This window comes from Tinamus guttatus, unplaced genomic scaffold, assembly GCF_059628265.1.
Source record: "Tinamus guttatus ecotype Peru unplaced genomic scaffold, ASM5962826v1 Tinamus_guttatus_pri_ptg000386l, whole genome shotgun sequence".
In the NCBI taxonomy this organism is placed as follows: domain Eukaryota; kingdom Metazoa; phylum Chordata; class Aves; order Tinamiformes; family Tinamidae; genus Tinamus; species Tinamus guttatus.
The window spans coordinates 822353-881043 of record NW_028288920.1 but is presented as its reverse complement, the minus strand read 5'-3'; the positions used below and the strand labels follow the sequence as shown (position 1 = coordinate 881043).

Genomic DNA, 58691 nt, shown 5'->3' with positions numbered 1-58691 from the left:
GCCCCGCGTTGCTCGGCAACGCCGCCACTGCGCATGCGCGCGACCGCCGCCCCGCCCGCGCCGCGGCGTGTTGCTAGGCAACACTGTCAGTGCGCATGAGCACTACAGCCTCACGGTTACGCAGCGGTTAATGCGCGCCGGCGTTGCTAGGCAACACTGTCAGTGCGCATGCGCGCTGCCCGCTCCCTGTCTACGCGGCGGTCAACGCGGCCTCGCGTTGCGTGGCAACGCTGTCAGTGCGCATGCGCGCTGCCGGCTCCGGTGGAGCGGGCGTGCGGCTGTTGTGAGGGGAGGGGGGAATGGCGGGGGGTAACGGGGGCTGCTCCTGAGGGAATGGGACATTTCGGTGGTGCCTCGTGTACCCCGCGGTCCTGGACAGTTCGCCAGCACATGGGACACGGTGTCACTGACTGCTGACAGTTGGGGGCACAGTGGGGAGGAGCCCGAGTCTGCCCTGGGCATGGGGAGCCCTCACGGGGGGCTGTGGCCTGGCACTGTGAGGCCAAGGCATAAGAGGCAGGGGGAGGGCGATGAGTGGGAATAAAAAAAAAGGTTTGAGAGGGTAACAGGAGAAGAAGAGTGAGGAAAATCTTCCCTGTGTCATGGGCTGCACTGGGACCCCCAGACTGGATGGCAGAGCCTAGAGGGTGGTGATAAATGGGATCGAGTCTAGCTGGAGGCCTGTGGTCCGTGGTGTCCTGCGGGGGTCAGCACTGGGCCTGGTGCTGTTCAACTTGTTCACCAGTGGCTTGGGTGAGGGCACAGAGGGCACCCTCAGCAAGTTTGCAGATGACACCAACCTGGGAGGAGTGGCCAACACTCCAGGGGACTGTGCTGTCATTCAGAGAGACCTGGACAGGATGGAGAGTTGGGCAGAGAGGAACCTCATGAGGTTCAACAAGGACAAATGCAGAGTCCTGCCCCTGGGGAGGAATAACCCCAGGCACCAGCACAGACGAGGGGTTGACCTGCTGGAAAGCAGCTCCATGGAGAGGGATTTGGGAGTCCTGGGTGACACCAAGTTGCCCATGAGGCAGCAACGTGCCCTGGTGGCCAAGAAGGCCAATGGGCTCCTGGCTGCAGTGAGAGGAGCGTTGGCAGCAGGGCCAGGGAGGGGATCCTGCCCCTCTGCTCAGCCCTGGGGAGGCACCTGGAGCCCTGGGGGCAGCTCTGGGCTCCCCAGGACAAGAGGGACGTGGAGCTGCTAGAGAGGGGCCAGCGCAGGGTCACGAAGGTGATGAATTGCTCCATTCAATATGTACGATCCATTCAATATGTACGATTACTCCAGTCAATATGTAAGACACATTGCAGGATTTACACACCAATCAGTTGGGTTCCCTCACCAGAGCTTGTCCCAAGGGCACCACGTGGGCACTACTGAAAGTTCTAATGCTTGTAATCCCCTACCCAGCATCCAAGCCTTTCCCCTCATTCATGGAGGGCCCCTTGCGCTTTTGGAGAGGTGACAGTGCTGAGAGCCCGAGAGAGCTGGGTGGTTGTGAAGGACCTGGGGAGCAGCTGGCCCCAAGGGCTCCTGCTTTGGGGTTTGGAGGGGATGATTCCAAGGTGTCCGGGTGGAGAGGGCGGAGAGTGTGCGGGGTGAAATCTTGGCGCTGTTTAGCTCGGAAAGACGAGTCTCCTCGCGCAGGAGCTCCCACGGACACGTTTATTGGCACTGCTCCTGCGCATCAAAGAACATGGCATGGAAGAGCACATGGAGGTGGCACCACCAGCCCCGCGCGCCCCGGCCCTGCCCCGTGCCCTTGAAGTCCACCAAAGGCAGGGGCTGCCGGGCCACGCTGCGTAGCCGGGCCACGGAGACCGGGGAGGGCGGCCGTGCCCAGGGTGGCAGCGTCATAGAATCACAGAGTGCTCAAGGTTGGAAGGGACCTCTAGAGATCATCTAGTCCAACCCCCTGCACACGCAGGGTCACCTAGAGCACGTGGCACAGGACTGCGTCCAAGCGGGTTTGGAAGATTTCCAAAGAAGGAGACTCCACAACCTCTCTGGGCAGCCTGTTCCAGTGCTCTGGCACCCTCACGGTCAAGAAATTTTTCCTTAAGTTCCTGTGGAATTTTTGGTGCTTCAGTTTGTGGCCATTTCCTCTAGTTCTATCAGTGGCCACCACTGAAAAGAGACCAGCACCAACCTCCTCACTGCCTCCCTTGAGGTACTTCTAGACACTGCTCAGGTCCCCTCTCAGCCTTCTCTTCTCCAGGCTGAACAGGCCCAGCTCCCTCAGCCTCTCCTCACAGGGCAGATGTTCCAGGCCCCTGATCATCCTTGTGGCCCTGCGCTGGACTCTCTCCAGCAGCTCCACATCCCTCTTGTACTGTGGAGCCCAGAACTGGACACAATACTCCAGATGTGGCCTCACCAGGGCTGAGTAGAGGGGCAGGATCACCTCCCTCGACCTGCTGGAGACGCTCTTCTTAATGCACCCCAGGATCCCATTGGCCTTCTTGGCCACAAGGACACACTGCTGCCTCATGGTCAACTTGTCGTCCACCATGACACCCAGGTCTTTCTCCACAGAGCTGCTCTCCAGAAGCTCGGTCCCCAGCCTGTACTGGTGTCTGGGGTTATTCCTCTCCAGGTGCAGGACCTTGCACTTGGCCTTGTTGAATTGCATGAGGTTTTTCACCGCCCAGTTGTCCAGTCTGTCCAGGTCCCTCTGGATGGCAGCGCAACCCTCTGGGGTATCGGCTAGTCCTCCCTGTCACCGTGGCGGCTGGCGATGGAGACGTCCTCGGTGCTTCTGCCTGCCCCTCTGCACTGCTGCTGCTGGGGACAGAACTGACGGCGGGCGACTCGTCGCGACTCGCCACTCCATGGCGCGGGGTTGTGATGTGATGGTGACACCACATTGATACCTCTGCATCTGATGACCCCTATGGCCTGGGGCTGCGATGCGATGGTGACACCAAGGCCCCACATAACGTCACGTGCAGTGGACTCCCGCAGGGCCCTCCCATGAAGGGGAAGGGGTCTCATCCCCGAGGGGATCATGCTGTCCCCAGAGCCACGCGTGCCCCAACCCTGGTGAGCCCGGCCTTGCCGCGCAAGTGCCGCCGGCTGTGGCTGCATCCCGGCTCCACTCACAGGCCCCGGCACAGCCACGGAGTGGGGCCTGCTGTGTCCACCCGTGGGCCCGGAGGCTGCTGGTGGCCTCGCGATGGGCTCCAGAGCCATGGGGAGCTCCGCAGGCACCACAGCGGCTCTGGGCTGGGTGACACCTGCAGCGCTGGCCCCGTCAGCCATTTTGTGGCAGTGACGTCCCCACCAGCGGCCTCTTCTCCCCTGTGAGGACACGGGGCACTGGGCTCTGCAGACCCTCGTGCTGCTCATGGCCTTGGCAGCCGCTTCCCAGCTCCCTTCTCCATGACAACTCCCAGGGCGAAAACCATGGCAACCCCTTGGTAACGGTGTAGGCACTTCCGCCCGTGTCCCAGGAGCTCGCGGAGCGGCTCGGAGTGGCCTGGGGAGGACCCTGCGGCCGGGAACGCACTTCCCGCTTCTGGCTAGCTTGGAAGAGCAGCTTTAGGGAAGAGCCCATGGTGGCAACATCACCGGCCCCTCAGCAGGGTGGTGTCTGCCCCCCGCTTCTATCCGTGCCTTTTATGGACCTTCCAGAAGCTTCCACCCATTAAAGATCAATCCCTAAACCTCTCCATTCCTGGTGGGCTGCTGCTCTGCTCCGCTCGCGCCACCGGGGTGCTCGGATCCTGCCTTTGCCAGTGCCCCCGCTCATGGCTTGTCCTGCGAGAAGGTCCTGAAGCAATAGGGAAACCAGGGATGGTCGTTGCCGGCTCCTTGGGCGGCCGTGCCCAAAACACAGCGGTCTGGGGACGCCGGGTGCTCCCCTGGCAGGAGCTGGGACCCGGTGCCCTCAGGCCAAGGCCGAGGTCTTTGCCCAGCCCGTGCCCTGGGCCACCCAGCAGGGACATCCCCATGGGCATTTTTCATGGTGTCTCTGCCCCAAGGAGCGCGTGCTGTGCCCGGAGCAGCAGGTGTCACCCCGCAAGGGTCCCCTCCTCCAGACGTGGTTCCTGCTGTGCTGGCCCCGGTCCCTTTGTGGGTGTCCGTAGGAAAGGCCACCTTGGCAGCTCTCCTGGTGGCCCTGGTGCTTCCATCCCCACAAGGCCCCTGCGGCAGCCCCTCGGTGCTGGGGTGAGATGCTGGTGGCCTTGGCAGCAGCCTCCCCACTTCCAGCCTCCTCGTTTTTCCATGGCAACCCCAGACACGAAAACCATGGCAACCCCTTGGCAACAGCACAGGCAACTGCGCTGGTTTCTTCAAGCCGGGGCCCAATGCGGGGCGAATACCCGGGTGTACCAACGCCAGGAGTTCCCTTCCTCGGCCCTTACCCCGCTGACCCGTTGCTGGTGATGGAGGAGAAGGGGTTGTCTTTCAGGCCCAAGTCAACCAGATGTGGTCATGTCAGCCTCATCCTGATCTCATCCTGATCTCCTCAGCTCACTTCATCCCAGAGCCGAGGACCAGATTCCCCGTTCCCGGCACAACCGTTCCTCTCCTGAGGGTCTGATCCGTCAACATGTGACCTTCTGAAGTGGTCTCAAAAACCTTTGCTAGGAGTTCTGCTGGTCTTGAAGCTGGTATGAGCAGGCCCCCTGGTTGTGTCTGCTCAACTCCGGAGGTGTCTGGGTGGGATGGAAGCCAGGTGTACCTGGATGTGCCCTCCAAGGTACCCATCCAGGTGTACCTGGATGTGCCCTCCAAGACGCACTGAGAGATGAGCTGGGGTTGTTCAAAGCCCCTGCAGGATTTCAGCTCTGCTGGGCTCAGCGGAATGGTCTGCTCTAACCATCAACAGTGGGGATGGGAGATGGAGGAGAGTCTAGGGACCATAGGCACAGACCGGAGTGAGGTCGAACAGTAGAAAAATCTAGGTGGATAATTCACAGAATCACCAAATTCCAGAATGGTTGAGGTTGGAGGGGAGCTCTAGGGATCATCTAGTCCAACCTCCTGCTGCAGCAGGCACCTGTGCTAGCAATTGGCCTGACCCGTAGCGACAGCCCCACGAAATTCCGGTGTGCCAAGAACCTCCCTCCGGTGCGACGTGATTCCGAGCATGATCCTGCGGAGCTGACCTGGCTTCAGGGGCTGCACGAGGTGTCCGCGCTCAGATCCGCTCTGCCATGGAAACCTGCCCTCACCCCTGCTCTGGGAATCCCTTGGGAAGGGGATATTTCATTCCCAATGCATGAAAATAACCCGGGATCTGGAAGCATCAGGCTGCTGCCCCCACCCCACTGCAGGCAAACGCTGCACAGTGGAAATCACCATGACCCCCTCCAGACCCATCCGAGTGTCTCCTCCAAACAGCCTCCCCGTGGTTCAGAGCTCCGGTGCCTGCAGCGTTCCCAGGCCTCTGGTTGGCATTTGCGAACAGAAGGGACCCAAGATTCCCGTCTGCTCAAGCCGTTCTGTCGCCTCGTCCTCAAACCCAGGCTCGGAGCGACGCTGGGGAAACACTGCCGGCGTTTGCCATGAATAAAACCAATCCTATGGAAAGGGCTTTTGAATGAAACCCCTGTGTCACTGTCGGCGGAGGCACCGGGGCCACCCGGGCGCGCTGGGGGGTTTCTCCACCTCGGGGGTGGCCTCAAGATGGCAGCAATGCCATGCGGCATCCGCGTGCCATTCCCGGGGCGCGGGTACCGCTCCGAGCCACCCTCCCGTGCAGGGGACACCCCCGGCCACCCCTCCCGGTGCCATCCCCCTGCTCCGGCACGTGCGGCTCCTGCTGCTCCTCTGCAGCGACAGGAACATCTGCCCGAGGCCCTGGAGCTGCCACTGGCATCCCGGGACCCCCCGGCCCCGCTCCCCGGCACGAGTAAGTTGGTGCCTTTGCCCCTCGAGCAGCCGGGGCGCTTGAAGCCGTTTCCTACGAGCGCTGCGAGAGGTGCTATTAATAAATCCCGTCAGATTTTATCGCTTCTCTCCGTGCCAATGAAGAGGGTGGTTTGGAAAAGCGGCGGGGGGAGGAGGGAATGCGGGGCGGGGGGGGGAAACCTGTTTCTCGGGAGCGTTTCGTAGCCGGCAGCTCGCGCTCGGTGCAGGAGCATGGGATGGCTCAGCAGGCTGCTCAGCCAGCTCTCCTGTGAGTCCCGGGGCGCAGGGGGCTCCCGGGCGGCGTCGGCGCGCGGACGCGGGAGCATCCCGGGCGTCTCCGCGGGAGGATGCCGGCGGGACGGGAGCCGGGGCGCGGGCAGGGCGATGGGTGCGAGGGGAAGGGTTGGGGCAGGACGCGGCGGCGCAGGGGAGGCCACGAGGAGCCTGGGGCCCTTCAAGGGTTTGCGGCGCCGGAGCAGCTCGGCTGGAGAGTGGGTGTGAGCGGAGATGGAGACGGAGCTGCCAGCGGAGCGGGACACGGGGAGCCGGAGCCCGGCAGCGGCTCCTTCCTGCCCTTCTCTCTTGGCGGGGAGAGGTCCTGGCGGGTCCCTCACCGGGATGCTCCTCATGGCAGGTCCCTATCAGGGATGCTCCGGCTGACATGTCCCTCTCAGGGATGCTCCGACTGGAAGGTCCCTATCAGGGATGCTCCGGCTGGAGCGTCCCTCACAGGGATGCTCCAGCTGGCAGGTCCCTATTGGGAATGCTCAGGCTGGCAGGTCCCTATCCGGGATGCTCTGGCTGGCAGGTCCCTATCAAGGATGCTCCGTCTGGCAGTTCCCTCTCAGGGATGCTCGGGCTGGCAGGTCCCTATCAGGGATGCTCCGGCTGGAGTGTCCCTCACAGGGATGCTCCGGTTGGCCTGTCCCTCGCAGGGACGCTCCGTCTGGCGTGTCCCTTGTCAGGATGCTCTGGCTCTCTTGCCGCAGTGGGAACTGGAGGCCTCCGTGCCCGGCTCCCCGCTGGAATGGGCTCCCCGGGCTCTTTGCAGCTCTCCCTCCCAGGTGTCACCCCACGGAGGGGGTTAACTTGGCGCAGGAGGACAGCGGGCATCACGCTCGGTGCCCCACGCAGGAGCCGTCACGGGGGGCACCTGCCGGGGCCAGACGGGCAGGGGGACTTCCCGGGCGGTGCCGGGAGGCCCCTGCGGCTCCCGGTCGGTGCCACCTGCCGAGCGGGCGGCCCAGGGCAGCGCTCGGCTTTGCGGAACTGCCCGGGCGCCGCTGCCCTCCCACTTCCCCTCCGCGCCGCGGTTCCGGCTCCTCCGCGCTCCCCGGGCCCCCCGGCACCCGCGGGGGTCCAGCGCATCCCAGCACGTCCCTCCTCCTCCTCCAGCTCTCCCTGAGCCCCTCCGCATCCCTCCCGCTCTCCAGACCCCTTGGAGGTATTAAGTATTTTACCCACAGTGTTCAGTTTGGGCAGGACCAGCTCCAGCCCTGGGGCCAGGGCTTTTGTCACCGTCCAGCTGGGGACAAGGAGAGCTCTGCTACGTGGGGCTGAGCCAGGGACACGGAGCCGCCCCGGCTGGTGCCCTCCAGCCTCGGGGACGGCTGCAGCGGCGTCGCCGCGAGGGCCCCGCGCGCGCGGGGCGCTGGGGCCGGAGGCTCTTGCACCATCTCCCTTCCTGTCCCCGGAGCTCCCGTCCCGCAGTCGCCGGCAGCCTCGGAGCGGGACGGGCCCTGGGCTCCATGCGGGCGGCCTGGGAGCTCCTCCGAGGTACGAGAGCAGCGCCCCAAAACCGTCCCCGTCCCCCAGCGCCGCCCGGGGTTCCTGATTCCCGGTGGGTGCCGTTCCCGGCCACTGCCTCCGCCTGCCCGTCTCCCTCCTTGTCGTCTCGCTCCCCTCCCGGGCATCAGCAGAAGCCGGTGGCCCTGGTGGCCCCATGGGGCCTGTCGGCGCCCGTGGCCCCGCTCGCAGGAAGTGGGCAAGCGGGGAGGAGCGCGCGCGCCCGCCCGCCAGTAACAACCCGCGAGATAAAATACCTGCCGCGCGGCCGGCCCTCCCCCGGGGCGCGGGCTCCCACGCGGCGCCGCCACGCACGGGGCGGCCGGAGCCGGCGGCAGGAAGCGGCACCCGCCGGGGCGAGCGGCGCGCGCGGCGCGACGGCCGCGCCAGCAGCCCTGGGCCGCCCGGTACCGAGGTAGGCAGCCCCTCGACCCCCATTGCGCCCCGCGGTGTTGGCACGGCGGCGCTCCGAGCCTTGTCCCCCGTGGGACGTTACGGCTGTCACCGCGGGCCTCGCCAGCACCCGCGCGCCCAACCTCCGCCTTGGGGCGCGGGCGTTTTTGCTTGCGCTTTCCCTTTCCCTGCGCGCCCGGGGGTTTCAGGGCGCCCTCCGTGACACGCGGTGCCCGCGCGGTGCCGGGGAGGCCCCCGGTAGCCCCCGACCTCCCGCGCTGGCTGCCTTGGCGCCGGCGCGGGGCTCGTGCTGCCCCCGGGGGCTGGGGAGAGCGGCGCGTGAATCACCCTGCGCCTTCCCTCGGCGCAGCGATTACTCACGCGCCGCTCCTGCCTGCCGAGGGGGACGCTTCCGCGTGCGGCCTCGCCTCCGCCCGGCCTCGCCGGCCTCCGCGCGGCCTCCCGCGCCCGGCACGCGGCCCCCGGTGGGAAACCTGCCCCTCGGCACCCCCCGGGGCGACATATCCGAGGGGGGGACCGCGGGGACGGGGGGTGTCTCCGCTGGGGGCTGCCGCGGCCTCCCGCTTTGGGGAAGTGGCCTCAAAGAAGGAAGCAGGAGCGCGACGCGCTGGGAAGGCCGCGGGAGACCCTGCGGAGTCGCTTCGGGCTTTGGGTTTTGCTCTGCTTTGCAGCTGTCCGGCTTGCAAGGTTTCCTCGTGAAAAAGAAATGCCAAAAAGAAGAGTTTTGTGGCAAATCTGCTCGCTGCGAGCAGCCCCGTGGAGGGGACAGTGCCTCCCAAAGGCCCCAAACCTGGAATTTCCACCCGGCAGCAACGGGGCGGCTTCACCGCTGGTTTTTATCTCCAGAGGCCGAAGCGGTGGCACCTTTGGGGCTGGAAATCCCCCTCCCCATCCCTTCCTGCTGCCGAGATAGAGGAGCTCAGCGCCGTTCCCGAGGCTGCGCCGCCGCCGGCCCCGCTCGCGTGGATCTGGGGAGGGCGACAGCCAGAACGGGAGATTCCTGCTTAAAAGCGCATTTTAGCGCCTTTGGTTTCCCAACAGAAAGGTTAGAAAGTTTTGGAAGGGAAAAAAATGCCCCCTTGGCTTCCCGTTCTGGGGAGACGCTGTCGCTGTGGAGCGGCCGGCGAGCGGCAAAATGAGCCGCTTCCTTGAACTGCAGGGGTTATTTTCCCCCAAAACGCGACCCAAAGAAACTGCCCCCGAGTTTATGCGGATTCGGAGCCGGTGCTGGGCTCCCGAGGCCCTGGGATGCGGCTGCGTGCGGAGGCCTCCGCGCGCTGCAGCAACGCGGGTCGGCTTTGCGGTTCGCGCAGCTCAGGGGGACTTTGCTTGGCCTGCGGGAGCCGGGAGCGATTCCCGACGCCAGCCCCCTCATCCCGGCCTTCTTCCCGGGCCGGCCGCCCGCCTTTCCCGGCCGCGGAGCCCTGCGTTCCCGCCGGAGCGGAGCACGGGGGGGATTTGCCGCGGGTTGCTTGGTGACGGCGACGCTCAGGACCCGCCGCTCGCTTTCCCAGCCCTTTCCCAAAGGCGGCCGGGAAAACCGCCCACCCTCTTCCCGGGAAGCCGCTTCCCTCTCCGACGGGAGCCTCCGCAGCGCCGCTCGCTCCGTGTTTTTAGCAGCCTCGTGCGAGCTTCGGTTCGGGAAGGGGCTGCCCGGCTGCGGGGGTGACATTCGTCCCGTCTCCTGTCCCTGTGTCATCCCCCCGGTGCCGACAGGACCTGCCCCGGTCATCCCTGTTTGTGGGGGTCCAAACATCCCCCCAACACCAAATAATTGTGAGGATTGACGGGGCCATGATGCGTCATGGGAGGGTTAGGAGGACGGAGGGGAAGGCAGGTGCCGTGGCCTGGGTGTTTTGAGGAGGGAAACGTTATTTTCGCCCGCGTTCAGCTGGCGTTGGGGTGGAAAACCACAGAAAACCGCACGTTTCCAAGCAAAAAGGGCGTCTCGAGCCCAAGCGCTCCGTGCGCGTTTCCCTGCTTTGATCCGCGGAGGATGAAGCGGCCCTGGAGCCGGATCCTGGCGCCGCGGGTGTCCCCTGTCCCCGGGGCTGCGCTGGCACCTGCGGCGCGTCGGAACCGCCTCCGCAGATGGTCCTCTCGCCGGCTCCGGATAAACAGCGCGTCCCCGCGCCGGGAACACGGAGATCTCTTCCCTCCCGGGCCTGAGTCACCCGCCGGCGCGGAGCTGCCGAGCGTGGGCTTGACGGCAGCTCTTGGGGATTGATCCTAATTCCTTGTGTTCCTCGGTGAGGCCGGATTGGGCCCATGCACTAGCTGCTCCGTGCAGCCCTTCCGCGGCTCCGAACCCCAGCTAACGCTGGGGTTCGGAGCCGCGGAAGGGCTGCACGGAGAGGCCGAGCTTAGCAGGGACCTCCAGGGATCATTCCCCCTTGGAGACCCCTCTGCTCCAGCCCAGGATGCCGATTCCATGCTCCTTCCCCATCCCGGGGGTCCCTCCGTGCTCAAAGCCGCTCCGCGCCGGCGGCGCCTTCCCTGCTTAATCATTAACCCGGCACCGAGGCAGGTCCCTCCCGGAGCAGCTCTCGGCTTCTTCCCGTTCTTCCCACCTCCCCTTCCCGGTATCGCGGCGCGTGGAGCGCCCCAGCCCCGCGGCGCTCGCCCTGCGGCCGCCCGGGCTCGGTGCCGACGTGCGCGGGGGCGGCGGGGGGGCCCGAGCCTCCCCAGCGCCTCGCGGCCTCCGTTGATATTTAGGGAAACGGAGGCAGCGCCGCCGAGCGCGGCCACTTCCCAGCGGCCGCCTCTCGCCCCACGTCCTGCCTTTCTCACGCTGCCCCTAAATCCGTCCTCAGACGGAGCGTGGCTGCAGGGTTTGGCTTTTCGGCCTCTGAAGAGGCTCTTGCCTTTGCAGGCCTCCTTCCCTGCCCAAACCTGCTGGAAAAGGTCTGATTTTTTATAACTGCCTTAGTAAAATGAGCCTTTTTTCTACCTTTTCCCTTCCCTTCCCTTTCCTTCTTCCCTTCTTTCTCTTCTTCTCAATCCTTCCCTCCTCCTTCCTCGTCCCTTACTGGGATCTCCATACCCCATCCCACCTGGGTGTCCCAGTTTCCCCGTCCCTCCAAGGCTCCCCATGTCTTCAGATGTTTCCCCGTGGAGCCCAGCGCAGGGCTCCCATCTGTTAGCGTTGGCAGCAGGGCCAGGGAGGGGATCCTGCCCCTCTGCCCAGCCCTGGGGAGGCACCTGGAGCCCTGGGGACAGCTCTGGGCTCCCCAGGACAAGAGGGACGTGGAGCTGCTAGAGAGGGGCCAGCGCAGGGCCACGAAGGTGATGGAGGGACTGGAGCAGCCGTCGTGTGAGGAAAGAGTGAGCGAGCGGGGCCTGTTGAGCCTGGAGAAGAGAAGGCTGAGAGGGATCTGAGCAACATGGACAAGGACCTGGGGGGAGAACGTAGGGAGGATGGGGCCAGGCTCTGCTCGGTGGTGGCCAGTGACAGGACAAGGGGTAACGGGTCCAAGCTGAACCCCAGGCAGCTCCATGTCCATGTGAGGAAGAACTTCCTTGGTGTGAGGGTGCCCGAGCCCTGGCACAGGCTGCCCAGAGAGGCTGTGGAGGCTCCTTCTCTGGAGATGTCCAACCCGCCTGGATGCCCCCTGTGCCCCGTGCTCTGGGTGTCCCTGCTGGAGCAGGGGTTGCACTGGGTGATCCCTAGAGGTCCCTGCCACCTTAGCAATTCTGGGATTCTGGGATTCCGGGATTGTGTGACCTGTGTGTGTCTCCTGCAGGGAAGGGATGCTCTGCTCCTAGCGGCCCGGGTGTCGTGAGGATGTCGGCCCTCCCGGAGACGCTGGGTCGCCAGCGGAGCAGCTCCTTCCGCAGCCTGGCCGGGACGCTGGAGAGCCCCATGGTGATGCTGCCGCTGGAGGCCGACCGCGAGGAGATGCGCATCCTCAAGGTGTGCTTCTACAGCAACAGCTTCAACATGGGCAAGAACTTCAAGCTCGTCAAGTGCCCCGTGACCACGGAGATCCGGGTAGGTGGCCGTGGGGACACGCTGGGGCCGGGTTGCGAGGCCCTTTGTGCCCCAGTGAGCACGTGGATGTGTGTGCCCGTGGTGGCTGTGCTGGGTTATCCGCGTGGTTGCTCCAGCTGCATTGCTGCAGCCTCCCCGGATAACCCGGAGTGAACTGGGGTTGTATCCATGAAGATCCCAGTGCCAAGCTCATTTCTCATGGCCATAATGTGCAATGCTGGCATCCTGTGGCCACTATGGACCATGCTAGTGTCCCATGGCCATAATGTACCAGACTGGTGTCCCATGGCTGTAATGTACCACATGGGTATCCCATGGTTATAATGTACCATGCTGGCATCCTCTGGCCACCATGGACCCTGCAGGTGTCCCATGGCCACTGTGTACCGTGCTGGTGTCCCATGGCCATAATGTACCAGACTGGTGTCCCATGGTTATAAGGTACTAGGCTGGTGACTCATGGCCACCATGGACCATGCTGGTGTCCCATGGCCATAATGTACCAGACTGGTGTCCCATGGTTATAATGTACCAGGCTGGTGTCCCATGGCCACCATGGACCATGCTGGTATCTTCTGGCCACCATGGACCATGCAGGCGTCTCGTGGCCACCATGGAAAATGCTGGTGTCCCATGGCCATCATGTACCAGGTTGATGACCCATGGCCATAATCAGCTATGCTGGTGTCCCATAGCTAGGATGTGCCAAACTGGTATCTCATTGTCACCGTGGGCTATGCTGGTGTCCCATGGCCATGAGGGGCTGTGCTGGTGGTCCCATAGCCATAACATATCAACCATGCTGGTGTCCCATGGCCACAGTGTACCAGGCTGGTGTCCCATGGCTTTGTGAGAGTGACAGAGCACTGGAGCAGGTTACCCAGAGAGGCTGTGGAGTCTCCTTCTCTGGAGGTGTTCAACACCCACTTGGACACCATGGCTCCAATGGGCTCTAGGTGACCTTGCTTGTGCAGGGTGTTGAACTGGATGATCTCCAAAGGTCCCCTCCAGCTTTAGTCATTCTACAGCTTTAACTCTCTGCTCACTGCAACACTTGGCCTGCGCAGGTCACTGCCAGCCCCTTTGCAGGCAGTGGGGAGCAGCAGAGAAGCCACCAAGCCTGGCAGTGCAGGGCCACCATGGGGACACCCATTCCCATTCCAGGGTGTCCGTGCAGCTCCCCAGAGCCTCCCTCATCCCACCAGCTGTGCCAGGACCTGCTCAGACCCATCCTGCTGGGTGCTAGGTCACAGATACCTGGGAGATGGGAGATGCCTGGGAGACTGGGAGATGCAAAGATATTTCTTCTCTGTTCTCTTCCCCACTCCTCTCTTCCCTGGTGAGGATGTGGGGCGGGTGTGAGCCGGGCTGTGCTCTGCCACCAGCGTCTGCTCTGGGGCTTCCTCATGGGGTGCTGCTGTGAATCAGCACTGTGAATCTCCACTGGAGAGCAAAGAAGGCAGGAAATGACCCCGTCAGATTTCATCCTGGTCTGAGACACCAAGTCAAAGAGCTTGGGCAAGACACCTCAAGGCTGCGGGTTGCTGCAGAGCAGGTTGACCAAGGTCGAGGCATCTTTGGAGGCCCCAGGTGGAGCCCCTTGGGGCTAATGTCTGTGCGTGGAGCTGTGTTCTCGCTGCAGGGACATTTCTGGTGTGGTCACGTCGGGTTTTGTCTTCAGTTTTGAGCTCTCTGCGTTCACGCTGTAGACACAGGCAGGGCCCTGCAAAGGGCAGCTGCGAATCGCGCTGCTCGGGTGATGGTGTCAGCCCTCACGGCTGCTTTTCCCTGCCCTCTGCCAGGAGGTGATCAAGTCCATCCTGGTGAGCGGCCGCATCGGGCCCGACATCAAGCTGGCCGAGTGCTACGGGCTGCGCCTGAAGCACGTCAAGTCGGACGAGATCCACTGGCTGCACCCGGACCTGACGGTGGGCGAAGTGCAGGAGAAGTACGAGTGCCTGCACCTGGAGGCCGAGTGGAGGTCGGTGGGCAGGGACCCCGGCGGCCGGGGCAGCTCTGCACCCCCGTTAGGGGTGAGGGACCCCCGCGCAGAGCCGAGCGAGGGGCTCTCCTGTGCTGCAGGTATGATCTCCAAATCCGCTATCTCCCGGAGGATTACATGGAGCGTTTCAAGGAGGACAGGACCACGCTGCTCTACTTCTACCAGCAGGTCAGAGGGGTTCATGGTGTCTCCTGGCCTCAAGCCCAGTGCAACGTCGCTCTGATGGGGTGCACAAGGCTGCTCCGGCCACCCCAACTCGCCTCCAGAGCCCCTGCCCCAGGAGGGCTTCTCCTCCTCCCCAGCCCTCTAGTTATCATCCACCAACCCCAGGACCTTGTGGCCCATTTGCACCATCTCCTTGAGGCTGCTCCGGCAGCAGCCGCTGCTCCCAGCTGTGCTGAATACAGCCATAAAGCTCCTCATCCCGCTCCTGGGGGTGCAGAATAGCTGCAGGATGTGTGGGTGGGTGCTCCTGATGCCAGGTTCTCCCCTGCAGCTCCGCAGCGACTACATGCAGAACTACGCCAGCAAGGTGAGCGAGGGCATGGCCTTGCAGCTGGGCTGCCTCGAGCTCAGGTAGGTGCCTCCAGAGCGGCCCCGTGGGCACCTTGGGGAGCCAGAGAGTTTGGGGGGAACAAGGGGGAGCTTGGATGGTGTTTGTGGTGCCTGGTGCTTTGGGCTCTGCTCTCTGGGGACAGCAAACTCAGGGGGACAAACTCTTCTTGGTGGTGGCCAGTGACAGGACAAGGGGTAACGGGGACAAGCTGAACCCCAGGCAGCTCCATGTCCATGTGAGGAAGAACTTCCTTGGTGTGAGGGTGCCCGAGCCCTGGCACAGGCTGCCCAGAGAGGCTGTGGAGGCTCCTTCTCTGGAGATGTCCAACCCGCCTGGATGCCCCCTGTGCCCCGTGCTCTGGGTGTCCCTGCTGGAGCAGGGGTTGGGCTGGATGATCCCTAGAGGTCCCTTCCAGCCTCAACCGTTCCGGCATTCTGGGATTCTGCGATAGGGTCCGAGCACAGGGACAGAGGGACATGTAGGGGGTGGCTCCGCGTCTCGCTGATGTCCCTCCCTTCTCGCAGGAGGTTTTACAAGGACATGCCTCAGAACGCCCTGGATAAGAAGTCCAACTTCGAGTTCCTGGAGTGAGTAGACACAGCCAGCACAACCCCACAGCCTTGGGGTCCCCAAAACTGCCCCACTACCCACACAGAACCCCTTTGCCCCTAAATCCCCCCTTCTGGCCGGGATCCTGCAGACAGACCTTCAGCACCGACCCTCCTCATTTCCCTGCGACGAGGAGTTAACCCTGCTGACGTGACCAAAGGGTACAGAGAGAGCAGGATGGGTGCCCTGCTTCCCTGTCCGGGCAGGTTTTGAGCTTGTTCCCTGCACTGGCAAGACCCCTGTGTTGGCACCCCAATCACCTGGCCCATGTCCCCCCAACATGTCACCGCTCTGTGTCCCCATGGATGCTCCACTTGGCTGTTAACATGCACTGGGACTCTCTGCCTTCCAGGAAGGAGGTGGGCCTGGACCTGTTCTTCCCCAGCCAGATGCAGGAGAACCTGAAGGTGAGCGGTTGTGTCCAGGTGTGCCCGAGCAGGGAGGTGTGTGTTCATGTGTGGGCACAGGTCTGCACGTGCAAGGCACGCGCACACGTATGCAATGGGACGTTCACGTGCATCTTTGCACACGTGTGGCCTTGCAGGCGCACGTCCCTGCGTGTCTGCCACGCTCGTGTTCACACGGAGGTCTGCACGCACATGTGCAGGTGCTTGCACACACGTGTGCATGTACATGTGTGCTCATATGGCCGTGTGTGTGCATTGGTGTGTGCTTGTGGATTTGCAGACACATGTGCATGCCCATCTGCCCACACATGTGACATTGTATCTGCATGCACACTTGTGTGCATATGCATGTGGATGGATATATGAATGCACAAACATCTGCTCATATATGTGAAACTCTATTTGCATGCACACACATGCATAAGTAGATATGCACGCGCACATGCACCATGCATGTGCACGTGTGGATCCACACACGTATGTGCATGCTTATCTGCCCCATGTAGAATGTGTGCATAGATGTATGCACACACGTGTGTGTGTGCATGTGTGCACACGCGTGTGCGTGTGTGCAAGGCTGCGCTCGCTCCTGCTGCGAGCGCAGGGGCTGCCCGCGGGGTGACCGAGCGTGCCCGCAGCCCAAGCAGTTCCGGAAGATGATCCAGCAGACGTTCCAGCAGTACGCGCTGCTGCGGGAGGAGGAGTGCATCCTCAAGTTCCTGCACACCCTCGCCACCTTCGCCAACATCGACCAGGAGAGCTACCGCTGCGAGCTCGTGGTGAGTCCTGGCAAGAAGGCCAAGAAGGCCAATGGGCTCCTGGCTGCAGCAGGAGGAGCGTTGGCAGCAGGGCCAGGGAGGGGATCCTGCCCCTCTGCTCAGCCCTGGGGAGGCACCTGGAGCCCTGGGGGCAGCTCTGGGCTCCCCAGGACAAGAGGGACGTGGAGCTGCTAGAGAGGGGCCAGCGCAGGGCCACGAAGGTGATGGAGGGACTGGAGCAGCCACCATGTGAGGAAAGAGTGAGCGAGCGGGGCCTGTTGAGCCTGGAGAAGAGAAGGCTGAGAGGGATGTGAGCAACATGGACAAGTAGCTGAGGGGAGAACGTAGGGAGGATGGGGCCAGGCTCTGCTCGGTGGTGGCCGGTGACAGGACAAGGGGTAACGGGTACAAGCTGAACCCCAGGCAGCTCCATGTCCATGTGAGGAAGAACTTCCTTGGTGTGAGGGTGCCAGAGCCCTGGCACAGGCTGCCCAGAGAGGCTGTGGAGGCTCCTTCTCTGGAGATGTCCAACCCGCCTGGATGCCCCCTGTGCCCCGTGCTCTGGGTGTCCCTGCTGGAGCAGGGGTTGCACTGGGTGATCCCTAGAGGTCCCTTCCAACCTCAGCCATTCTGGGATTTTGTGAAAACGGACCTGGCCTGACACCGCTTGGGGTGGCACAGACCCAAGTCCACCCTGCTCCGGGCCCGAGGTGTTGCAGGCTGCAGCGTGTTGGGCCTGTGTGGTCCCTCCAGGTCGGAGAAGGGCCCTGCTTTTGGTTACTTAGTGCACGGGCACAGCCACGGGAACCCTGGGAAGTCTCTGCAGGGCATGGCTGATGCCTGGAAATTCCTTTAGTCCCCACCAGGGGAGGCAAAAAAAAATCCAGATCCCCTGAAGAGGGGATTCCTGATCCTGCATGAAGTCCCAGAGGGGAAGTGGCAGCTCAGAGGGGATATTTAGTGTTTTTCCCCATTCCCTGCAGTGCGGAGGGGACCCTGGTGGCCCTTTTTGGAGGATGGTGACAACCACAAGGGGCTGGGGTTGCAGGAGGGGTTTGGGGTGGTGGAAACCCCCGGTGCTGCTTCCACGAGGACAAGTGTGTGCAGGGCTGGTGTGGCCGGTGCCTGGGAAGCTGAGGTCTGGGCCAAGGAGGAGGCAGAAGACCCACGTGTCTTCCCTTATGTTGCACCCTCTGCCAGCCCCAGCACCTCTCCAAATCTCTCCTTGAAGGCGATTTTCCCCCGGTGTCCCACACTCATCAGGGCAGGCACGGAAGGAGCTGGCTCCAGAGGGACCCCCTCGAAAATTTACCCCGTCCTTCTGCTTTCCTCGCAGCAAGGGTGGAACATCACCGTGGACCTGGTCATCGGGCCCAAGGGCATCCGGCAGATGACGAGCAAGGAGGCCAAGGTAGGTGAACCGGGAGCCAGGGGCAGCACAAGGAGCCCTGGAAGAGCATGGCAGGATCCCGAGAACGCTCTGATCCCTGGAGTTTGGACGGAGCTGGGGTGCCCACGGCACGTGAGTCGCGTCACGGGGTGCCAAGGAACACGGAGGAGACCCCAGGGAGAGCAAGCGGTGGCCGGAGTGATCCGGGCCACGTCTCTGGCCACGCGTGTGCGTGCGCGGGGCTGGGAGCATCAGCCCCGGGCGGCTGCGTCCCGGGGGAGCTGACGGCCTCCCGTCCTCCCCCAGCCCACCTGCCTGGCCGAGTTCAAGCACATCAAGTCCATCAAGTGCTCGAGCGTGGAGGAGGGCCGGGCCGTGCTGCAGCTGGCGCTGGCGGGCACCCCCCAGGTGAGCTGCAGGGGGAAACACAGCTGTAACGAGCGTGCCGGGCTCTGCGGGTGCGGCGCTGCTGCCAGGGATGATGTGTTTTCTCCCTGTTGAACGGGATGTTGTTGAGTGGAAGCAGGAAGGACTGGATGGCCTCCGGGTCCCTGGGGTGGGTTGGTGGTGGGCACAGGGGCTGGGGAACCCTGGGCACTGGGACGGGGGAGTCCTGGGGAGATTGGGGCCCAATCTGAGTGGGGAAGAAGGTCTCGGAGATGCTCTGACCTACCTCAAGAGGAGGGGAAAAGGGGAGGGAGCCCCAGTGTCCCCCAGGCCTCGTCTCTGGATGCACAGGGCTAGGGGGTCCCTTCTGCATGCCGGGCCCTGGCTCAGCTGGACCCTTGTCCTCACTGTCTCTCCTAGTCCCTGGCCATCAAGACGTCCTCTCTGGCCGAGGCAGAGAACATGGCTGATCTCATAGACGGCTACTGCCGGCTGCAAGGGGACCTGGACACCTCCCTCATCGTTTTCTCCCGGAAAGGTGAGCATGGAGCCGAAGGGTGGTGGCATTTCCAAAGCAGTCTGCTTTCCTGCAGACCAGTTCTGCATCGTCTTCACGGGGAGCTGTCAGGGTGCATGGGCTGACCTGCCCCACGTCTGCCCTGGAGGCAGCACCGTGGCCGAGGACGGGCAAGGGAGGACAAGAGGTCCCCAGGGTCCGTCAGGGACATCTGGTAAAGGTTTTCTGCTCTCCTCTCTGCAGAGAAGGAGAAGAGGATCAGCCTGCCACAGATCCCGTCCCAGTAAGTCGCACATGGACCTCAGAGTGAGGCTGCTCACCCATCCCAGTGTTCTCCCTATTCCATAACCGGAGCCTCCTTCTGCCCCACAGGCACCTAGATGAGAGGAAATCCGTGCTATCAGACAGCATAAGCGTGGGTGAGTTCCAGGCTCATTTCCTTCCTTCATGCCAGCCCGGGGTGTCAACAGGGCTGTCCCACAGCCTTTCTGAGAGGGGCCATGGGGGGATTTGGTTTTGGTGCAGGCGGACACCCCTGGCTCTTTGCGTGTGAGCAGAGATGCTGCCCAGCATCCTCCTGTGGGCACAAAAGCCAGGGCTGCTTCCCGTGCTCCCATGGGACGTGATACCCTTGGGAACACCAGGGGACCCTCACCATGAAGGGCCAGACCCGTCCGGGACACTGCGGGAAGCGTGTGTGCCTGAGGAGCTCTGTGGATCACTACCTGAACCCTCTTTCTTGCCCTAGAGTCTGATATTTATGCTGAAATCCCGGATGATCCCTCAAGACCAAGGTCTGGAGGTAGGTGTCACCCTGCCAGCTGCCCCGATGGGGCAGTGTGGGGCCAGAGCAGGACTCCCAGGACAGGACCCCCTGACCTCACATAGACATGTGCCAGCTCCCCTGCTCTCCTGTCACACACCTCCTCTCACATCTCCCATTTCACCCCATTTATTCAGCCCTCAACCCCGCTAGGACAGATTCCCCTGGCCCTGCATCTCCTCCTCTTCTCCATCTTCCCATGCCCCAACCAGACCCACTCTTTTCTTCTGTGTTTCTTCCCTACCCCAGTTTCCCATCCTGGCCTCCCCAACCCCTCTCCCAGCTCCAAAAGCAGGGAGGAAGACTATGCCCACACGGCTCACCTTATGACCACCCTCTTCCTCAGAGAGGGGCTGAAGGAGCAGGAGTTGCTCTGCAGGCCATGAAGTGAGACCCGTGGCTCTGCCTTTGGTGAGAGCCTCATGGAGGGGTTCCCAAGGGCCACCAAAATCCGCACAGTGTGAGGAGCAGGACTGGGGGGCAGCAGAGAGAGGAGCTGGCAGCACCCACTGCTCCTGCTCTGTCTCCCTATCCGTGAAGCCCAGTACTATGGGATTTCCCGGGAGGACGTCGCGCTGGGCAGGATCCTGGGGGAAGGCTTCTTCGGAGAGGTCTACGAGGGCATCTACACCAACCCGGTGAGTTTGCTCCCCTCTCCGTCTCCCCAGTGGTGATGGCCGAGGGAAGTGGGGTGCAGCAGGATGGGTGAAACGGGGAACCTCCCCCTGCTTCTCCTTGCAGAAGGGGGAGCGGATCAACGTGGCCGTGAAGACTTGCAAGAAGGACTGCAGCCCGGAGAACAAGGACAAGTTCCTGAGCGAAGCGGGTACGCGCAGTGTCCTGGGCAGCTCTGAACTCCTCCCGCATCCCAGGACGGGGTTTGTGCCACGGCCGCCCACCGCGGATCCTCTCTCCTGCTCTGAGATCCCTGATGCCCGATGCGGGCACGGGGCTGGGCTGGGCAGCAGGATCCTGCCCTGTGGCGAGGGCTCTGCTTGCAGCACTCGGTGCAAGGGCTCAGAGGGGAGCTGAGGGGCAGGCTGTCCCCTCTGGATCTCCAGCTCTGTCGTGCTGGGAATGCGACGGCTCGATACAGAGCAGCACTGGGAGGGAATGGGAAGGGACGCTGTGGGGCTCGTGCCTTGGTATCTTCACTGCCAGCAGCACCCAGGACTGAGAAAGGCAACGCGGGTGGCTGGAAGAGGCAGCTGCCCTGAAGGGCCCGGGGGAGAAGAGCTTGCAGGCCAGACCCAGGCTGCCAGGGCCTGTGGAGGGGCCAGTCTGCAGGGGATGAAAGTGCTGGGGCCTGGAGATGCTCCTGAAGGCCACTGAAACCCTGCAGGAGAGCAGCCAGCCGGCCACAGATCTGCGGGAGCTGGAGCTCGGCAGGTTTTTCCAGCTCCCTCGCAGAGGTGCTGGGATGTCCCTGGCCATTCCTGCTGCCCGGTCATCTGCCTGCTCCGGCTCTGCAGCATCGCTGTGCCCCTGCAGCCCTGGAGGAAGGGGTGGGTTCCACGGGGCTCGCTGTGTCACGCTGGTCTCCCCGCAGTGCTCATGAAGAAGCTGGACCACCCCCACATCGTCAAGCTCATCGGCATCGCGGAGGAGGAGCCCACCTGGATCATCATGGAGCTCTACCCCTACGGAGAGGTGAGCAGCGCTGGGGAGCCCTATAGCGAGACCCCCCAGCCTCCCCCCGGCCCCACGGCGCTGGGCTGGGCTGCCCAAGCTCGTCCCTCAGCCCTGCTCTGCTTTGCAGCTGGGGCAGTACCTGGAGCAGAACAAGCACTCGCTGGCCGTGCCCACGCTCATCCTGTACGCGCTGCAGATCAGCAAAGCCCTGGCCTACCTGGAGGCCATCAACTGTGTGCACAGGTGACACGGGCCGCGGCAGGGAGGCTCGGCCAGGGGACCTGCCACCTGGAGGTGGACACTGGGGAAAGGCAAATTCCAGCGTGGGTGACCTTATAGTGGAGACGGATGGGACAAGGAGAGCAGCCCTGCTCTCAAGCCCTGGCCCATTGCGACGTGTGGGGTGTTGAGTGTTAACAAAAATGCTGTCCTGGGGGGAAGCAGGTCCTACCTCCCTCCAAGTCCCTCTTGAGAGCTTGGGGAATGCTGAGAGAGGAAGGGATAGGTAGGGACCTGGGACCGGGATAGGTGGATGGGAAAGCAGGACCATGCCATGTGGGCAAGCAGGTTGGCAGCACCTTTCGCTGTGGAGCAGGCCTTTGGCGCCAGGCAAGCTGCTTTTCCAGGGATGAGCTTGTCTCCTGGCCTCAGGTCCATCCCTTCTCCACGTTCCTCCTTCTCCCCAGTCAAGAGTCTTTCTCCTTGCAGGGATATTGCCGTGAGGAATATCCTGGTGGCCTCTCCGGAATGTGTGAAGCTGGGTGACTTTGGGCTCTCCAGGTACATAGAGGATGAGGAGTACTATAAAGGTAAGCAGTGTGCTACGGACCTGGTGGCCCTGGAGGCAAGAACCAGCGTGTGATGGGGCTCAGAGCAATACCAGGGGAGCTGCAGGTGGGCAAGCGAGGGGTGGTGGGAAGGGGCCAGGGCTGTCCCAGCAGGGGTAGGTAGCAGAGGACACGCAGGGGTCCTGTCCCCCTGCCCTGCTTGCGTGTGGCTGCGGTGGGGAGCATCTTCTGCCGCCTGCTCTAACCGTGGCCGCTGTCTCTGCCCCCGGCAGCATCCGTGACCCGTCTCCCCATCAAGTGGATGTCACCGGAGTCCATCAACTTCCGCCGCTTCACGACGGCCAGCGACGTGTGGATGTTTGGTGCGTGGTGGGGTAGGGATGGAACAGGCTCCTTGTCCTCCTCCCAGGGCACTGTGTTAACCCTCACGGCCAAATGCAGCTCTCGGCTTCCTGTTGTAAATCCAGAGGCGTGATATTATCCCAAATATGCCTTCTGGGAAAGATACCTAAGAAGAAGGTTTTCAGGACAGATCTCGGTCCTCCTGCAGGGAATCCAAGACCTTGGTGTCTGGTCAGGGAGGCCAAGTTAAACTCCACTCCTTGCAAATCTCCATCTCCCTGCCTGTCTGCCCCTTGCCATAGCCTCTAGTGCTCCCCTGTCAGTCTGTCCATCCCTAATAGTCCCGTGCTCCCCCGTAACACAGGAGCTTGGCTCCTTTCAGACCCTTGGAGAAGCAGGGAGCTCTTTTCTCTGCATTTGCCGCCTGGAGAACAGAAACTCAGAGTAGCCAAGTGACCTGCCTGGACGTAGCAGAGCACGGAGCTGTGACCAGGTCTCCAAACGCCCGAGAGGGTGGTGATTCCCTGCCTAGCTCCCATAGCACCCATAGAACTTGCTCTCGTGCTCCAGCATCCCCTTAGGCACCCCATGGGCACCAGCCTTGCCTCCTGGCGTGCCCCCCTATCCGTGGCATCTTGTGCCCCCAGCCGTGTGCATGTGGGAGATCCTGAGCTACGGCAAGCAGCCCTTCTTCTGGCTGGAGAACAAGGACGTGATCGGGGTGCTGGAGAAGGGCGACCGTCTGCCCAAACCCGAGCTCTGCCCGCCCGTCCTCTACACCCTCATGACGCGCTGCTGGGATTACGACCCCAGCGAGAGGCCCAAGTTCAAGGAGCTGGTCTGCAGCTTGAGGTGAGCGGGGCCCCAAAACTGAACCCGTGCAAGGGGCGAGGACTCGAGTTCTCTGGCAAGCCCCAAAGTCCAAGGGCTGCTTGTGGGCCTCTCCCCAGCTTGTGCTGCTCGTGGTGCTTGGGGTGCAGCGGGCAACGTTCGCTTCTCGCGTGCAAGCGGGTATCGACTCTTCTGTGCACAGTATGAAAAGCCTTTTTGGAGAATCATCCATTTTTAATTCTGAAACGGCGGATAAATTGACTGCACAAAGCTTCTCTCAGCTTTGCAGCAGCTTCCACGTCTCACGACGTCCCCAGGAGGTTCCTCGGGAAGTTTGGGCCAGTTCACTCTTTAATCCACTATATTTGAGCCGTTTTCTTTCCCAGGAACCAGGTGGGAAGGAGCTGAGTGGGGCTCGGAGGCTACAGCCGGTGCCGGAGCTGCTTGGAACGTGCTGGTGCTGGCAGCCTCCTGTTTTCCATGGCACATCCAGCTTATGAATCCCCCTGCACCAGACACGTGTCTGGCTGGATGGGATTCTGCTAATCCCCCCTCTTTCTTTTTTTCCCTTCACCTCCCCGTGCAGCGACATTTACCTGATGGAGAAGGAGCTTGCCAAGGAGCAGGAGAGGAATAATCGCCACCGGCCTCCCAAAATCATGGAGCCACCGTCATTCCAGGAGCCGCCACCAAAGGTGAGGAGGGGACAGAGCCCGGCATGGTCAGCTGGGCAGGACACGAGGGACCAGCCCCTCTCTTGCATGCCCGAGGGTGCTCTTGCCAGCTCGGTAGAGCCGTGGTTTTGCTTCCCCCAAGGACATGGGGATTCCCTGCCTGCGAGCAGATGAGTCTCCCTGAGCTAAGGTAGCCAGAAAAGACATTTTATTGACCTGCCTTTTTCCCTCTCCTCCCACAGCCCAGCAGGCCCAAGTACAAACCGCCACCCCAGAACAACCTCCTGGCTCCCAAGCTGCAATTCCAGGTAAGGCTCCGTAGCCGGGATGAGGCAGTGGGCACCTGAGCAAGGGATCCGACACCTGAAAGCAGCACCTGGGGCTCGAGCCGTGCTCCAGCCCGTGGGGCAATTGCCTTGGTGGAATTGGGGTCCGAGACACGTGGCTGCCAAGCCGCCCCGCGCCGCCGCCGCCAGCCCCGTGCCGTTGAGAGCTTCCCTTTGCCTTGCAAGCAGGAATCCGCTCCACCTCGGATCCAGCCCGGCTCTAACCACGCGCTCGTGCCCTGTGTTTTGTTCGTGCTTTGGAGCTCGGAGAGAGGCTTTTGCCCCAGGGAAGGGGGCCCAGGGCGCCCACCACTTCACCCGTGCAAAGAGGAGGGATTCGCTGCTCTCTGGTGTCCCTGCGGGCTGAATTTGGTGGCCCTTTCCATGGGGACGCAGGGAAGGCCCCTGGGAAGAGTCATGGGAGCTGAGGGGCAGAATTTGGACAGGGTTTGGCAGAGTTTCGCAGTGGGGCAGACTCCTGGGGTGTCACCACTGGGATGCCACCGTCTTGGTGGGACGGTGTCTGCCCCAGAGCACCGGGGCAAAGTCTGCAGCAACAGCTTCAATTTGGGGCTCTCCTTCCAGGACGGGTAGGGGTTTGGGTAGGGGACTGAGAAGAGGCCACCCCCAGGCTCAAGAGAATGTCCCAGCCAGGGGACAGAGGAGGAGCCCCCATTCCCGAGCCACCGCCGGGCGCTGGGATGCGGGAAGCGCCGTCTCCCCACACCCTGGTGCCAAAGCCCCTCTCCCACGCGCGCTCCGCTCGCCCTTCCATCCCTGCCTCCGTGTGTCCGTCCCCACTAACGCCCCTCGTCCTGGCCCCGTGCCCCGCTCCGTGCCGCCCCCGTGCCCTCCGCAGGTGCCCGAGGGCCTGTGCGCCAGCTCGCCCACGCTCACCAGCCCCGTGGAGTACCAGTCGCCCGCGAGCTCCCTGCGCACGCCGCCGCTCAACCGCCACCACGTCCTCAAGCGCCACAGCATGAGGGTAAGAGACGCTGCCCCGGCCTCGCTGCCCCCGAAACGTCGTCTCCTGTTGCATGCGGGGCAGGAGGGGGGTCCCGGGGGGGCTGCACCGTGCTCTGCTTCGCTGCGCCTGCTCCTAAATGCTCCCGGCTTCCCCACGGGAGGGTCGGAGCCTCCGTGCTGCCCCCGAGGGCTCTTCCCTCTTCCACGGTGTCACCTCCCCGCGAAGGCAGCTCCCGCGCGCGGTTTGCATGCGCCGAGCGGGACGCCGTCCCCCGGTGTCACCGCGCTGTCACCGCCGCCTCTCGCCCTGCCAGGAGGAGGATTTCCTGCGGCCCAGCAGCAGGGAGGAGGCGCAGAAGCTCTGGGAGCTGGAGCGCCTCAGGATGCGCCAGGTCCTGGACAAGCAGCAGAAGCAGATGCTGGAGGACTACCAGTGGCTGCGGCAGGAGGAGAAGTCCCTGGTGAGCCCCAGACCTGCCTGGCTTTGTCCCCCGCAAGGCGCCCTGCAAAATGTCCCTGCTTACAGCAGCGCCTCGGGGACATTTTTCCCCCTGAACATTTCACAGCGTGGCTTTTCCACTTACTGCAGTCATTAAGGTCACTTTTCACGGCTGGAAAACCTGGTTTTCCCCAGGAAGAACGGCCGCTGGCGTAACCAAAACGCCTGCACCTCCTTATTTTCCGCACTGTGTTAAAAATTTCGCAGAGAGGCTTTGGGAAATGAATATTTTGAAACTCGGGGAATTTTTAAATCCTTGCAATCTCATTTTAATGGGCTTTTGTAACACTTTTTAAATAAGGAATTAAGATAGCTAATGGGTGACTAATGCATCAGCTTTTAGTGAGACAGGCCTGGAAGAGGAAAAAAAAAAAAAAAAGGATCTTTTATTAGATCAACTGACGTAGCTGGAAAAGAACCAACCCAATTTTCAGCAGCACCACCCTGATCTGGGGGCCGAAGCAGCTGTACGTGATGAGCAGCTGGAGGCAATAGCTTGAATTAATCTTAATTATTTTGAGCCGCAGTTGGAGGAGGCTGGTGGCCCTGGGGCAGGGAGCAGATGGGGAGGATGGGATGGAGCTGGGGAAGCTCTTCCTTGTGGAGCAGGTAGCGGGATGCAGGGGGAGAAGGATGGGCTGTAAACTGTCCCCTATCCCTCGGCCCAGCAGAGCTGGGAAAATGTGTTCCCATCATTTGTTTCCACGGGTTTCCCAGAGTTTGGTCCTGATGGATGAACAATGCTTTTTCCTGGCCCTTGTCAGGCAGCTCAAGAGGGGCTGGTGCTGCTTTCCCTGCTCCAAAGTTGTGGGATAAAGTCAGAAAATGAGGAATTTTTGCTGGGGAGGAGAGGAGCAGCTCTGCGCGCTCGGTCCCGCGTTTCCCCTGGTGTCCCATGTCATCCAGCGAGGCGGCCGCCCATCCGGGTGAAAATCCACGTGAAATCAATGGGGAGAAAGCCAAAAATCCCCACTGAGACTTGTGGAAACCAGCTAGAAAAGAGGGAGTCGCTCAGAGCAACTTCCTGGGAAACCTGGAGGCGTCTCCCAGCCCCATTCCCCCCGGGACAGAGCTGGGAATGGGGCAGCACCTCCCGGTTCCCCCCGATCCCGGTGCCTCTGACGAGGCTCTTCCCGCTTTGCAGGACCCCACGGTGTTCATGAACAACAACCTCCCTCCGGTGAGTGGTACCAAGGGGGCTCGGGGGGACGCCGGTGGCCGGGGGCGCAGCGGGACCTTCTGCTGGGGACACCGGTGGTGGCAGCGGTGCCGTGTCCGAGCGCCCCAGCACTGCCCATCACTGTTTTATTGGGGGGAAAACACACCCGGAAACGTTAAGGGGTGAACCCTGCTGGTCCTGGCGCGGGCCCTACCGAGGGGTTTCTCCTCTCTTTGCTGCCTCCACCTGCAAGCTGCGGCCTCTTAACTTGCTCCGTGTTTCTTCCCTCGGCAGCTGCTCCCGGAGAAGGAGACGGATTACAGTGAGTGCCGCGGCCGTGGGGCCGGGCGGGGGGCAGCCCCGGGGGTCTCCCTGTGGCGATGCTGCGGGACGGGGCAGCATCCTGGGCAGTGACCCTCCTTCCTTTCCCTTACTGACGCCGTAGCGGAGTTCACGGGACCACCGCAGAAGCCCCCGCGCCTCGGCGCCCAGGTGAGGCCTCCCGGCACCGCGACACCCCATCCCGCTCCTCCCGGATGTCCCGGGAGCCTGGAGGCAGCTCCGGGCCTTCCCTCCGGCTCTCCGGTGCCCATCGTGTCCCCCCCTTTCCCGGCAGTCCCTCCAGCCGGCCCCCACGGCCAACCTGGACCGCACGGACGACGCGGTGTACGGCAACGTCATGGAGCTGGTGCGCTCCGTGCTGCAGCTCAAGAACGAGATCAGCCGCCTGCCCCCCGAGGGCTACATCCTGGCCGTGAAGGTAGGCAGGGAAGGGGCTTCCCCATGGCAGCGGGGGGCTGGCTGCTTCCCCCAGCGTCCTCCTCGGGAAGGCCCTACGGAAGGGAGCGTTTTCCAGCATTTCTGGTTCCTGCATCGCGTCCTTGGGTCAATAACGGGGGCGTTTCCAGCGTTCTCCACTTCTCCCCGGGCCCTGGAGTCGGTGGAGCGTTTCCCACCGTGTCCTGGTCCCCATACGGTCGCCGAGCCCGCGGCACGCGCTGCTCCACGCCGGGCGGATCCAGGCGCGCGCCGGAGCCTGGAGCCATCCCGGCCCTCCCGCCTTCCCCGCAGAACGTGGGCCTGTCCCTGCGGAAGCTCCTCGGCAGCGTGGACGAGATCCTGCCCGTGCTGCCCGCGGCCTCGCGCACCGAGGTAGGGCCCGCGCGGCCCCGGGGCGGCCCGGGGCGGCCCTGCTGCCGCCTCCGCGTTTCACCCCCGCGTGTCCCGCGCAGATCGAGGGCACCCAGAAGCTGCTCAACAAGGACTTGGCCGAGATCATCAACAAGATGCGCCTGGCGCAGCAGAACGCCGTCACCTCGCTGAGCGGCGAGTGCAAGCGGCAGATGCTCACGGCCTCGCACGCGCTCGCCGTGGACGCCAAGAACCTCCTGGACGCTGTGGACCAAGCCAAGGTCCAGGGCAACCTGGCCAAGCTGTGCTTGGAGTGAGAGGAGCGGCCAGGGAAGGGCCGGAGGAGGGTTGGGGAAGGAGAGGAGGAGGGCGCGCGCGCTGCCGGCGGCGGAGGCGGGAGGAGAGCGCCGCGGAGGCCCTGGGTTTTCCGAGCGTCTGCCGCAGCCTCGCCACGCTGCCCTCCCCGTCCCGCCTCCTCCTGCAGCCGCTCGTGTCTTTAGCGTCGCCGTGTCGGTCTTCTTCAGAAGGGAGCTGTGTGGCCGCCCGTCCCCGCAGTGGGGACAAGCTGGGCTCGCCCCGGCGGTCCCCGAGGGAGGGCAGAGACCCCGGTGGCTCCGCGGGCTCCGCGGTGGCGGGGATGGCGCCCGCGAGAGCCGGTGTCCCGGGAGCCCCGCGCGGCCGCCGGCTGCTCCCCCGGGGCCGTGCCCAGGGACTGTGTGCGTTTCCGTGTACGTTGTATAGAAGAGGTTATTTAAGGAGAGCGCGTGGGGGCCGGGACCCCGCCGGCCGCCCGGGAGAGCGGCCCGTCTCCGCGCGAGCGGAGAAACCTCTGCCCGGGCGGTGCTCGCGTTGGGAGTCGTTCGGTTCGGGCTTTTCCCCAGCATCTTCCCACAACGCTGTTCGTTCTGGCTGAGATAAAACCATGCACCAAGCCCAGCGGCGCCTGTGCTTTCCTGCGCCCCACGGCCGCGGGGTCCCGTCGTCAGCTCAAAGCCCCACGGAGGTCCATGGTGCTCGGGACCGACCCATCTGTTGGGCCCAGGGTCCTGTTTTTCTTCTGCTGTGACCCCCAGTTCTAGCATCGTGGCCGCCCTGCAGCTCCAGCCCCGTCCTGAGCCCCTTGTCACCCCAGCGAGCCTTAGCAAAGGCCCAAGCTCCTGTTCCCCTCCTGCTCCAGGACCCTTGGGATGCCAAGAGCTCCATCAGCACCGTTTCCTCCAGCCCAGTTTGCGCCCAGGTGCTTTTTCTAACCCCCCAGGCAGCATCCAGCCCTGCGGTTTCTGGTTCAGTCTTTGGAGAACCTTGGCATCCCTCGGGGCGCTGGAGAAGAGCCCGGCTCCCTTCCGAGGCTCGTTCTTCCCGGCTACGCCGACGCGAGGAATCACGAGCCGCAATCCTGGGAGCGAGCGGCGCCGGATCCGCGGCCCGAGGGGAGGAAGCAGCCGCTGACGGTGACGCTGCTGCAGCCGGTGCCCCCGCGCTGGGCCAAGCAACCGCTTCTCCGCTCGCTCCGTCGGCCTCCCCTGGGGCTCCTGCTTCCTCCCTTGCTGCAAGCGCCTTCCCCGTGTCGGTCCCGGGTGCCGGGCTCGTGTCCTCGCTGCGGGAGGGTCCTGGCGCCGCTGCCCCCAGCCCGGCCCCGCTGCCCCCCTAGATCATCCCCGCCAGGTAGGGCGGCAGGAAGAGCCCCACGGTGCCCAGCAGGCAGACGATGATGAACATCCAGAGGAAGATGCGGTCGATCACCATGGCCACGTACTTCCAGTCCTCCTTCACCTGCCGGGCAGAGCGGCACCGTGAGCAGGGGGAGGAGAAGACCCAGCTCTTCCCCATCCCGCTGCGGGGACGAGGAATGCCCAATATGGGGAACACCTTGGAGCAACAGGGCTGGGGGAACCTCTCTGGGGTCTGTGCGGAGCCTGGGGCAGTGCAAACCCCACTGTGGGTCTCCCAAAAGCACCCAGCTGAGCCCGGTCTGGGCTGCTCCATCCCAGGTCAACATGGACAAGTACCTGAGGGGAGAATGCAGGGAGGATGGGGCCAGGCTCTGCTCGGTGGTGGCCGGTGACAGGACAAGGGGTAACGGGTCCAAGCTGAACCCCAGGCAGCTCCATGTCCATGTGAGGAAGAACTTCCTTGGTGTGAGGGTGCCCGAGCCCTGGCACAGGCTGCCCAGAGAGGCTGTGGAGGCTCCTTCTCTGGAGATGTCCAACCCGCCTGGATGCCCCCTGTGCCCCGTGCTCTGGGTGTCCCTGCTGGAGCAGGGGTTGGGCTGGGTGATCCCTAGAGGTCCCTGCCAACCTCAACCATTCTGGATTCTGTGGTCTCTGGGACCTTCAAGCACCCCTGAGCCGGGGGGAAGCAGCAGCAAATCCCCGGAGCACCCACCGCCCTCCGCGCGCGTCCCCGGCGCTCACCGAGAAGTCGGCGTCCTCGGCGCGCAGGTGGTCGGCGATGTACTGCACCCCCTCGAGGGCCTTCAGGATGCCAGGGGACAGCGGCAGCCCCTGCTCCGCGCCGCCCTCGGCGCCCCGCGAGGGCACCCGGGGGCCGCCCGGCGCCTTGCGGAGCTGCCGCCCGCACACGTAGCGGCACGGGGCGCCCTGGTTGGGAGAGCCATCCTGGGGCGCGCGGCCGGGGAACGTCTTCTCCTCCTCCTCCTCCTCCTCCTCCTCCTCTTCCTCCCACTTGTCGTCCACGTCGGTGTCCAGCCAGCAGCGGGAGGTGCTGAGCCTCGCAGCGGGCAGGTCGTACTGCCCCGCGGCGCCGGGCGGCAGCGCCGGCGGCCGCTTCATGAAGAGCCAGCGCGGGATGAAGTTGAGGAAGAAGCTGCGCACCCAGCGCGGCATCTTGTGCGTGCTCGGCGAGCGGTGGTGCACGTTGAGGACGAAGACGGTGATGATGATGGAGAGCGTGACGAAGATCATGGTGAAGAGGAGGTACTCTCCGATCAGGGGGATGACCAGGGAGGTGGAAGGGATGATTTCGGTGATGAGCAGCAGGAACACGGTGAGGGACAGCAGGACGGAGATGCAGAGTGTGATCTTCTCGCCGCAGTCGGAGGGCAGGTAGAAGACCAGCACGGTCAAGCATGAGATAAGCAGGCAGGGTATGATGAGATTGATGGTGTAGAAGAGCGGGAGGCGGCGGATGATGAAGCAGAAGGTGATGTCGGGGTAGATCTCCGTGCAGCAGTCATATTTCTTGGAGTTGTAGGTGCCGATGGCATTGATGATGGCCCACTCACCGCTCTCCCAGTAGTCCTTGAGGTCCACGTGGTGCTCCATGTTCTCCAGGTCAATCTTGGCCTTGTCGTAGGTCCAGGAGCCAAATTTCATCTTACAGTTCTGCTGGTCGAAGGGGAAGAAGGTGACGTCGATGCTGCAGGAGCTCTTGTAGATGGCGGGCGGCACCCACTTGACCTTCCCGTTGGAGAAGAGGTGGGCCTTGGTCATGTGGGTCACGGCAAACTCCCCGTCGGCGCTGTGTGGGGCAGAGACACATGAAGACCTTGCTAAGACCTAGCTGAGACCTTGCTAAGACCTAGCTAAGGTGGCCGAAGCCCATGGGGGCGAGCAGCCTGGTGGCTGCCCCTGCCCCACATCACCACTCACTTGTTGTAGAGCACGATGTCGGGGATCCAGATCATCTCGGAGGGCACGCGGATGGAAGTGACGTTGTCGAAGTCCGCCGGGTTCCAGCGCAGTTTATAGTCACTCCACTCCTGCAGGGACACGGGGATGGAGGGAAGGGTGTCAGGCTGCTCCGGGGTACAGCAAGGACCAGCATAACTCTCCTTCTCGTCAGGGTTTCTCTGCCCCAGATGCCCTTCCTGCCCCACAGAGGGACGAGGCTCCTACCTGCTTCAGCCACACGTTGGTGGTCATCATTTGGTTCTTCTCGTCCTGCAGCGGGAAAGAGGGAGCGCATCAGAGGAGGATGGAGGGAGCTCGAGGGTTTCCCCGTCGCATTCCCAGTCTCCAGGACTTGCTTTCGCCCGGGCAGCTCCCGCAGGAGCTGCTCCAAGCCCTCCACCTCCATCCATCCCCAATCCAGCTGCTGGGAGACACCGGTCCCAGGATGAGCTGCAGGAGAGGCTGTTTCCCTGGGAATATCTGCTCGCTAGATGGCAGCAAGAAATAGCAGATTGTGGTGCCCGGCTCCGAGTTGCTCCACCGGCCTGGGCGAGAGGCACTGGGGGGACAAATGCAGCGTGCTATGGATGGACAGACGGATGGATGGACACATGGAGGGATGGATGAAGGGATATACGGGAGGTAAGAGCGAGGGGGATGGATGCACAGGCACAGGGGCAACCCTGGGGGTAGGTGGATGGGTGAGTGCATGCACCTGGAGCAGGGTGGAGAGCTGTGCAGTTTTTCTTGGATGCTCTCGCGGCCATCAGGGGTGAGGAAGGATCTGGGATGCTCCAAGAGGATCCTTATGCAGCTATCGCTGCCCCCAGCACCCCAGACCCCCTGGGGTCCCTGGTACCATCTGATGGGGACAGAAGGACCCCCTGGTACCCTCTGATGGGGACAGAAGCCCAGGTGGAAGCTGCCTTGAAGTATCTCCCTCCTGTGGGAGGACAGAGCTGCTGGGCCTCTGCCTGGTGGGGGAACAAACTGTGGCCCGTTTCACTGAGCAGCCTCAGGGTCGGCCTGCCTGGCGCTCCGGTGCCATCTGAGAAGCCCTCGGGCATCTTCAGGTGTCTGCACAGGGCTCACAGATGCCCCTTGGGGATGAGGAGACACCGGTGCCCCCTCAGTGCAGCAGCCAGGAGGGCTCTCAGGTGGCTCCTGGGTGCATCTTGAGTGGGCACCGATGCTGTGAGCGACCACAGGCAGCGAATGAGACTTGCCTGGCACCTCCTGAGCCCTGTCCCGTCCTGCACCCCAAACCCTCATGTCACCCTTGGGCACCTAAATGCACTCAGCGAGGCCATGTTCTCATGAAGGTGGCAGAAGGGGACACGTTCTGGAGGGAGCACCCGGCCGCGGACGCACCACGTCGATGAGCTGCGCGATGGAGAGCCCGAACTTGACGATGACGACGTCGGACGTGTTGGGCACCGGGCGCGACCAGCGGTTGTAGCCGGTGAAGAGGTGCTTGAAGAGCCGCTCCTCGGCGTGCCCGGCGCTCCGCTCCTGCGCGCGGCCGCCTGCGGGGACACGGCGATGGGGACGGGGACGGGGCAGAGCTCGCGCCACGTCCCCCGCGCCGGGCTTGGAATGGGGGAATGCGGCTCCAACAGGAGAGGTGGGAAGCAGGACCTGGGAAAGGCTCACGGACATCATGGTCCTTGGCAGGGAGCTGGGAGATGAACCCCCTGTCCCAGGGTCTGGGGAGGTCTCTTGTTGCCCCCCTGGAAAACTGGTCCAGGTTTGCAAGCTGTGGGCCTGCAGCTGAGCCCGTCCTGGGGCGATGAGTGAAGCGGGCTCTGCTCCGCACGCAATGAGCTCGCGTGTCCTTGCTCGTTGCGGGCTCCATAAATTTCTCCCGTTGGAGAAGCACCAAGGACGGCCAGCGAAAGGCGGAATGGAGATGGATGGGGCCAGAGCAGGAGAAGAAACGGACAAGTCCCAGGGACCATGATGGGAGAGGGAGGCAAATTCCCGTGAACTGCAGAGGACGGAGCAGGGCTCCTGGAGGAGGGATTTGTTCCCGGGCCTGCGATAGCCGCATGGGAAGCAGCAGGAATGGGTTGTGGATGCCGCAGGGAATAGACACAAGCCTTACCTGCCTGCAGGATGGCAAAGCACCAGGCGACGAAGACAAGGAATACCGGGGACCGCGGCTCCATGGTGCCCGCGACGTCGTCCCAATTCCCAAGAGCGGCTCCTTGGCCGGAGCAGGGCCGGGAGCAACGGGAGCAGCGGCAGCACGGAGGTGTCCAGCAGCTCCTGGGGAAGGGGAGAAGTGGCGGGTGCTGCCGTCAGATGGAGCAAGCGGAGGGATCGGGTGGGAGCTGGAGCTGGAGCTGGAGGGGACCAGGACGGTGCCACCTCCTGCCTGGTGGCTCCAGGCACAGCCTGGGGCTTCTGGTGGCCCTCGGGGGGGTTGCCCGGGACCTGGGATGTTGCAGTGCCGGCAAGGAGGGAAAAGGGCCCCTTCCGCAGCCCGGGAGGCTCTTTGGGGAGCTCCTGTCCCAGCTGGGCAGCTCCAGGCGAGCCAAAGCCGCAGGACGGCTCCGTTTCTGCAGGATCTTGGCTCGACGCGGGCTGAGCAATAACACCGTAAAATCTCGAAACTGGCTAATTTCGAGCATCCTTCTGCCCTCCTCGCCTGGGGACCGTGGTGTCGTTCCCGACAAGAAGCTTCTTCCCAGGCTGCCCGGGGCTGGGAGACGTCCTTGCTGTGTCCCCTCTCGGGAAGGTGTCCTGAGCCGTCCCGCTTGCTCCGAGCCAGGGAGAGCAGAGATCCCGATCCCAAGCACTGGAGGGAAGGAGCTGCTTTGGCTTCACAACCGGTGCTGTGAAAGCCGGGAGTCTCCGACCCGTTGGCTCCTCGGGAGCTGCGGGAGCCTGGAGCCAGCGCACGGAGCCCTGTGCAGAGGCTGCCAGAGGGGTGGGATTTGGGGGGGAAGCAGGAACTTGGTGCCAGGCTGGAAAACTTTCCCTGCCGCTCTGCTCCCGGAGCTGTGGGGCAGCGTGTCCCCCGCCCCCTTCCCCCAAATCCCTCTTACCTGCGCGGTGCCGGGGATGCTGCGCCCGGAGCGCTCCGGAGAGCTCCGGTGCTGCCGGCGGCTGCCGCGGCTCTGGCTCGTGCGGTGACGCCAGGGAGGAGGCAGGACCGTGGAGGGGGGGGGACAGGGACAGCGGGGGGGACACGGGAGGGGCTGCGGGACCAGAGTGCCCGGGATGGGATGGGATGGGGTGGGATGGGATGGGATGGGATGGGATGGGATGGGATGGGATGGGGGGATCCGTGCTGGTGCAGGGGGATCTGGGAACGTGGATGTCCTTGCGGCACCGGATCCGTGGGGGCTGCCAGGTCCCACATCCCCCAGGCTGGGCAGCTGCCAAACCCACCTGGAAAAGGCTGCCCAGGGAATGGGGAAGGGAACTGGGGGCAGGATCTTGCATCCCTCCCCTGCCCATATCCATGTGTGCACAGGGACGGTGCAGACCCCAGCACTGAGTCATTCCCCCCGTCTGTGGGGCACAAATGTGGGATGGGGACCAGCACAGGACTGGGATGGGATCTGCAGGGGGAAAACGTGGGATGGGGACTGATAGGGGAGCAGGATGGGGTCTGTGAACTGCAAAGATGGGATGGGGACCACCATGGGTCCAGGATGGGGTCTGCAGGGTGGAAACGTGGGACGGGAACTGGCATAGGCTCTGTGGGGTGGAAATGCGGGATGGGGGCTGATATGGGATTGGGATGGGGCGCAGTCCTAGCACAGGGGCCACCCCGGGATGCGGACGAGGCTGCCTCCAGAGGAAGCGCAGGACAGAACCGCGGCCACGCGGGAAGAGCTCGGGATGGAGCCGGCGCGTTCCCCAGGGCCGCGCGCTCCTTCCTGCACACCCGCCAGGGCGGCAATTGCGGCTCCCGCGGGATCTGCAGCTTCGCTCCCTTCCTTCCGTCGGGGGTGGATGGCGCCGTGGCCACGATGCCCTGGATGCAGCCGCGGGAAGGGCTGCGATGAGCTGGCAATCCAAGAGCTGATATCCCGGGCCAGGATAGAAAGCAAATGCATCTCAGGGGTCCCATGGATGCCCGCAGTGCACCAGGATGCGCGTGTGCATGCACATGGGTGCACGTGCGTGCATGAGGGTGCATGTGTGCATGCACGATGGTGCACATGTGCATGCACATGGGTGCATATGTGTGCATGAGGGTGCATGTGTGCATGCACGATGGTGCACATATGCATGCACATGGGTGCATGTGTGCATGCACGATGGTGCACCTGTGCATGTACGACAGTGCACGTGTGCATGCACATGGGTGCATGTGTGTGCACGAGGGTGCAAATGTGCACGCACAAGGGTGCACATGTGTGCACAAGGTTGCACATGGGTTCGTGCATGAGCCCGTGCATGGTCCGAAGCCTCCGTGCATCCCTGTCTTCTTTCGTTTTTGACCCCTTTGGGCTGCTCTGACACTGCTCCATGGAGCAAACCCTCTAAACCAGCAAATACCCTAAATAAATTTTATAAAGCCCTGTCTCGGCCACCACTGAGACCCCAAAGCATCTGCCTGGGAGAGCAGCCGGTGACAAAATTCCTCTTGGCGATAAGATTAGCAGGAGTGGAGGAAGGATCCCGAGTTCCCTCTCATTAGTGGGAGGATGAAGGTGGTGGATCTGATCAGCGGGTGCTGCTGCACCCTGGGGTGCTGTGGGGACCACGCAAGGCCAGGGGCTCCGCAGGATGGACAGAAAATGGAATTATGGAGGGGAAAAGAGAAGGGGAAGGGGAAGGGGAAGGGGAAGGGGAAGGGGAAGGGGAAGGGGAAGGGGAAGGGGAAGAGAAGAGAAGAGAAGAGAAGAGAAGAGAAGAGAAGAGAAGAGAAGAGAAGAGAAGAGAAGAGAAGAGAAGAGAAGAGAAAAGGCAAAAACAGTCTGAGACCAGGATGAGCTGGAGGGGCCCAGGCGTCCGGGCCGGGCGGGTGGAGGGCGTTGGCACGACCGAGCAGGGGGCGTGGCCTGGACGTGAGGGGCGTGGTCTGGGCATGGGGCGTGTCCTCCGCCCCTGGGGGCGTGGCCTGCGCGGAGGCCGGGGGTCGCGGTTCGAGTCCCGGTGTCGGGCGCTGCCGCGGGCGGTCATGGCGCGGCGGGTTGTGTTGTTCGACCTGGGCGGCGTGCTCTTCGGGCCCAGCCTGCAGCACTTCCTGCGCTCCTACGAGCGGGATGCCGCCCTGCCCAGGTACGGCCCGGCCCGGCCCGGCCCGGCCCGCTCCGAGCTGCGCGGCCCGGCCCGGCCCGGCCCGGCTGCCCCGCTGCTTTCCGCCCGCCCGCGCCGCCGCTGCGCGCGGCGCCGCCGGAGACTCGCGGAGACTCGTGGGGGGGCGGTGGCAACACTTGTGTGTGCGGCGCCCGCCCGCGCCCCTTCCTAGCGCTGGAACGGGGGCAGAGCCCGCTATGGGACAGGGGGTCGGGGACGGGGGTGTCGCATTTTGAGTGTTCCCAGGCTCGGAGGTGGGTGATAAAAACGCAAAAACTCAATAATTCACCACTAATACACCCCCCCGCTGCGCCTGCGGGGCTCCGGGGCAGCGGTGCCCTTGCACGGAGGTTACAACTTCATAAAAACGCTGCGGGGGAGCATAAATTCCCCGCTTTCGGGGCCATAAAGTGCTTTTTTTTCTGCTTCACGCCGCAGCGTGTGGGGCCACTTAGTTTTTGCAAACGAGTGGCCTCTTCCCCGAGCCTGCGCTGGTGTTTTATGGCCGCGAGGGGCTGAGTTATTGCCCCGGAGCCCGAGCCAACAAAATACCGGTTCCGCACATAGATTTTCCCCCTCCCCGGCCCGTGCGTTTGAGAGGCTTCTGCGGAGCCGAGTAATTGAGCTGCCACGGGGGACAAATGGGCAGAGCGCGTCCAGCCCGTGCGCGCCGCTGCCAAGTCGCCGAGCTCCGACCGTGCTAAATCTCCGCTTAAATAGCAGCGTTTGAAAGGCCGAAGCATCGTCAACTTTTCCCTTTTTCCCCTTTTTCCCCATCCCTTTCCCTTGGCAGGAACCTCTTGCAGGAGGTGATGTTGGACGGCGGCAGTGAGAGCCCCCACGCCAGGGTGATGAGGGGCCAGAGCAGCTTGTCCCAGGTGAGCCCGTCCCATCCGCCGGCTCCGCTGGCCCCCGAGCTCCGGGCTGCGTCCGGATGCCTGGGACGGGCTCCGGGCTCTCATTTTTGGGGTGTTTCGGCTCTTTCTCCAAGCTGTTCTCGGAGCTGGAAAAGGGCTGCCGGGCGCGCGCCGCCGCCGCGGGCACCGCGCTGCCCGCCGCCTTCTCCGTCGCCCGGGTCTTCGAGGGGTTGGCGGACGAGGGGAAGGTGAACGTGCCGCTCCTGCAGGCCGCCGTGGAGCTCCGCAGGAACGGTGCGTGTCCCGCTCCCGCCCCGGCCCGGTATTGCCCAGTATTGCCCGCTCCGAGGTGGAAATCCCTGTGCAACGTCCCGAGGGCACCCTGGGATGCTCCGGTGGCTCAGGATGGGGGGACACCTGCAATTCTCCCCATCTCGGGATGGGGATGGTGCTGGGAGGGAGAGGGGCCCCGGTGCCGCTGGTGCCCACGAGCATCTTCAAAGTGGCCTTGGGAGCCTCCAGATAACCGTATTTTCTGAGCCCCGGTGCCAAATAAATCTAGCGTGTTGTCACCAAAAGGATAACGCAGCCGTGGAGGAAGGTCCGGGGCTCCTGGATGTGCCCGAGCTTCCCAGGTGGGATGCGGGGCTTGCGGCTGGCTTTCCTAGGAGAGCAAGTCTGCATCGAGCTCAGCTGCAAGGGCAGAAAGCGATCCCTCGTTGGCAATGTGTGCAAAACCCGGGGTCTGGTTTGAGGTTTTTTGCCACGCTGTGTCCCCTGCTGTGTCCCCTGCCTGTGCGCTCGCTTCAGCATCGAGCCTGGTGCAACGCGTCTCCTGCCCCGGCTCGCTCGCTCCAGAGCCAAAGTGGGAAAATAAGCAGGATTTCTCCCCAAAGCTCCTGCTCGGGACAGCTAAGCGCTCTGCCTCCTCCTAGGCTTCAAGACCTGCATCCTCACGAACAACTGGGTGGATGACAGCCCCGGGCGGCTCTTCACGGCCTCGCTCATGGGCATCCTGCAGAGGCACTTCGACGTGGTCATCGAGTCGTGCCGCGTGGGGCTGCACAAGCCGGAGCCGGCCGTGTACCGCCACGCGCTGCAGGCGCTGCAGGCGCAGCCGCACGAGGTGCCCCTGCCCTGCAGACCGCTCGCTTGTCACCCCGAGCCTTTACTCGCTCCTGAAACGTCCTGCTCAAACGGCCGCGGCGGCTCCTGCGCCTGCTGACGCGGCCCGTCCCTTCCAGGCCATCTTCCTGGATGACATGGGCGAGAACCTGAAGCCGGCCCGGGAGATGGGCATGGCCACCATCCTGGTGCAGGACACGGAGACGGCGCTCAAGGAGCTGCAGGAGCTCTCCGGAGTGCAGGCAGGTATCCCGCCGGGATCCCGCTCCCGCCACGGACGGGACCGGCTCCCGCGGCGCCGGGATCGCTCCGCAACCTTTGGCCTCGCTGTGGCCGGAGGCGAAAGCGGCGGCGCGGCGCGGAGCCGCTCGCTGCGGCGTCAGCGGAACGCGCGGGCCCAGCGGCACGCGGCGGCCCCGTGAGCGTCCTGCTGAGCGCCGCTGCTATCTAGGGCTCGCTGCCCTCTGCCCCGTGTCTCTGCCTGTTGTTTCGCGGTTGTTTGACTCTCTTTTCCCCGCTTTGCGGCTGTCCTGGAGGATGCCCGTGACGGTGGGCAGCACGAGGCGGCCCTGTGTTGCCATTGGGCTTTCCTGGCTCTTGCCACCGTGGGGGACCAGGCTCTGAGCATTGAGTTTGCTGGAGTTGGCACCTCCTGCAACACCCATAGCCCCATTCTGTGCACAAGGGATGGCCGGAGCTGCCACATCCATCGTGAAGGACACCCGGGATGCTCATCCCGAAATCACCTGGTTTCCTTTGCCCCGTAGCTCCTGGGCCGGGAGGAGCTGCTGCCAACGGCCTGTGATCCCGACAACGTGAGCCACGGATACGTGCCGATCCGGGTAGGATGCGGGGAGCCGCTGGGGGTCCGGGAAGGGAGGGATGAAGGAGCTGGATGCAAAGGGAGGACGCCGGGCGAGGGTGCTCCGTTACGCACAACCCTCGTGCTCCGTCCTCCCCCGAGCTGCTCCGCGCGCGGGTTCGGAGCCGCGGGCGCCGCTCCAGGCTCTCGGTGCCCTCCGCAGCCCGGGGTCCAGCTGCACTTCGTGGAGATGGGGCACGGCCCCGTCGTGTTGCTCTGCCACGGCTTCCCCGAGTCCTGGCTCTCCTGGAGGTACCAGGTAAGGGGCGCATCCTGCAGAGGGGAGGGACGGCGGGGAGGAAGGGGTGGCCCCCTCGGCGTGGAGGCTGCTCCCCGGCATCGCGGGCTCCGGGTGGCGGAACAGGCACCCGGGAGCAGCTCCTGGACGAGGGGCGGATGTGGGGGAGATGTTTTGCTGCTGTGTGTGATATTGTCCCTGCAGGGTCTGTGCGCCCGTTGAAACAACCCCGGTGCGTCCCCGTGCACTGTCCTCACCAGCCCACGTGTGGGCTCGGGATACCCGTGACGGGCGATCCCACCCGTGCTACGTGGAGGTCCTGATGGTGCCCGTTGCTTTCCCAGATCCCTGCGCTGGCGGATGCCGGTTTCCGGGTCATTGCCGTGGAGATGAAGGGCTATGGAGACTCCACAGCTCCCCCGGGTGAGTTGGGCCCATGATCATAGAATCATAGAATCATAGAATGCTTAGGGTTGGAAGGGACCTCTAGAGATCATCTAGTCCAACCCCCTGCACACGCAGGGTCACCTAGAGCACGTGGCACAGGACTGCGTCCAAGCGGGTTTTGAAGATCTCCAGAGAAGGAGACTCCACAACCTCAAACGATCTCGGGGACCCGGGGGATGTGGAAAGGGTGGGAAGGTCTTCCCAGGTCTCTGGATGCTGCTGCGGGACGGGGCCGTCGCGGCAGTCCGGGTGGACGAGGTGGCCAAGCTGAGCCTGGAGACCTTTCTGCTGGGATGGGGCTGGCAGCAGCTTTGCCAGGGGGATCACCCCATCTTCCTGTAAATCCAGGGCGTTTAAGCCAAGGCAATGTGCTGCAATGCTCCTCTGATCAGGGGGTGGCCCAGTTTCTGACTCCAGATCGAGTCAAACCCATTGGTGGCAGCCCAGGGACGCTACTTGCACCGCCGGGCACTGATGGCCCCGGTGACATCTCCACCTCGCCGCCTTCCTCGCTTCAGCCCTGAGCACGAGCCTGGTTTGAAACCGCAGCATCCTGTAGCACCCGAGTCACACGCGGCGGATTTGCCTTGTTCAAGCGGCTCTTGTGGCTTCGGGGCGCCGAGCATCAGTGAGCAATGTCAGCGCTAAGCGGCTCACGGCCCTTTTGCTCTGCTGTCCTCGTTAGCAGATCGCTCTTTAATTAGCTCCAAGGGCAAGCGCCCGGCTCTTCCAGGAACTTCCACCAGAAGCGGCATCCTTGGCTTTTCCAAAGGCTGGGTGTTACCTTAGGTGTAACTGGGGCAATCCAGCAGGTTGAGCCTCCTTAAGAACGCGAGAGTGTTAAAAACAATGTGAATTTTGCTTTTCTTGCAGACATAGAAGAGTATTCCCAGGAGGCGATCTGCAAGGTGAGAATCCGTGGCAGGATTGCACGGCCAAAACGGCTTGGTGCGTGTTGGGAGAGCGGGGCTGGAGCAGCGTTCCGGCTTGGACCGCACATCCCTGGGGGTGGTGGGAAGCTGCTGGGGAAGGAGAAGTCTCCGGGCTGCTCTTATCCCTGCGCAATTCCCCTGCAAAGTGCCTGGCTACCCCGGATCTGCCCCCAGCATCCGTGGGGTGAAATCGGGGTGATTCTGTGACCCCAATGGGCGCAGACGGGAGGGATGGCCCGGAGCAGGACCCTGACTCTTCCTCTCTTCTCCCGCTTTGCGCAGGACCTGGTGGTTTTCCTGGACAAGCTGGTGAGGAGCGCGCTGGGGCCGCACTCGGGCTGGGGGAATGGAGAGCAGATTCCCGCTTTTCCCCCGTGCTTCCCTGCCGGATCTGCTCCGGGGGCTGCTCTCCTTGTGCTCCGGCTTTGGCGGAGCAGCTCCTAAGTGCTCCGATGCCGCGTGCGCCAGAGACCTTATGGTACCTCCGGCCTCTGAGTCAGTAACTGGCACTTCCAGATTGCCTAGTGGGATTTTTTATTATTATTTTTTTGCCTTGTTTTGCATCACTCTTGGACAAAATCAGGCAGGGATTTCCTGTCAGCGCACAGAGACAGAATAGCTCCTCTGCTGTTAGCTGGACTGTTGTGCACGGGCTGCCAGGAGCCCCTCACCTCGGCATCGGGGCTTCCGCTGCGCTCGGTGCCCATGCACGGTGCAAAGCGGTGCTGGGGTAAATCCCTGCGGTGGGAGTTTGCTATCAGCCTTCTCCATGGGGTGCCTGACCAGGCTCTGCCCCTTCCCACGGGTTTGGTGGCCTGAGTGAGGCGGTGGTGACATCTGTGACGTTTTTTTGGCACTGGGGGCACCGTGCAGCCAAATCCTGCCTTGCTTTGCTGCAGGAGCAGCCGAGGGGCTGGAATGCTGCGAGCTGCATCCAGCCCCATCCCCAGCGCCGCTCGCTTTCCCCTGCGCCTGCAGCCAGCGCGCGGGTTGGAAATCCAGGCTGGGGACTTGTTTGTCCCCCCGGGGGTGTCCCCGCTCGGCGCCGCGTTTCGGGTGGCAGCAGCTGATATTTGCACCGCAAATGTCAGCGAGCAGGGCTGGCTGGCGCCCGGGGCGGCGTGCGCGAGGAGCGGCGCTCCAGCATCCGCGGATCCCGCGGGACGGGCGTCCGGCTTCCTCGGGGCGCGGATGCGTGAGTCTGGGGTGATGGTACCCCAAATTCACGCGGTGCCCTCTCCGTCTGGTGTCTTTTGGGATGTGGCTCTGGGGACAGGGATGTTGGATCCCTCTGTGACCACAAGGAGCATTTTGGTGGCCAGTGATGCAGAGCGTGGGGTGGCGGCCCCAGTTTGGGCCGTGTCTCGAGGTGCCGGGGGGCCTCCCTGTGCAATATCCGTGCTGGACGTGGGGAAGGCGCGCGGGACTCACGCGGGGGGTCCCCGTCCCCTCTGTGTCACCCTGCAGGGCATCGCGCAGACCGTGCTCGTGGGCCACGACTGGGGCGGCATCGTTGTGTGGAACATGGCCCTGTTCTACCCCGAGAGAGTGAGGTGGGTCCTGCGGTCCCCGTCCCGGCCCACCAAGGGCCTGTCCTTTGGGTCGCGCGTCCAGTTTAACCTGCGGCCACCATGATGCGTGGACAATGTCCATGCTGGTGGCCACCACGCTGGTGCCCATAGAAGCCAAGAAGCCCCCAGGCTCTATGAGCCGGGGCCCAATCCCCGTTTTTGGGTTAACGCGTTATTTTGCCCCAAACACGGCCTCGGCCGAGGTGACCTTCCTTGGCTTCCTCGTGCCCTAGAGCTGTGGCCTCGCTGAACACCCCATACTGGTCTCCGGACCCCAATGTGGACATAGTGGAGAGGATGAGCAGCAACCCCATCTTCGACTACCAGTTCTACTTCCAGGAGCCGGTGAGTTGGGAAACGCTCCTGAGCTTCAGCCCAATCCCGGAGCGCTGCTCGGAAGAGATGATTTGGGGCTGTGCAGCGGGGTACGGCCCTCATGGTGGCGTTGGGCCTGGTGAGGGCGAGCGCTGGCGTCGCCCGCGGCGGTTCCTCCCTTGTAGGGCGTCGCGGAGGCAGAGCTCGAGCGGGACATCGGCCGGACCCTGAAGCTCCTGATCCGCTCCATCAGCAAGGAGGTGGGCGAGGGCTGGGGATGTGGAGGGCGAGGGGAGTTGCACCCTGGGTATTGCGATACCTGACCATTGGCAGCGAAAGTCTGCGTTTAGGAAGCTGTCAGTAGGGACCAGAGTGAACGCATCCCTGGGAGCAGTGCAGGCTCCGCTCCTGAGACCTTCATCTGAGTGCAGACCCCTAAGACCTCTGGAAAACGGCCCTGGTGGCCAAGGAACCTCCCTTTCCTGGCTGTGCCGGCGGCAGGTTTTGCAGCGGGCTCTGAGCACGCGGCTGGACGTGGCGGGGGCGGCTGGGGACACACGCGGCCTCTCGCTGCCCCGGCCCCGTCACCGCAAATCACTTCGTTAACCTCCCGCCTCGGGCTGGGAGCCTCCGGGAGCTGAAAACAGCCGCGTCCGCGTCGCCGGAGGGGCCCTGCGCTCCCGCTCGGCTGCTCCGCAGGGACCATTCCCGCCCCTCGGCACGCAGGGATGCTCGGCCGGCGCCTCCCGCGGGGGATCCGCGTGCTCCGGGGACGCGCTCACGGCCTCTCCTCACAGGACCGCCTGTCCTCGTCGCCCAGCTTCGGCCGTGTCCGTGAGCGAGGTGAGGCCGCGGGGCGCGCGGGGGGCCCCCCCGGCCATCCGCCGCATCCCGTCCCCTCCCGTGTCCCCTCCCGTGTCCCCACGCAGGAGGGCTGCTCGTCGGCCTCCCCGACGACCCCCCCGCCAGCCGCATCCTCGCGGGCCCCACGCTGCAGTACTACGTGCGGCAGCTCACCAAGTCCGGCTTCAGGTGAGAGCGCGGCCGGAATCCCCCCGTTCCCGGTGCCCCCGCGGGAGGAGCGGGGCCGCGTGCGCTCCGCTCGCTCCAGCTCCTCCCTTCGCTGCCCTCCCAGGGGACCCCTGAACTGGTACCGCAACATGCGGCCCAACTGGCGCTGGTCGCTCTTGGCCAAGGACAGGAAGGTGGGCGCCGCTCCGGAGCCCCCCGCGGGATTAAACGGATTAAATCGGGCAGGGGAAGGAGGGATGGGGATGTGAGGTCCCCATCCCAGTCTTGGGGAGATGGGATCTGCAGTGGCTTCCTCCGGGCTTCGTTTGGGGATAAGGCGGCTCTTTCCTGGATTTGGAGGCTGGATGGGGAGAGCAGAGGCCCCTGGGCTGCCCCCAGGCATATGGTGTGGCCACTGCCTTCCTCGCCTGCCCCTCTTCCTCGCCTGCCCCACAGATCATGATGCCGGCGCTGATGATCACGGCCGGGAAAGACCCAGTGCTCCAGCCTGGAATGTCGCAGGGCATGGAGCAGTGGGTAAGCGCCATGCGGAGCGGGGCTGCGCGTGGAGCTCGGCGGGACGATGAGTGGGGCGCCAAGCGACCCCCGTGTGCTCCGCAGATCCCGCAGCTGAGCCGGGGACACATCGAGGAGTGCGGCCACTGGACGCAGATGGACAGGTACGAGAGTAAAGCGGGAGTGGGGATGCTCCGCGCCGGGATGCTCCGTGCTGGGACGGGGTGCCCGAGGGTTCAGAGCGGGACTCAACCCCTTCCCAGAGCATCACGCTGGGATGGGGAGGTGCCCAGGGGATGTCGATCAAGCCGGGATGTAACTTTAATGCCCTTGTGCTTCCCGCAGGCCGGTGGAGGTGAACCGCATCCTGCTCGAGTGGCTGGAGAAGCTCCCCGAGAGCCCCGCGCCGCTCAAGATCTCCCGGCTGTGACGGCCGCGGCGCCGGCCTCGCTCGGCCGCTCAGGATTTTGGTTTTCCGAGGATTTGTGGGAAGCAGGGATGAGCACCTTGCGGGTCAGCTCGTGCGTGGGGTTTCGAACACTAATGATTGCACTTAATGCTGCCTTGGGAATCACGTGGTGCCTTTTAACCCACTGGGCAATAAAGCACAAGGGGACCCACGTGGTGCCTGCGTCTTCTCTCGCCACCGGCGAGGACGTTGCTGCTAGAGGCCACCCCCCCTGGGGACACTCTGGTGACCCCAGGACGGGCTCTGTTGTCCCTTGGGCAGCCTCTAGAGAGCAACCTGGGGAAGGGGATTCTCTGATGTCTCATAGGAGGGCTGGGCTTGCACGGCAGCAGGGGCCTCTGCTCTCTTAATGAGCCCCCAGAAATGTTCCACCCCGGAAAGCATCCTTGCTCTGGGAGCTCCGGCTCTTTCCCGACACTTTATTCCCCGGAGCACAGGCTGGCACGGGTCACCGGAGTCCAATGGCACTCGTGAGTCCGGACCCAGGGCACTATGTGAAAGGTGAATCCATAAACCCGTGCTCGGCACAGGGCTATATCCAAGGAAGGGCTGAGCCAGGGCCAGCTGCCAACACCCGGGCTCGGCTCGCTGCAATGGGACAGCAGGACCTTGCACCTCCGAAAGTCCAAGGATTGCTTGGCAGCGCCCGGGCTCCCGGCAAAGGCAGCTTTTATTTTTAAGCCGAGACGATCTATGGCATCTCGGCTCTATAAATCCCGGCGTAAAGAACAAAAAAGAATTAATACGGGGAAGAGAAATCATTACATGTCCCCGGGGTAATGGAGACTCAGCAGCTCCGCGCAGCCCGCGCTCTGGGCAAGGCATCAATCCGTCCCGCGCCCCTGATTGCTTTTCTGATAGCGCCGGGAGTAATTGGCTGCGGCTGCAGCGGCTGCGGGGTCTATAAGCTGCTTGCTAATGCGTCTTTGCACACCCAGCTGGGAGGAAAAAATAAAACCCTCTGCACCGTCCTTGGGGAAACGAGCTGCAGGAAATATCCTGGGAAAAAAAAATCCCTTGGGAAAGGATGGAAAGGGGCTGGAAATCATGGGAATGGCTCCCGCGTCTGCACAACCGAGGGCCGCTGGTGCCCCTTGCTCTGGGGCTGTCCCTGGAGCTGGTGGCTTTAACCCCTATTTGCACCTTTCCAGCTGCACAACAGCTGGATGGGACATGGGATGCAGGAGGGGATCCCATATTCCGTGTTTTCCTATAAGAAACCTGCCATTCTCACAGGGGCACTGAGTTTACCCAGCCTCAGCCCTGACCTCCCCTTCCTCCCCAGCCTTTTTTCTTCCTGCTTTGGCCCCTGTTTTGCAGGGGAAGCAATTAACTCTGCCAAGGGGAAGAAAGAGAAACATAATGAAAAAAAAAAAGGCACTTGGAGATTGAGAAGCACGAAATAAAGAATGAAAGCTGCCTGTAATTAAATTTTGCCTATTTTATTTTTAAACGGAGAAGAAAGAAGGGGGAAAAAAAGAAAAGAAAAGGCCGTCCAATATTCAGGGTATCGTTTCCAGCATGGAGGCAGATCCTGCTGCTCTGCTCCCACTCCTGGCATGCTCCACAATGTGGGCTCCTCATTCCTACAGCTTCAGGGATGCAGCTCCGGTGCCAGGGATGGCCCAGGAACGCTGCAGGCCCTCTGGTTTCTTGGGAACATCAGGGGTGCTGGAGCCAAGCGCCTGTTTTCCCTGCTGCAGTCTGGGAATAGATTGGAAATGGATTTTGCAATCCAGGAACGCCCTGAAATTTAGGCAGGCATTGCACAACCTGGGAATGCATTGCACGAATTTGGGTGGGCATTGCAATTTCGGCAGGCATTGCAACCCTGGGAAGGTATAGTCCAGATATACAACTGCAAGGAGAGTAATTGCAAAAAAACAGAAATTCCTGCAGATTTCATGGAAATGGGCGAGTGGGGAGACACCCAGAGGAGGACCCTGCTCCTGCTGCACCAGAGAGGTGGCTGATGCAACAGCTGTGGGTGGCCCAGCTGGGTGTAATGGCTTTAATCGCTCCAGAAACCACCTAAAGCCTCGTTAGGAGGCTCATTAGCACCCTAGGGAGGTGGGTGGATCCTAGGCCCTTCCCCATGGGAAAGGGTGGGAGCAGGTTGCGATTCCTATCTCCCCATCTCTTTGCCCTGGCTTGCAGGGATTGCAGCCCTGCTCGCCTTCCCCTTATGCTCGTTAACGAGTAATCAGGGATGTACTTTGCCCCTGTGATGGGTGCAAAACCTGTCACGAGAGAGTGGGGCTTTTATTTATTTATTTATTTATAGCGATTTTTGGTGACCTTTGGGCCTGTTTATGCAACGCAATGCGCTGACCCGGAGCTCTTAGGAGAAAAGACGTGGAGGTGGAAGGACCGGATAAACTGCTCTTATCGGCACCTCGCTGGGCTCGATGTCATCTTGGATTAATGCTCATTAATTTGCTGCAACGCAGCTGGGAAAAGGTTGCCGGGGTTGGAGAAGGGCTGTTGGATGCTGATAGGCCAAGGAGTTTTGGAAGTGGATGCAAAGGCTGCTGACAAAGTGGTGGGATATGAGGTCTTTGCACGGGCTGTGTAATTCCTGCAACAAGGAAGCAATATTCCCAGCACCCTGCATGGCCCATCCATGATTGCATTCCCATTCTATCACGTTCATGAGTTCCGTGTCCTTGGAGGGTGAGGTGGCACCTCCAGGGATGTGGCACCCCCATCCCTGCTGCCTGGATCTCCTGGGGGTCACTTTGCCTGCATTAGCCATCCGGGCAGCATCGTTATCATCATCTCATTAAGGAGGGATTGGGAAAGGGGGGGTTCTTATCGCCCAGGCGCAGCCACGGTGCCGCAGAGCTCTTGCTAGTTGTCCCTCCTTGCCCGTCCTTCGGCAGAGATCCGGAGAGCCCTTGGAAGCCCCTTTGGCTGGCCGGGCGCTCCTTGGAGCGGGGGACAGAGCAAATTTAGAGTTAGATTATGGTTAAATGGGGCAAGGAGCCTTCAGCTCCTGTTTTGCAGGGGGTGACGTGATGCAGTGAGGCTGGGAGCAATATCCTGATGTCCCATGAATACTGGATGCTCAAGTACTGTTGTATCCCTGCACCCTGCGCTACCCAAACCCCATGGGTGCCCAGTGTCACCCCCAGAGGTGCCACCCCTTTTAGGCCACCAGCTCCGTGCAGGACACGGCCTTGCAGTGTTTGCAGCTTTCCCATGGGAAACAGCACCCAAGCCGGGTCCAGATCCCAGTTTTCCAGGCCGGAGCGAAGGGCGCAGCCCCTCTCCCCCGCTGCGAGGGCTGTTACTCATTACCCCTCGGGCGGCTCTTGGACCCGGGGCCTGGAGCAGCTCTCGGAGCGTCGCAGCATCCGGCCCTGCTGCATCCCGGCCCTGCAGCGCCCAGCTCGGCACCGGCAGGATGGTGAGGACGGCGGGGAAGCACGGGGTGGGAAGCGCTGTCGGGGGCTGCTCCGAAGCCTTCCTGCGGCTTTTATTCAATTGCAAACATCACTCTGCAGAGATTCGGGAAAAGAGAGGAGGAAAGCCAAAAGGTTGCTTTTTATTGCATATATAAGATCAGGTGCTGGCTTGTGAGCAGCAGTGGTTTCTAACCCCGAGGATTTTCTGTTTTACCAAACAGCTGTTTCTCTACTTCACATTTTCTTGCCTTTGTGCTTTCCCCTCCTCCCGCGGTGCTTTCCGTGCGATAAACCGGTTTCGCCGCCTTTGTGGCGGGGTGAAAGGCTCGGGTTTAACCGTGCCCGGCAGGGATGGAGACGGGGGAGGACCGCGATGAGTAACGAGGCAGCTGCGATCTCCTCCCTGCCTCGGGGGGCTCCAAAACTGCTCGTTGGGAGGAGCCGCGAATTGCTCCTTGATGGCCCTGGAGGAGGGTTGGGGATGGGGCTGGGATCGGACCAAGCTGTCCTTGCAGAGGGGGCTCATTTTGGTGTCGAGCCCTGCACATCGTCCCGGATTCCGGGACTGAGGTCGGATCCTCATGGTGAGACCACCTGGGTTCACCTCGGTGAACTCTCTGCATCCATAAATATCAAATCACCTTAGAAACTTGGCTCTCCAAGTCTCCTGGGACCATGGATTTGACAGGCTGTGCCCAAAACCAGGGCTCGCGCTCCTCTGCTCCAGCTCTTATTCCTCATCTAGGTTCATGGTCAAGGAGGAGTCAAGTTCCAGAACTGGGCCAAGACCTATGGCTCCTCTCCGGAGCTGTACTTCCAGCCTACGTCGGTGGAGGAGATCCGGGAGGTAAGGCGGGTGATTTCAGAAGTGAAGAGAAACTGGAAATTAGCAGAAAAGAGAGGCCAAGATGGGCTGTAATGCTCCATCACATTCAGTCATGATTATGCTATCTGCTCAATGCTGGGATTTGGTCCATCCTACCAAACTGCCTCCCAATGGATGCTCCATGCAGATGTGTCAAACATCTGAAAGATGCAGAAAACCAACATCCTGTCCCTGGGCTAGAGGCAGGGATTAGCCTAGGGAAATTTGGGCATCTCCAGGGAAATTCTGATGGTCCCTGGGAAGTTTCATGCAAGTGCTATGTCACTTCTCTCAGCCCTGGGGATGCCTCAGCCTCTGATGGGCATCACCTCTCTTGGGCTGATGCCTTCCGGGATGTCTGCGTTTCAGCAGTGGTTTTAGCCCCAGACACTGGGTGAATTATCTGTGTAAAGCAGATGTAAAAAAAAGGGTGAGATTTGTTCATTGCTGTGAGATGGTAGTTTCTTGTCCTTGGCTGCAGAAGAAGTCCAGGGGACTAATAAGGTTAATCACTTGGGCCTTCAGAGGGTTAAGAGAACCCCAAGATCCCAAAGTCTCAGTACCTCTGGAAGCTCCTTGGTCTTTGAGGGGGGCATGGGACCCTGTGTTGTCTCTGCAGATCCTGGATATGGCCAGGCAGAGGAACAAGAGGGTGAAGGTGGTGGGGGGTGCCCACTCCCCTTCGGACATCGCGTGCACTGATGACTTCATGATCCAGATGGGGAAGATGAACAGGATCCTCAAGGTGAGACTTGGTGGCACCTTTGTCTGCAGTCACCAAGGATGGGGAGTCATTGCACTGTCATCGTCATAGCTGTGGTGGGATAAAAAGGGATGGGTGTTCCCTCTCGAAACGACCTGGGAGGAGATGACACCTACCTTGAAGGTCCAGTTTTTGCACCACAGAGGATCCCACCGTGCTTAGCTTTTGCTCATAGAGATGGAAGTGCTTAGCCCCTACAAGTTGGCCTCATGGCAGCGTGATCTGCTGAGTGGAGAGGAGATAATCCAGCAGGACAACTTTTCTAAGGATGCCTTGGGGAGTGCAATATGGCTTGCTTGGTGCAGACAAGCAAAAGAACCTTGAGCATGGTGGCCTCCTGGAGCATTTCATGTGGATGCTGGTGGTCTGTGATTTTCCCCTTATGTAAGGTGGGAAGCCTCCCCACAGGAGAGAGGTAAATCACTCCATTTCAATTTGCTATGCTTAATGTCATATGCTATGCCATGCTTAACGTCAAGCAGGGCAAAGCTCTTGCTGGTTGCACTCAGGAAAACTTTGCATTACATGATGCGCAGACACCATGGATAGTGAGGGTTGGGTTAAGGTTGGAGAGAGACGTGATAGCTCCTGATGGAGCCATAGATCACAGTACCCAGATCTCCTGGATAGCCCTTATCTGCTGAGGAGATGCCCTACTGAGGTCTGCTAACTTTCTCTCTCACCTGCATCCCCTCTTGCAGGTAGATAAGGAGAAGAAGCAAGTGACGGTGGAAGGTGGGATCTTCCTCTCGGATCTGAACGTTGAACTGAGCAAGCACGGGCTGGCCCTGGCCAAGTGAGTGACATGGTATTCTCCCTGTTGTTCATTACTGAGCCACTTTATGTGCTGGGACATGCCAACACAGCAATGTTTGAGGAGCTTTTTCTGCATAATAGAGGTGTTTGCTTGGAAATTTGGTCTTCAGGTCGAGACTATCAGGATGGGATGTCCGCTTCTGCCATGGGGATGAGTGAGCCTTTGTCTTTGTTGCAACCCCAGTGCTTTTTTGTCACAAATGAAAGCTTTGCTCTCTCCATCTCCAAAGAGATTAGCGCTGCCCTCCTCGGTGCACAGCGCGCTGGAGAGGCTGGCAGCCAGCGGCTCTTTAATCTGGCAGAAGAGCAGGCTGACGGCAGATGAAATCAGGCTAGAAATCAGCTTTTTAATGGCCAAGGGTAATTAGCCGCTGGAGCGAGTGCGTGGGAGGGTCTTAGCTTGGCATCCCTTTGGGATATCTCCAGTTCTTAGGTGGTGAAGCGAGGGGATGGGCGGTGGGTCCCCATCTCAGCGTGGCCTCCTTGCACCCATGCGGCTGGAGGGATGACACTGGAGTTGGGATGCTCACCTGGCTTGCTCGTCTGCCTGCAGTTTGGGTGCCGTTTCCGAGGTGGCGGCGGCCGGCGTCATCGGCACGGGGACGCACAACACCGGCATCCGGCATGGCATCCTCCCCACCCAGGTAAGGCGGGCACGGGAATGCGTGTCTATACCCGGAGCCTGGCATCCAAGGCGGGTGTCCCAAATTGCTGCCAAAAGCTTGATGGATGGAGGACCACGGTCCCACGTGGCATCGCCAGGGCTTTATGCCACCGCCTAACACCAACGCCTGGTCCCACGGTGATGGCTGGATGAAGCTCCGTAGGGAGCAAAGTCTCAGAGGAACCTGGGTCTGCTGGTGTCTTGCAAAGACATTCAGGTGTTCCTGGGATTTTCCAACCGGTTGCACTTCCCCCTGAACGCTTTGAGGCTGCCAGTTGCTCCTGACCAGCCACACATCACATGCTGCATACAAAGCCCTGGAGATGGCCTAGGAGGTACCTGCTGGTGAGGGCTGCTTCTGGAAGCCTAGGACATAAATCCAGAGTGACTCCTAAGGAGCATGCAAGAGTTATTAGCGCTGCCCTACTTTATGCTCTTTCTGCACTCCTGTTTTCTGTTCCCATCTGTCTTTCTTTGGGTGAATGGGGAAGAGGAGGCCGTTCCTAGGAGGGATGAGCTCATGGGATTGACACTGTCCTCTCCCTGCGGCAGGTTGTGGCGCTGACGCTGCTGACGGCTTCGGGGGAGATGCTGGAGTGCTCCGAGTCGCTCAATGCAGACATCTTCCAGGCTGCCCGCCTGCACCTGGGCTGCCTGGGCGTCGTGATCACCGTCACCTTCCAGTGCGTCCCTCTGTTCCACCTGCACGAGGTGGCCTTCCCCTCCACCCTCACCGAGGTATGGCCATGGGACACACTTCAGGAGCCTCCTTGGGGAGAAGCAAAGTTCTCTGTGGGGCGAAAGGGCTGGGGAAGAGGTCATGCTCTGGTAGGAAATCTCCCCAAAATGTGTAGGTAGAAGTCTCTATGCATCATCACAAGAGTCTACCAGTCACCACTGCTGCTTTTCAGCTGGGGACTTCTCCAGGGTGACAAAGCAGAGGATTTTTTGTTTCTTGGGAAAGACCATTTTGGCCTCCTCCATGTAGGAAGAGCATCTGCTGGGATGGCAGTTGCACAGGGAAGGTGACTAGGGAGGAGAAATGGTCTCTGGGGCCATCTCCTTGCACCTTGGGCAGGTGGCAGGATGGGACCTGTGGTAAGAGGTGCAGCCGTGATGTGCAAATGTCCCAGAGGTCTTAGGGATTTGTGAGCACAGCCTGTGTGGTGCGACTGGAAGCTCAAAAGATGGTGCTGGAGGTGTCCGAGGAGGCAGCCCGGGATGAGGTGTGATAGGAACCACCACTGGCATCTGCTGTAACCTTTGCCAAAGAGCAGCTGGGATCTCAGCATCTTGCCCAGGGAGCAGAGGAGGTAGAAACGCCTCTGCTGTGGCCCTGAGATGGGGCAGGGAGTGAGGTCTGCAAGGAAACACACTGAGGGGAAGTGGTTTTCTTGATTTGATTGGTCTCTTCTGAGAGCCACAAGGCCACAGTCTCTGCGTCCCCTTCTCCATCTCCTTGTAATGAAGAGCCTTGTCTCTCCTAGGGATGTGTGGGACACCTAAAGCAGTCCTGGAGCATCCTGTGCTCTTGAGGATGATTTGGTCCCACTTGGTGAGTGAGGCTGCTTTAAGCAGGGTGTTAGTGACCAGCCAGATCAGGGGCATCTCCAGGGGATGTGACTTCCTGAGGAGGTTTCTGACCGTGTGCTTCATGGATCAGGACCTTTCATGGCATCCTAAGCTTGGGAACCTCTGCCTAAAATCAGGTCATGGCCAACTGGCTGTGCATGCATCCAAGAGCCCAGAGCTAGGTTTCCAGATGGGGAAACTGAGGTATGGAGTCCAGCAGGAGGAAGAAATCAGTGGCAGTGAAAGCTAGACTCTTCTGGTGCCTGGATTTGCTGCCAACCATATTGCAACCATCTTAGTCTTCCTGAGAGCTCCAGCATCTCTCGTGGTGGCCTTTGATACCTCGGGGTTGGTCAGTGCCCCAACTTTAGCAAAGCTCTGAGAAACCGTGTCCTTATTATTTTCATTTTTAAGGATTGAATTATTTGGCGATGCTTTGGGTGGCCTGAACACCACCTGGATATGTGAATTCAATGCTTACTTTTGCAATATTGTTGTGAGTACCAAATCCAAAGAGATCCAAAGTAACCCAGGGATCTCTGTGGACAGCTGGGCTGGCCTTAAAGACGGATGAAGGTCTGGGCAGGTTGCCTGACCCTGTTAATGTGTCTCTCCCTGCCTGTTGGCACCTTTGAGCTCTACCAAGGGCTGCACGAGGCCTGTTGAACTTTAGGGTCTTATTTTTTTCCACAGTGGTGGAACAAACCTAGCAGAACATTTCTCTCCCAGCCTGCAGTGAGTTGCAGAGGTTGGCTCATGAGCTGTCTTCTGCTCAGCAAGGGGCCGTGGGTTTTCTGCTTGCACTTGGGCTTTCTGATGTGCACTGGGCTCCTATCTGCCACGACCTTGTCGTTGCTGACGTTCCCAAGGCCATGGGTCCAGCCACGCAACTTGTCCCTGTCCTCACCCATCTCGCCAGCCCAGGTGGACCTTCACCACCTCCTCTGGCATCTCTCCTCGGCCAGATAATTTGCCTGTTTACTTCCTCTGTGCTCACAAGGGACGTTCCATCCCACCCCTCAGGACTATTAGGAGCACGGAATGGGAATGCACTCCATAAATATTCATGTCGTTATCAATTCTTGGTTGCTGCCGCTCCTCGCCCCCTTCCCGATCTCCGGCTTTCATGTCGAGTGGCCCAGTGAGGCGGAAGAGAATAATGGCAAGGGAGCAGCTTGCTTGAAATATTTAAGCTCGAGTTATCTAAGACATTCCAAATAATATATGTGCGCGAGGAGCTGGCCGTGGACTGGTGGTTACGTAAGATCTGCCTGCTTTCCTTCCTGGCCTCGTGACCGTCTTCAGCACTGGAGGGGGAGAAAAGCCTCTGCTGTGCCAGCTGCTGGCAGTGCCTGGGAAGGAGGCCGGGGACCGAGCAGCTTTTGGGGGAAACGAGGAGCGTGCGAGCTCCTGCTCACTTGCACACAGCAACCACCGGGGCAATAACTAAATTTTCACCTCGGGACCTTTGAGTGCTGGAGGCCGTTTCTATATATGCAATGAGCCTGTGGGCTTCTCTTCTGCTACCTTATTGCATCTGCCCGTGAGGCTGTGCAAGCTCGAGCTTCAGGGCTGGGAGATGGGTGACAGCTTGAAGGATCACGCAGGGAAGGACACAGAGAGCTGTTGCCCGATACGGATTGTACCCTGCTGTTTTAGCTACTTGGTGCATTTGTTTCTAAGCTGAAGTGTCAAGAAACACATCCTTGCGGCTTTTGCCCTCTTCCTCTTGCTCGGTTCTTACGTGTTTCCTCGCAGAGCTGCTCTAAAAAGAACTTTTTGGTCCCCAAACTAGGCTGTTGGCAGGCAGGTTTTGGGGTGGCTTCATGGCTATTTGAGAGCTGCTCCCACTAATGCTCCTGTTACGCTAATCACTTTCTGCCTTCCCTTCACCTCTGCTTTCCCCTTGCAGGAGCCGCCTCTCTCCAAGCTCTTTTCTGTGTCTCTATGAATAATTTGGCAATTTTTTGCATTCCTCCTGAGAAGCTGGGGACAGCTCTGGGCCCCCGGTGCTTTTGGCAGTGCTGGAAGGAAACGGGAGCTGAGCAGGGAAAAACTCTTGGAGCCTTCATACCCAGCACCAGCCCCCCTCACTCCTGGAGGGGGATGCTTGAAGCAGAGGACACCACGAGCGGGCCCTGTTCCCCCTGCCCCAGCAGCTGGTCCATGGTTCTCCGTTATCCCCTTCCAGCGTGCGTTGGTTTTCCCCCAATCTTGGGATATTAGAGGTTGCAGATGGTTTTCTCAGCCCTGTTCCGAGGGGCCATGCACTGACTTGCTGTTGTTTCAGGTGCTTGATCATCTTGGCGACCACCTCAAGCGATCCGAATATTTCCGCTTCCTCTGGTTCCCGCACAGCGAGAACGTCAGCGTCATCTATCAGGACCCCACCAGCAAGGCAGGTGCCCAGGCACCCTGGCAGAGCCAGTGCTTTGGGGGACACCAGGCAGGGCGAGGGGGTGCCTGACCCTCAAACAGCCCTTGGGGCTGTGCTGGAGCATCCTGGGTTGAGCTTGGAGTGGCTCCATGGTCGGAGGCCCCGTAGGGAGAAGCGGTGGCAGCCAGACCTGCCCCGTGGTATCCTCATCGCAAAGTCAGTCCTGTAGCCCAGCACCATGAGGCCTGTCCCTTCTTGGGGCTGGATGTGGCCTCATCTCACCAGGGGATGGACCCGGGATGCCTTTCTCCATCCCCTGCACACTGGAAGGGATGCACGCTGCTCACCTTGGGCACAGTTGATGAGGAAAACGGCCATTCCTGGTGCTCCCCAGTGACCGTCCCCTTCCTCTACTTGTCTTCACAGCCCCCCTCTTCCTCTGCCAGTTGGTTTTGGGATTATGCCGTTGGCTACTATTTGCTGGAGTTTCTTCTCTGGATCAGGTAGGACGGTGCTCAGGGGAAGGAAGAATGGGGCAGGTTTCCCCAGGGCTGCCTAGCTTCCTTCCCTGCATCTCTGTAACTCCCCATGCTGCTTCCTTCTCTCAATGCTAGATGTCCTAAACAGGGAGGGACGATGGCACAGGGCAGGGGACTTGTCGCTGGGGCACTGGGGATGAAGGGCTTCGCTGTTTCCCTCCAGCGAGCTCCCCTCGCAGAAGGCAGCGGATCTCAGCTTGGGGACAATGCCTGGGACCGCACTGCCCTCTCGTGTGCATGGAGCGGGAGCACCGGAGCTTGCAGCAGGCAGGGACAGAGCCTTTGGGAAACAGAGCTGCTGCAGAGCGTCCTGAGCCCCTGAGACGCAGGAGCCTGGTGGCCCCAGGACCCTGGAAGGGGGTTGCCCGTAAAGGCATCTCCTGTCCAGCGTCCCCGTGTGGTGACCAGGGCATTGCAGCTTCTTGCTGCTTGTGGCACCCCTAGAGCTCTGGGGTCCATTTTCACCTCCCGCTTTCTTGTCCGCAGCACCTTCGTGCCCAGCTTGGTGTGCTGGATCAACCGCTTCTTCTTCTGGCTCCTCTTCCGCTCCCGCGTGGAGAACGTCAACGTCAGCTACAAGATCTTCAACTATGAGTGTCGCTTCAAGCAACATGTTCAGGACTGGGCCATTCCCATGTAAATGGCCCTGTGGTCCCTCCATGTCCATTCCCTGTGGTCCCTCCGTGTCCATCTCCTGCCTCAGCAGCATCAGCAAGGCCACCATCCAAAGCACCTGCAAGCCCAGCACAAGGGGACCCTTGTGTGTTCCATCCTGGGCTACCACATCCAAACCCCATGGCATATGTTGGGATTCTGCCAGCCCCAAGAGATGGGAGGGAGATGCTGGGAGCTGCTTGTTGCACTGGAAAGGGGTTTGGAATGGAGGGCAGGGAGGGCTCCAGCCCCTCTGGAGCTGTCCATGGCCATGCAAGTGTTAACTGGAGCTGTTCTTGGGCAGTGAGAAGACCAAGGAGGCCCTGCTGGAGCTGAAGGCTGCCCTGGAGAACAACCCCAAGATGGTGGCTCACTACCCTGTGGAGGTGCGCTTTGCGCGGGGGGATGAGATCTGGCTCAGCCCCTGCTTCCGTCGGGACAGCTGCTATATGAACATCATCATGTACAGGTGAGCCCATCCTGCCACTCTCCTCTCCTTGGTGTTGCACCTTGGGATCCCATCCTCTTCAGCTGGGGGGAGAGCCCCTGTTGGGGACACCTGGGACAGGTTCCCAATGTCCATCCCAGAGACCTGCTTCCCCAAGACGGGGTTTGAGCGGGAGGTTTTCTGGGGGTGCAAATGGCTCCAGCTCACGCTTTCCTAGGCCCTATGGGAAGAATGTCCCCCGACTCAACTACTGGCTCACCTACGAGGGCATCATGAAGAAGCACGGAGGGAGACCACACTGGGCAAAGGTACCCACGGCCCCCTTGCTCGGTGGGGAGAGGGAGGCAGGGGGTCACTGCCCTGTCACTCTCCATGCTGGAGGCTGCAGAGGGTCTCAGGAAGAATCTCAGGGGTGGGTGGTGGCATGGGAGGTTTCACTCCTTTTCTATCAGAGCCACAGGCAACCCTTGCTGGGTTTCTCCCCCACAGGCCCATACATGCACCCGGAAGGACTTTGAGACCATGTATCCGGCCTTCCCCAAGTTCTGTGCCGTGCGGGAGAAGCTGGATCCCACAGGAATGTTCCTGAATGCCTACCTGGAAAAGGTGTTTTACTGACAGGGTGGAGATGGGCCCAGGCAGCAGCTGAAGGAAAGAGCAGCCCCCTCAACTTCTTGGGACACCGCAAAGCTCGTGGTCCTCCAAGGCTTGGATATGTTCCTGTTCTGCCCCTTCGAGCCCTACACCACCCCACATACTCCTGTCCAAGCTGAAGCCTCAATAAAGATCTTTTCCCTAAGCAAAGCTGAGCCGAACGCCTGTGTTAGAAGGAGCTCCCAGCCCCAGGGACTGGAGAAGAGCACCCAATGTCCTGGCACAGCTGCCAGGATGGGATCAGGGATAGGGATTGAGGGCCGAGCCCATTGCACAGCCTTCATGCTGGTGCCACCTGGTTTCCCAGAGGCTGGACCTGGACTGGACTCCCCTTGCAGAGGAGCAGGGAGGGACTTGGAGGGAGGATTTGAGGGAGGAAGCTCAGCAGGGATGGGCTTAGCCTACGGATGCTGCTCCCCAACCAGGGAGATCTCCTGCAGTGAGTGGCCCTGGAGGGGCAGCCCCTGCAAGGAGGGTTGTGAGCCAAATGCTCAAAGGAGTTAGTTTCATCCCATCCTGGGAGGAGATGAGCTTGCTGGTGCCCATTTAGTCTCACAATGGGCAGCCTTTATTCTTGCGGGGGACTTCAACCTGCCAGATGTTTGTTGGAAATACCATAAGGCAGAGAGGAAGCAGTCGAGGAGGTTCATGGAGTGCATGGAACATAATTCCTATTGCAGCTGCTAAGTGAGCCTGCAAAGGGAGGAGCACCGTTGGACCTGCTCTTTGCAAACAGAGGAGGACTGATGGGAGAAGAGGCGGTGCAGAGGCTGTCTTGGGCATAGTGACTACGAAATTACAGTCTTTTCAACTCCCAATGATGTCAGAAGGGCCTTAGCAAAACCACT

General features: G+C 61.7%; 4 protein-coding genes across 5 annotated transcripts; 3 read left to right on the top strand and 1 right to left on the bottom strand.

The window, feature by feature from the left end:
- The first annotated feature begins 6040 nt into the window (after positions 1-6040).
- Positions 6041-28209, top strand: LOC104578163 (protein-tyrosine kinase 2-beta). 2 transcript variants are annotated; one of them, XM_088530748.1, is made up of 31 exons: positions 6041-6131; positions 11806-12053; positions 13856-14034; positions 14136-14223; positions 14552-14631; positions 15136-15198; positions 15573-15627; positions 16266-16406; positions 17722-17796; positions 18082-18183; positions 18583-18700; positions 18923-18962; positions 19052-19098; positions 19428-19481; positions 20043-20140; positions 20244-20328; positions 21052-21152; positions 21262-21377; positions 21843-21943; positions 22195-22284; positions 22912-23116; positions 23682-23790; positions 24012-24077; positions 24955-25080; positions 25376-25522; positions 26705-26740; positions 27014-27041; positions 27165-27211; positions 27336-27479; positions 27791-27871; positions 27952-28209. In XM_088530748.1, exons 1-31 carry the CDS (start codon positions 6095-6097, stop codon positions 28165-28167), a joined length of 3123 nt encoding a protein of 1040 aa, XP_088386874.1. In that variant the 5' UTR covers positions 6041-6094; the 3' UTR covers positions 28168-28209. The 2 variants fall into 2 exon arrangements, with proteins under 2 accessions (XP_088386874.1, XP_088386875.1); XM_088530749.1 differs by lacking the exon at positions 24955-25080.
- Positions 28210-29497: 1288 nt separating this feature from the next.
- CHRNA2 (cholinergic receptor nicotinic alpha 2 subunit) lies at positions 29498-32973 on the bottom strand. Its single transcript, XM_088530715.1, has 5 exons — positions 32854-32973; positions 31708-31752; positions 31462-31571; positions 30265-31330; positions 29498-29623 (listed from the first exon to the last, which is right to left on the bottom strand). The coding sequence occupies exons 2-5, from the start codon at positions 31735-31737 to the stop codon at positions 29498-29500; spliced, it is 1332 nt and encodes a 443-aa protein (XP_088386841.1). The 5' UTR covers positions 31738-31752; positions 32854-32973.
- A 3644-nt stretch (positions 32974-36617) lies between these two features.
- On the top strand, positions 36618-45055 carry EPHX2 (epoxide hydrolase 2). The gene is made up of 19 exons (XM_088530714.1): positions 36618-36723; positions 37535-37619; positions 37733-37892; positions 38534-38724; positions 38843-38965; positions 39491-39565; positions 39749-39844; positions 40168-40246; positions 41144-41178; positions 41485-41511; positions 42670-42755; positions 43007-43118; positions 43274-43348; positions 43886-43931; positions 44018-44120; positions 44224-44293; positions 44556-44636; positions 44721-44779; positions 44961-45055. Exons 1-19 carry the CDS (start codon positions 36623-36625, stop codon positions 45043-45045), a joined length of 1689 nt encoding a protein of 562 aa, XP_088386840.1. The 5' UTR covers positions 36618-36622; the 3' UTR covers positions 45046-45055.
- Positions 45056-48490: 3435 nt separating this feature from the next.
- LOC104568148 (L-gulonolactone oxidase-like) lies at positions 48491-57993 on the top strand. The gene is made up of 12 exons (XM_088530768.1): positions 48491-48517; positions 49237-49338; positions 49976-50101; positions 50821-50915; positions 51489-51579; positions 52152-52337; positions 55462-55569; positions 55975-56051; positions 56574-56723; positions 57046-57210; positions 57407-57497; positions 57679-57993. The coding sequence occupies exons 1-12, from the start codon at positions 48491-48493 to the stop codon at positions 57805-57807; spliced, it is 1347 nt and encodes a 448-aa protein (XP_088386894.1). The 3' UTR covers positions 57808-57993.
- The last annotated feature ends 698 nt before the right edge of the window (positions 57994-58691 follow it).

Excerpts from the sequence above, each read along its gene's own strand:
- LOC104578163 (XM_088530748.1), top strand. The coding sequence starts at position 6,095 with ATGGGATGGCTCAGCAGGCTGCTCAGCCAGCTCTCCT. Across the intron at positions 12,054-13,855 it reads CCGTGACCACGGAGATCCGG|GAGGTGATCAAGTCCATCCT; the intron begins GTAGGTGGCCGT and ends GCCCTCTGCCAG. Across the intron at positions 24,078-24,954 it reads CTCCCAAGCTGCAATTCCAG|GTGCCCGAGGGCCTGTGCGC; the intron begins GTAAGGCTCCGT and ends TGCCCTCCGCAG.
- CHRNA2 (XM_088530715.1), bottom strand. The coding sequence starts at position 31,737 with ATGATGACCACCAACGTGTGGCTGAAGCAG. Across the intron at positions 31,572-31,707 it reads CCAACGTGTGGCTGAAGCAG|GAGTGGAGTGACTATAAACT; the intron begins GTAGGAGCCTCG and ends GTGTCCCTGCAG. Across the intron at positions 31,331-31,461 it reads GACATCGTGCTCTACAACAA|CGCCGACGGGGAGTTTGCCG; the intron begins GTGAGTGGTGAT and ends TGCCCCACACAG.
- EPHX2 (XM_088530714.1), top strand. The coding sequence starts at position 36,623 with ATGGCGCGGCGGGTTGTGTTGTTCGACCTGGGCGGCGTGCTCTTCGGG. Across the intron at positions 41,512-42,669 it reads TGGTTTTCCTGGACAAGCTG|GGCATCGCGCAGACCGTGCT; the intron begins GTGAGGAGCGCG and ends GTCACCCTGCAG. Across the intron at positions 44,294-44,555 it reads TCTTGGCCAAGGACAGGAAG|ATCATGATGCCGGCGCTGAT; the intron begins GTGGGCGCCGCT and ends CCTGCCCCACAG.
- LOC104568148 (XM_088530768.1), top strand. The coding sequence starts at position 48,491 with ATGGTGAGGACGGCGGGGAAGCACGGG. Across the intron at positions 51,580-52,151 it reads ATGGCATCCTCCCCACCCAG|GTTGTGGCGCTGACGCTGCT; the intron begins GTAAGGCGGGCA and ends TCCCTGCGGCAG. Across the intron at positions 57,498-57,678 it reads GGAGACCACACTGGGCAAAG|GCCCATACATGCACCCGGAA; the intron begins GTACCCACGGCC and ends TCTCCCCCACAG.